This window comes from Condylura cristata, unplaced genomic scaffold (assembly GCF_000260355.1).
Source record: "Condylura cristata isolate star-nosed mole 26May11 unplaced genomic scaffold, ConCri1.0 scaffold00015, whole genome shotgun sequence".
NCBI lineage: Eukaryota > Metazoa > Chordata > Mammalia > Eulipotyphla > Talpidae > Condylura > Condylura cristata.
In genome coordinates this window covers 33377188-33449276 of record NW_004567116.1, presented here as the reverse complement: position 1 = coordinate 33449276, position 72089 = coordinate 33377188, and the positions used below count along the sequence as shown (strand labels likewise).

Sequence of the window (72089 nt, the reverse complement as noted above, 5' to 3'; positions counted from 1 at the left end):
CCGCGCCTGCGCAGGCGCCGTCGGGGAGGGGGCTGGAGCCTCGCGGAAAAGGATGACGTGATGCTCTTCGGGCCCCGCGGGCAGCAGATTCCCAGGAGGTCTCCGCTGTAAGGCCGCCTACGGTCTAGTCGCCCGCAACTGCCATCCCCAGAGCTGCTACTCTGGGGAGGGGGGTGCTGGGGGAAAGAGGAAAGGGGGGGCAGAGGGGAGACAAGGGGACGAAGGAGGTGCGCGATTAGTTGGCGCACCCTGCAAAACCGCGACCCGAGCCAATGCTTCGCCCCCGCCGCCGCCTCTCACAGGAGGTCAGATTTCTTCCTTAGCCCGGCCCTGTCACAGGGATAGATAGGGGCGCAGGACTAAACTCAGATACTGACAAACCCCGATCAAATCTGCAGGAATTCAACCTAGATTCTAGAGAGCGCCCTCTAGGATCTGCCTTGGTGCTGATGCCCAACACGTCCCCTGATAAAGCTGAGGGTCCCTGCAGCTCTCTGGTGGAAGTAGATACGCAGGTCCTATATTTACAAATGGTGAAACTAAGGCTTAGAACGCAAGGGTTTTCCCCAACATTGAGTCTTAGAGAGAAAAAACCTAGACTAAAATCGTGATCGGCTCCCTGACCCAAACCAACGAAGCCTTTTCCCACGCACCAAATTGTCCCCTTTTCTTTCCTGGATCCTCCAGAATTCCCTGCCACTTGGAAGCTCCCCTTCTATTTATGAAATTCTCAGATCCATCCCTGGGCCCATCCTCCTGAAAGAAGTGGAGGGTGAATTTTTCTCCTGGGCCTTGTCTTGATCTGCCCATTTGGTTTCCCACAGAGATTGGGTTGAAAAATGGAGACACGAAGGCAATCTGTATAGTGGCTACTAGCACAGATTCTACAAACAGAATACTTAGACTTGAATCTCCACTTTGTCATTTACTCTATGTGACTTTGGACAATCTTTAGGTGCCGGCAATCAAGATTTTTTTTGTGAAGAATACATAATACAAATGCATCAGGTAAAGTGGTCAGAATAGTGCCTGGAACATAAAAAGTATTAGAGGTTGTTATTATTCTTCCAGCAGAGGTGTACTCAAAATTTGTTCTGGCAGTCTGCTGCAAAGGGCCCTAAAAGGTAGATCACCTCCCCAAGGACTAACTATGGGTTCTCTCCTGAGTTTTCTCCTGTGTACTTCTCTCAAGTACTGGCTCCCTTGGGGAGGGTGGCCTGGAAGTCACAACCAAGGACGTCACTTGGAACCATAACACCTGCTCCTCCCTATATCTAACCTGCCTGAATTGGTGGAAAAAACGTAGAGAGGAGAAAGTAGCTTCACAAAGAAATGTACCCACTCTATCTTGTATGCTGGGAACACAGTGACAGTATGAGATTCAGAGAACTAAATAGTTACTATTTACAAAGAGCAGAAGGGGTTCGGTTCCAGATGGAGGTGTGGGGGAGGGGGAGTGGGTGGAAGATGCTGGTCAAGGAACATTTTGAGAAGAAGGTATAATCTGACAAAAAATCCAAAGGATTAAAAGGAATTCTCAGATTAAAAAGACATTTTTTTAAAGATTTATTTATTTATGCACACAGGACTAGAGTACAGGCCAGAGATGCAGGGGTGGTGAGAGGATTCACCAGAGACAGAGTGGGGAGCAGAACAAGCAGATGGATGAAATACACTGCTGAGGGGAGCAGCAGGCGGGTCAGGAGAAGCCTGCTGTGCCATGTGGGTCACCTCTGGGGCAGGCGGGGATGGAACTCATGAGGAAGTGGCTTTAGCTTCTCAGTGCTGTGCTTTAACCCGCTGCACCACCAGTGAGGACCCTAAAAAGATGTTTTAAGTATCATGTGCAACAGAGAGTGATGGATAAGTTGGTACAATCTAGCAACAAGTAATTTACTTTAATGAAAGAGGGAGTATTAAAAGGGTCTAAACCCAAGGAAAGAGGGACAGAACAGGAAAGGTTTTAAATGCCAGGCTAAAGAATTTACCCTATAAAGAGAGAGTGTGTGTATGTGCACGTGTGTTGGTGTGTAGTAAATTAAAGGAATTTAAGCTAAGGAGTATATGATTTGACTCAAACCTTAGAATGATCACTCTGGGGATGATGTGGAAGAAGGGACATGAATAAGGCTTAAATATCCTCATTGTGAAAATCTAAAAACTTATGTTCAACATGTTCAGGGTGATCAGGTGCTGAGAGACCTCTCATACTAACTCACCTCACAAAATAAAACATAAAAATCAAAGCATAAGTATTAATTTTCCCTAAGAGATGTAATTACTCAGAGGCCCAGAATACACAACTGTGAAGTGATCTCCTTCCCAGTAGGAAATATGTTTAGTAGAGTGCTTTTTCAAGAGTCAGAGGAAAAACAGGTGGGTTTTCTTAAGATTTGATGTTTAAATCCCCAGTCCCACTCAATAGTTGTGTGAGTTGAGGTACATCAGTTAACCCCTCCAGAATGAGAATAATCATGTTTTTACTTTTCACAAGATTGCTTCAAAGAATCACAAATTAATCCTTATATCAAAGAATACAAAGAAACTTTAAATAACTGGGACATAACTTTTAAGAGAAATATACCTCTTTCAGCATGAAGGAAATGAGAGGGAGCAGTAAGCATCTGAGGAAAGCTAATTCCAGGAAAGGGTATATACCAGGAGTTTGCCTATAGTGGTCATGGGGAAATGAGAAGACCAGGGTTCTCATTTAGGAGAGTAGTAATAACTGCACCACAATGTAAACAGGACTAATGCCACTAAATGGGACACTCAAAAATGGCTAAAATGGTAAGTTAAGACCCAAAACCATAAAATATCTAGAAGAAAAGGTAGGCAAAACACTGCATGACATATCCCTCAATAACACCATTTAAAAAAAAAAAAAGACTAGGGTAGCTGTAGGGTACTGTGGTTGGGGAGAGAGAAGAGAAGGCGGTAGAAGATGTGGTGGAGTTGACTTGCAGGTCGCAAAAAAAAGTCTTGTTTCCCATTCCACAGTATAAAAGTTGTCCCTAGGTCACAACTCTCTAGTTAGGGGTATTTCCCAACCCCATTTGCAAGAATATGACCTAGTGACTAGTTCTCACTAATGTATGTGTAAGAGGATAATTAAGTCACCCATATATCATGGCATTTAAGAAGCAAATAAGGATTTTCCCCCTCTCTTTTTTGCCTTTCACTATCTAGAAGTAGAGGATTCTGAAGTTGTAAGGAATGACAAAAGAGGAGACAGAAGGAGCCTGAATCACTGAATAAAGCACATGAAACAAAGACTCCACTTGACTAAGAATACCTACACTGGTCTGCTTTGTGAACAAGAAATAGATTTCAATTGTTAAGCCACTGGTGCTGTAGCGTTTATTTGTTACAGCAGCTACCATTACTATTACCAAAGTAGAAAGAATTGAGGGTGAGTGGAGGTGGATCATGGATAACTTTATAGTCACAGTGTAAAGACTTTCCCCCTGTCTCTTAATAAAGTGAAAATAGGCCCTCCCTGGTGGCACAGCGGGTTAAAACACAACACTGAGGAGCTAAAGCCACTTCCGCCTGAGTTCGATTCCCGCCTGCCCTGGAGGAGACCACATGGCATGGCAGACCTCTCCTGACTCGCCGCTGCTCCCCTCAGCAGTGTACTTGGTCGATCTGCCTGTTCTGCTCCCCACTCTGTCTCTGGTGAAGTCTCTTGCCGCCCCTGCACCTTTGGCCTGTACCCCAGTCTGTATGCATAAATAAATAAATCTTAAAAAAAATAATGAAGTCACTGCAGATTTTTGAAGAAAATTAAAAAAGAAAAAGTGGATTAAAGAACTAGACATAAGACCCATAACCATAAAATATCTAGAAGAAAAGGTAAGAGAAACACTGCATGACATACCCCTCAATAACATCTTTAAAGATACTACACCCAAAGCAAGGATAGTGAAGGAAAGGATAAACAGCTGGGCCTCATCAGTTAAAGAGCTTCTGTACAGCAAAAAGATACTACACAAAGAGACACCCCACTGATTAGGAGAAAATATTTGCACACAATACTAATGACAAAGGACTGATCACAAAGATACACAAAGAGCTGATGAAGCTCAGTACAAACAAAATGAACAACCTCATCAAAAAAAAGGCAGAAGTGGCCCTCCCTGGTGGCGCAGCGGGTTAAAGCACAGCACTGAGAAGCTAAAGCCACTTCCGCATGAGTTCGATTCCCGCCTGCCCCAGAGGTGACCACATGGCGCGGCAGACCTCTCCTGACCCGCCCGCTGCTCCCCTCAGCAGTGTACTTCATCGATCTGCCTGTTCTGCTCCCCACTCTGTCTCTGGTGAAGCTTTTCACCGCCCCAAAGCCTCTGGCCTGTACCCCAGTTCTGCATGTACAAATAAAAAAAATAAAAATAAATAAAATAATAAAAAAAATAGGCAGAAGAACTAAAAATGACACTTCTCCAAAGAAGATATGCAGACGGCCAACAGGCATATGAAAAAAATGTTCAACATCACTTGTAATAAGGGGAACACAAATTAAAACCACAATGAGATACCATCTCACAACAGTGAGAATGACACATCTTAAAACAACTAGCAAGGATATGTATGGCAAGAATATGTAGAGAAAGGAACTCTCCTAGCAGGGAATGCAACCTGGTATAACCACTATGGAAAACTGTTCGAAGGTTTCTCAAATTGCTAAAAATAGAGCTTCCATATGACCCAGCAATCCCACTCCTACGTATCTACCCAAAGAACACAAAAACATAGATTCAAAAGGACATATGCATTCCCATGTTTATTATTGCTTTATTTACAATAGGGAAGACATGAAATCAACCCAAATGCCCAAAAACAGATGACAGGATTAAAAAGAGGTGGTACAAATACACAATGGAATATTACTCAACAATCAAAAAGATAAACCTCATGCCTTTTGCAGCAACATGGATGGAGTTAGAAAATATCATGCTTAATAAAATAAGCCAGAAAGAAAGAGAAAAATACCCGATGGTTTCACTCACAGCAGGAGCATTATGGTATCAAGGGGGTGGGGAGGAGAGAGAAGCAAATGTAATAAAGTAAAAACGAAAACAACATACAACTATAAACAAAGACATGTTATGGGGTGGAAAGGGGAATGAGATAAAAACTGGGGTGGGAAGAGGGCATGGGACTATGGTGATGGCACACAGGTGAATTGGTGGTGGAAAGCCCATGGGGACTACAACCAACCGAGATGGGAAAATGCACACAATGAAGGATGGAAAAAGTAAATTTAAAAACATTGGCAAAAGAACTAGAAGGAAAAGTGCTGTAATCTCATGCTCAAACTTGGTAAGAAATTGGTTCTTAAAGAAAGTGGAATCTACTCTTGAAATGAAACCTACTCCTATTAAAGATGTGAATATTGTTGAAATGACAAAGCATTAAGAATATGATATGAACTAGTGATAAAGTAGAGGCAGGTTTTGAGAGAATCTAATTGAATATTTTTAAAGATTTATTTATGCACACAGAACTGGGGTACAGGCCAGAGGTGTGGGGACAGTGAGAAGATTCACCAGAGACAGAGTGGGGGAGCAGAACAGGTAGATAGACAAAGTACACTGCTGAGCGGAGCAGTGGGAGAGATAGGAGGGGTCTGCTGTGCCATGTGTTTCATGTGTTTCACCTCCAGGTCCAGGGAATCAACTCACACTGAAGCAGCTGTGGCCATCTTGCAGTGATAAGCTTTGACCCACTGTGCCACTAAGGAAGGCCCTCATTGTTACCTTATTTTTTTTTTAAAGATTTATTTATTTATTCATATAGAACTGGGGTACAGGCCAGAAATGCGGAGGGTGAGAGGATTCACCAGAGACAGAGTGGGGAGCAGAACAGGCAGATCGACGAAGTACACTGCTGAGGGGAGCAGCGAAGTACACTGCTGAGGGGAGCAGCGGGCGGGTCAGGAGAGGTCTGCCGCGCCATGTGGACTCCTCCGGGGCAGGCGGGAATCGAACTCATGCGGAAGTGGCTTAAGCTTCTCAGTGCAGTGCTTTAACCCGCTGCGCCACCAGGGAGGGCCATTGTTACCTTATTTTAAGAAATTTCCCAGCCATGAAACAACCACCCTGATCAGTCAGCAGCCATCAACATCAAGAGAAGATGCTCCACCAGCTGATCATGACTCACTGAAGGCTCAGGTAATAGTCAATAATTTTATGTACTTTAGTTTAATTTAGTTATGTACTTTTTTTTACATAATGCTATTGAACATTTAACAGACTATAGTGTAAATGTAATTTTTATATGCGGTGTAAAATTTTTAAAACTTGTGTGGCCCACTTTATTGAAGTTTTATTTGGTAGTCTGGGATCAAGTTCACAATACCTCTGAGGTATGCCTGTGCCTGACTCCATCCAGGGAGAACCTGCCCTTCCCCAGTTCATAGTCCAGCATTCAAAAAATATCAGCTGATGAAACTAGGGGTCCTCAAACCCTTCCTCTTCAACACTCAATGAAAAACTCACCATATGCTGTTGTGGCAGGAACTTTGTTGCTGCTTTGCACCAGGAATTCCATGAAGGACACAGCAGTCATGGGACAGGTTTGCAAGGCAAGACTCTGCTATGTGAGCAGAAGTTCTTGTGTCATTTATTGAAATCATACAGGCTAGTAAAGGCTGACCAGGGGGCTCTCCCTGGTGTCTCAACGGGTTAAAGAACCACATTATGAAGCTCTCCAAAGCCACTGAAGCATGAGTTTGATCCCGAGCCAGGAAGCTGACCCCCATGGCACAGCATACCTCTCCTGACCCACCCGCAGTGTACTTTGTCAACCTGCCTGTTCTGCCCCCAACTCTGTCTCTGGTGAATCCTCTCACCCACCACACTGCTGGTCTGTACCCCACTTCTGTAAGCATAAATAAATAAATCTTTAAAAAAAAAAAAGTTGACCAGGAGACTTTGGTATGAGGAACAGAGTCTGGAAGGCGGGAAAGGAATGGAGGACAAAGTTTTACAAGGGACAGGGGAGAGGACATCATGATCTACGTCAAAAGACATTTGCGTCAGCAAGTAAGATGTTATCACAGGCAGAGTTATCCCCAGGCCTCTGTGGAGATAATCACAAAATTAGGTCAACGGCAGCCTATGTGTCCCCAGGCCTGCCTCATCCTACCAGCTATACCCCATAGACAGTCAAGGAATTCTCTGCTGTGACTTGCATAGCAAATAGGTCACAGTTGCCCGTGAGTGGCCAGATAGTAGCCAGCTCATAGGAACCAACAAATGAATCCACTGATCCATGCAACCTAAAATGAATCCACTGATCACACAAAAGGATGTAAGCCTCACAATGCAGGATTCCTTAAGACTAAAAACGTAAATACAACCAGGAATGGAGTGATATAACCGCTTCCAGCTCTGAACACCAGTTTACTCTGCACAATGACCCATCTCTGTAAAAGACATCACCCTTCTGTCACCAAAACTCGTAACAACAAAGAAGCACCAATTAAGCAACAGTTGATGTTTCATGACATGGGGAAGTGTGAAACTGAGCAACAGGAGTTGCAAATTGCCAATATACCACAAGTGATGCAACTTTCCCAAAAGTAGTGCATTAGCATTTGTATTGGGGTGATCTTTATAAGTATACACTTGAATATGCATTATACGCCTATCTATACCCTTTCATATTTAAGTAATAGTATGTGTGTATTTTGTGAAAGGATTGTGTGCAACTAAAGGGATTGAGTATATACACCAGATAATGAGGGTAGCTATGACATGTGGTAAAGCCAGGAGTGGAACACTGGTAATCTCTATCCCCATAAATTTAGAGCTTTATGAGGGTACGAGTGAATGATCTGACATGTGCTATAAACTTGCCATCTCCCTTAGACTATGAACACAGTGTCCCTGCTATTCCCATCATCTCAGGGGCAGAGTTTTTCTTGGGAAAGTCCGTGTTGTCTAGTGAAGGGAAATGAAAGGCCCTTGGATCAGCTCCCAATGAAAGTTATATTTAACTGTGGCTGAAGTCCCAAAGGTTTGGGGGGAGGAAATTACAGAATTTTTATGTATTTTTAAAAAAGTTTTATTTATTTTTGCATATAGGATCTGGGGTTCAGGTCAGAGATGTAGGGGCAGTGGGAGGATTTACCAGAGACAGAGTGGGGAATAGAATAGGCAAATTGACTGAAATACATTTGAGGGGAGCAGCAGGTGAGACAGAAGAGGTCTGCTGGGCCATGTGAGTCACCTTTCTGTCCAGGGATGGAACTCATGCTGGACTAGCTGTGGAAAGCAGCTCATCAGTTCTTGTATGCATAAATGAATAAATCTTTGAGGAAAAACAGAGCAAGAGATCTCTGAAACAAACTGCTTTTATACTCAGTTTTCTCATTTTTTTCTCTTAATAAAGGATGCATTCCTTTGATATTTGGACTTTTAGTTAGCACAAGCTACGTGAACCACAAAGAGTTAATATCATTCCAACTTATATTTGTTGTTGACTTATATGGACTTCTCCTATATAAAAATATTATTCCATCTACTAGACTTTGAAATGTTGAAACTAGCGAAAAAAATCCTCACCTCAACAATCTCTAGGGGCTTCACAAGGCAAGGCAATGTAAAGGAACTGGCATTGGTTTACATCTCATCTGATGGCCTCTAATACTAGAATTCAGGGGTGTGACTGAGCTGCCCCTTTGCCCACCACTTTAACTCCTGCTGTCTGCCCCCCACATTTCCTCATGTTAAAGTAGTAAGATAACATTTGTCCCTTCCCCCTGGAACCTTGGGGGTGAAAGGCACAGCTGCCATTCACATTTGTACCAAATGAGCATTGCCCAAGATGTATATATCTTCCATTGTAGTCACTATTAATTAATATAGTTAATATGAGAGTTTTTCCAACAGATGGCACCAAAGTATCTTAAGAAAGGGGTAAATTTTTCTGGTCACCAAAAAGCACAATATGAGCTAACAAAGGAGCTGCATTTTCTTCACATTGCACAATGTAGTGCTGGTAAATAGAGGGACACAGGAAGTTCAAGTGGGTCTTGAAGAACTAGGAAGTCAACATCAATTGTCGTTGACAATTGTGGTTTCTGTTTCATTGCTTCATTCCATCCTAAGGCATCTGTTTACAAGTGTCCTATATTGAGTATGGCAGTTGACATTCAATACTCAATTATCTATTTGTTATATCCAGGGCCACCTTCACAGGTGTTCTATCCAGACACAGGGCTCTGTGCTCAGAAGGGTCATACACTTGTTTTAATGCTCTACTGCTGCATATTAAAGTTCTTAATCTTCGAACTTGTGTCTTGGTAAGTCTGATGGGAAAAGGAATATGCATATGGGCAGATATTGTATGTGCAATATACATGACAACCATTCCTTGCTGCCTCAATCCCCTTCAAAGTAATATCCATGAGCAACAATTGTAATATTGCATGAGCAACAATTCTGGTAGACCTGTATTGCTTGGGAGTTCAGCAAGACTCAAAATTAAACACGTTATGAATACAAAAGCATATGCTGGCATGCTGAAAGTCCTGAAAAACAATCCTTTCCAGTCAAACCAGAATATGATTTTAATGAAGAAATGAGGTAATGGTAAGAAAATATTATTCTTAAATATTTATTTATGCATACAAGAACTGGGGTACAGGCCAGAAGTGTGGGGAGAGGATTGACCAGAGACAGAGTGGGTAGCAGAACAGGCAAACTGACACAGTACACTGCTGAGGGGAGCAGCGGGTGAGACAGGAGAAGTCTGCCATGCCACATGGGTAACTCCCTGGCAAGGGGCCAAACTCAAGCTAAAGTAGCTGATGCTAGCTTCCTAGTGCTGCACTTTAACACACTGCGCCACCAGGGAGGGCTCTGCAATGGTGTTCTAAGAAACACAAATGGCTAAGGAACCCTATCACGTTCTTATTTAGGTTAGTTCCCTGTAGTAACAAATCACTTGCTAAAAAATGTCATAAAAGGAAGGGGAATAATAGGGCAATCCATACTTCCTTTCCTTTCAATTCTTCCTGACTAATCAGTAAGCATAAGATAAAGAATGCTGATAGAATGTGTGCACATCAAGAAGTGAAATCAGGGAGGCCTCCTGATTTTAAAGATGCAGCACTATCAAGCTATTGTTTGCCTGCCACTGCGGCATGGGTCCCATCCCCTACCAGGGAGCTGAACCAACATGGCACAACAAACCTCTCCCGCCTCACCTGCCACTCTCCTCTGCAGTGTATTTCAGTAGATCCACCTCTTCTGTTTCTACTCTGTCTCTGATGAATCTTCTCACCCTCTGCACCCCTGGCCTGCACCCCAGTTCTTTTTCTTAATATTATAATAGTTTGTTTTTATATCATTTTGTACTTTTTTCCATCTTAGTTGTAATCCCCATGGGCTTCCATCACTAGAACACCCGTGCGCCATCACTATAGTCCCGTGCACTTCCCCGCTCCATTACCCACTGCACTCCCATAAAATATCTGATATATAGTTATTCATTATTATTTCCCCGCCCCAATCCTTTATGCTCCTGCTATGACGGAAACCATCTAGTATTTTTCTTTTTCTTTCTGGCTTATTTCACTAAGCATGATCCCTTCCAGCTCTATCCATGTTGCTGCAAAAAGCATGTGTTTATTATTTTTTTGGTTGCTGAGTAATATTCCATTGTGTATATGTACCACATCTTTTTAATCCAGTCATCCACTTTTGGGCATTAGGGTTGTTTCCATGTCTTTCCAATTGTAAATGAAGCAGCAATAAACATGGAGGTGCAAGTATCTTTTTGAATCAGTGTTTTTGTATTCTTTGGGTAGATACCTAGGAGTGGGATTGCTGGATCATAGCCTTTTAAGAAACCTCCAAACAGTTCTCCATAGTGGTTGTACTCATTTGCATTCCCACCAACAGTGCAGGAGAGTTCCTTTTTCTCCACATCCTTGCCAACATTTGTTGTTACTAGTTAAGATGTGCCATTCTCACTGGTGTGAGGTGATATCTCATTGTGGCTTTAATTTGCATCTCTCTTATTACAAATAATGCTGAACATTTTTTCATATGCTTGTTGGCCATCTGTATTTCCTCTTTGGACAAGTGTCTTTTTAGCTCTTTTGCCCATTTTTTGATGGGAGTTTAAGTTTTGTGAGTTTCATCAGTTCTTTGTATATCTTTGTGATCAGTCCTTTATCGTCAGAAAATTTTTTCCCAATCAGTGGGAGATGTGTTTGTTTTTTGTAATGTCTCTTTTGCTGTACAGAAGCTTTTTAACTTGATGTATTCCCATCTATCCTTTCCTTCACTATCATTGCATTGGCTGCTGTATCTTCAAAGATGTTACTGAAGTGTATGCTGTGTAGTGTTTTGCCCATCTTTGCTTCCAGGTATTTTATGATTTCCATTCTTATATCCAGGTCTTTAATCCACTTCGAGTTGATTTTTGTGTATGGTTCTAGGTAGTGATCTAGTTAGATTTTTTTTTGCATGTAGCTTCCCAGTTTTCCCAGCACCATTTGCTGATCAAACTTTGTCCCATTGTATCTTCTTTGCTCCTTTGTCAAAGATTAGCTTCCCATAAATCTGTGGGTTCTATATCTGGGTTTTCTATTCAAATCCACTGGTCAGTGTGTCTGTTCTTGTTCCAGTACCATGCAATTTTGATTATTATGGCTTTGTAGTATAATTGAAGTTTGGGAATGTGATGCCTCCTTCTCCATTCTTTTTAGTCATGAAAGTTATAGCTTTTGTGGTTCCATATTAATCTCATCAATATTTGTTCTATTTCTTCGAAGAATGTCAGAGACTTTTATTGGGATAGCGTTAAATCTGTATATTGTTTTTGGTAGGATGGCCATTATGATTTTGTTAATTCTCCCAATCCATAAGCAGGGTATGTCTTTCCATTTCATGGTGTCTTGTATTTCTTTTAACAGTGTTTTGTAATTTTCTTTGTATAGGTCTTTTAGGAGGCACAAGTTTTAATGAATTCTTGTCTATATCTCCAAAATATTTTCCTGGGTTATTGATGGAAATTACTCTATATCTATGATCAATCTGGGGAGAACTGACATGTTTAACAATGGTGAGTCATCCAATCCTTCTGGATAGTATTATTCCTTCTTTATTTTACATGAGTATTGAGTATTTTTCGGCATACAGGCCCAGTATGTTTGATTTGTTCATTTTATTTTCCACGACTATGAGTGGAATTAAAGTCTTAAATTTTTATTTCATTTGTTCAATACTAGTATACAGAAATGTAACCTTGCTGAAATCAGTTATTAGTTTTAAAAGTTATTGTATTGGCCCTCCCTGACAATTATCCATATTACCAAAATATTGTATTGGCCCTCCCTTGTGGCGCAACAGATTAGGATGCAGCACTGCAAGCTGGCCACAGGAACTTCAGTCATAGTTCAATCCATAGCCCCAGAGCTGACCCACATGGCGTGGCAGACCTCTCCTGACCTGCCCTCTGCTCCTTTCAGCAGTGCAATCATTGATCTGCCTGTTCTGCTCCCCGCTCTGTCTTTGGTGAAGCCTCTTGCCACCCTTGCACCTCAGTTCCATATAAATAAATATATATTTTTAAAAAGTTACTGTATTGTTGATTTCCTTGATTCTCTGACTGCAACTTTATTGGGTCATTCCTTGGTTCAGGAATTTATGCATAAACACTTAGAAAGGAATCCTAATATAGGAGGTAGTACTGTAAGTTTATGAGACCCCAGTCTTGATAGAAGGGGGCAGAGAGGGAGAAAATACTTTTGAGGGTTTTTGGCAACCATATTCATCATCTTCATCCCAATAAGGCTTTCTCACTATCTTGTTGTTAGCCAATCAATGCAGGGAGACTGGGCTATTATTAATACAGAAAGAGAAAAAATAGATCTTCAAAACTTTCAACGTACTTTCTCATTGTCCTCTAGTCGTACACATGACTATAGCTACCAGTAACAGAAAGCAAGCAAGCAGGCACTCACACATACATAGTTAACTAAATGTTTTCATTCTCCCCAGGGGTTCTTACGGTATGTTATTAGTTTCTTAGATCCGTTTCTCTCTTGCTTCCACTGTGTCTCCTCTATTGATTTTGAAAAGGCAGCAGGCCAACAGAGTTTATAATCTTACTAGGGAACTTAAACTTTGACGGTTGCAATCAGTAAACCCTGGCTAACAATAACCACATAATATGGAGGACCAGGTCACAGTGCAGTCTGTCCCAAATGCCCAGGTTCACAACAACAAACAGTGTTTCTGCCCCACTTATGCATCCCATTCCAACAATCCATCTGCTCAAGCAGCCCTTTTCTTCTGAATCTTCCTTATATACTCTAAAGGCTGAAAGTATTCTATTTTATTTGTGACCAAGTCTTCCCCCATATTCCCAGCTGATGCTCAGCGCTTGCAGTAGGCAGAATTTGACCAAAAACATTTCCGTCACCTAGAACCCTACTCATTGTGCCTCTAAACTCAATTCTAGTTCCTCAAAGTCATAACTGATGCCTCCCTTCCCAGACTGGTTAAAACTGTTATCTTGAGGTAACCAGTGTCTCATGTTGCTTCTTTCCTACCCAAGTTAGATACCTAAAAAAGGTTACTTAAGAGCCTCTCAGGACTTTGGTTAAGTCAGTTTCTAGTTAAACTTCACTGAAAATTGTTCCTGTAGTGCTTGAATCCAATTTGGTCTGATGTTACAAAATGCCTCCCAGAGCACCTTATCACATGACTTGCTGCAATGCAAATTTCCCTAAACCTTACATACATGTAGATTGTTTTTCCTTCCTTTGTCTAGCTAGAAGCTGTACATATAAAATCTGACAATTATCCATATTACCAAATACCTTTAATGGTATGTACGTGTGTGTGGAGAAGTCCCATATTCTGCTGTCTGCTGTAGTATATAGTTCAGGTCTGAGAGACAATGGTATAAATTCCAATCCAGATCTGAAGGCCTGAGAACCAGGAGTGCCAAGATAAATATCTTAAAGGCGCAACATTAAGGCAGAGTGAATCAATCTTCTTTTATGTTTGTTCTATGCAGTCCCTTAGCATCTTGAATGATTCCCACTCACACTGGGAAAGACCATCTGTTTTACTCAGATTTATCAATTCAAATGTTAAAGCTCTCTCTCTGATATATCCAGAAATAAATGCGTGACAGGTATCCAGAGCACTCAATGGTTTAGTTAGGATGACACAAATCTTGAATACCAGTTAAAGAACCAAGTCTGGGCCTCCCTGCTGATGTAGGGGTTAAGATCTCAGCACTATCAAGCTCTGCCAGCTACTGCATGAGTTTGATCCCTAGCCAGGGAGGTGACCAACCTGGCATGGCAGCCCTCTCCTGTCTCACCCATTGCTTCCCTCAGCAGTGTATTTCTGTCTATCTGCCTGTCTGCTCCCCACTGTCTCTGGTGGATCCTTTCACCCTCCCCACCCCTGCACCTCTGTCCTACACACCAGTGCTTATATGCATAAATATAATTAAATCTTAAAAAAAAAAAAAAACACTAAAAACCAAGTCTCAGGCAGCGGCTTTCCTGCCCACCTGTGACTACGCAGGTGTTTTCCTTTACTAACCTTCTCTTTGCAAAGCAGCAGAAGCATGTCTCCTCCCAAGGCTGCCCACCTGGAACTATACAGGCTTCTCTTTTAACAAAGTTGACCTTTTTAGGGGCAGCTCTTTCTGCTTGCTTGTGTCTGTGCAAGCATCCTTAACTTCCTGTCCCTTTTTTTAATAAACCTGCCCTTTTGAATATAAATGTATATGTATATGTATATATTTAGCCCAAAAAGCCAAGTTCCAGAGTGCTGGTTTACTCACCAGGAAATCGTATTCCGAAGGTAAAATTATGATAGAAGTCTTGAATGCATACATTCATGTCAGTTTTGGGCAGTGTTAGCTTTCCAAGAAAGAATCCATTTCCTTAAGGAAATGTTGATGTGTAATCTTATGATGAAGATTCTTATAGACTTAGTCTAAAAGGTTGAGACTGCTAAAATGACGTTTCCTATCTAAAATACACAGACTTGAACAGCATATCCCCACCCACCCTAGTTTCTGTGATGTTGTTTATCTCAGAGTAGTTTTCAAAATTCCCCACAGTCCATGAAGTAGTACTCCAGAACTATTGTGGCTAACACTGAATCATTATCTACTCTCCAACACTCCAGTAGCTATGATGCCAAGAGTGCCCACTTGGCATCTTGGATGTAGAATAATACTGAACTTTAAGATCCCCCTCAAAAAAAAAATTTAGTTCAATAAAGTTTCCCAACTCCTACTCTCATTGTGCAGTCTTTGGTAATACATGATGGTCATCAGAAGACTTGAATTATAGTTTCAGTTTTCATAAGAAATATGTCAAATCCCCTATACAATTCCTATTTTATCCTATTCTGCATTACTAGCAAAATAAGCAAATAGAAATAAGTCTTTATTTCCTCAAGTATTACATATATTATATTTATACGATATCAATAACCCAACTCTAGCAAATTTTCCCAGGTTAGAGAAAAATATTAATAATCAGAATATTGAATGTGCCTTCCAAATGTATAAATTAGAATCACTGAATCTTCATTTACATATGAGGAAAGCATCAGTTCTATAAACTTACTCATTTTCAAAAAGCCAATGAGAATTTTAAAAGAATTCCTTTATAGAAAAATCACTGTGAATATTAGAAACTTAGATGTTTACCTATCTGTAGAATTTCTAAAGTTGCTTTAGGAGTCTTTTAAAAGCCAACTATAAAAATTAAAGCCTTTTAAAGGTGTCTTTATATTAGAGGTGAAAATGTGCATCTGAATTTCAAGAGAATATATTCTTATTCAATAAAAGATTTTTTAAATACTAATGCATCCATGAAATAAATCTTAAGCAGTACATTTGCTTCTTCAATACAATTTATTCTCATTATAATTTAAAGTGCATTTACTAAGTGCCTCAGAAATATCACACTGAAAGTAATAGAGCACCCATAAACTTAAGAAGAGAATAATCTTACCTAGTTATAGTGAGTCTGCTTTTCTTCCCATTACACATACTTGTTTTCCTGTGGTTCTTATTGCCAAACTATCTTCAAGATGTGGCTAAAACTTGAGTCTACATTTGGCATCAGGCTAAGTCTGTGAATCTGTAAACATAGGAAACTAACTGCAATTTAGTGTAGTCTGTTGAAGGGTCCTTTCTGGACGGTCAATGATGAATCTGAAAACACTGGGCTATATTCATGGGTAAAGAAACTATTATCCCACCTAAGTGGCAGCTACAGTTTTCTAACAGAGAAAAAGAAAAATCAACCAAGAGAAAGAATCAACAGCAAGAATAGGACAAGGAATACATACACACTGGAGTGAACAGTAAGGCTCCTCCTGAGTCCAAGCTCTTATTTTTTATTTTTAAAAGTCTGATAAAAATGTACTCAATTACATTTTAAACAGCAATATTTAATGAACATTGTCCATAAGGCTGTATTTTAAGTTCATGTGTAAAAGTAACAAAAGCTTCATCACTCAGTCTCTCGTCAATGAGAAAGGAAGAAAACCTTACTAGAAATAACAATAAATAATTTCACACAAAAGGCCAGATGACATAAGAATAGTATATTAATCAATATATTTCTTTTGTATTTACAATAAATCCATTTGTTAATACTGTGATAGAAAAAATAATGAATCAGTCCACAATATGTAGTAGAAACAGGCATTGAGGATGATCATACCTCCACAATAAAAACATACAAGGATTTTTTTCCCACAGCTTAAGTACTTTTCAACATGACAGTCTTGGGTGAAGGCAAAACTGACAAGAGTATTTTACTTTAGATCAGCTATGTCCTAAAATCAAGGAATCAAGAGTACCATTAAGCAAGTAGCTGTCTAGTTTCTCCAGGACTATTTAAATATAGTAGTTACCATGTCAAAAGTTAATTTAACTTTAAGTTACAGAAAGTAGAAATACTAAATCAGGAAGCTGCGTTAATCAAAAGCAGCCTGAAACAAAAAGCCATCAACAGAAATGAAACAAGGCATTCTTATAAGAGTATCATGCATAAAAAGGATAATTATGTAGTACATACTTTAATGACCAAACAAATAATGAGGTAAATTTTAAAGTCACTGAAACAAATAAACTATGACCACCTGAAGTGTAATGGTGCCATTGCTTCTGTTTCAAAATATAAAGTAATATAATCTACCATCTAATAACATCTAATGTTTACTTCCTTGACCCTCTTTTGAGATTGTAAAGGGAAAATGTGTAACAAAATATTAACTGAATATAACTTATCAACACCAACTATCTTGCAATTGTCATTTTGTATATGCACAGGGAATATTGTAAAATATTGTAAAAAATATTGTAAAAACTAGAAAAATGATTAGACTGGTCAGAACTTTAAATTTCAGACTAATCCATGATAATTCAGAACAGAAAAAAGCAAAATAAAATTCACAAAATAAATATAACTTGATATCCTTTCCAAATTCAAAACCAACTAAGATGTAACTTTTAAACAAATCCACTACCTCCAGGCTAAAAAGGTGTAAATCTCTTTTGAGCTTGTTTTTAAGTTTATGCTATGAAAAAAAGTTTATGCCAGAATTGCAATGCACTTTTTAAAAAAAATCCAGAACCTTTTATTTTTATATATCTACGTTAGTTATTAGTAAGGGGTAAAAATAGATATATATATTAAATTTACAAGTCCAGGCTAAGTAAGTATAGCCAGTTCAAGAAATATATTGAATCTGCTTAGGTCAAGAATTTCTTGCTACTTTGCTACTAGTTATATATAGCTACCTTTGGAATAGTATTTAAAAGATACTTTTCATAACTACTGACAGCATTTTCCATAGTATACCAATTTCCACTTTTACTTTCTTCTCTCTTTTGTCAATTAAATGCATTATTTTAACTGTCTGGTAGGTAATTTTGTTTTACAAATTCCTTGTTTCAATTACTGAACAGGGGACTTTAACACATAAACCTGCCAATCCTGAGATGATAATGGTGATGTTATTTAGAGGAAAACTAAAACCCAGATGATTTTTCATTCAAATTTCTGCTTTAGCTTTTTCTGGAAGATAGCTGGCAGAATAGAAAGAAGAGCCAAAATCATTAGGACAAATACTGAGTTCCAGGAAACAGCTTCCCCTGCTGTTGTAAGCTGGTAGAGTGTTGTTCCTGCCTTTATTGCTACAAATGAAGGAGGTGCAACACCTAAAATAAAAATAAAACAACATTCAGCAAAAGTTCATTGGTTGTTTTTTTAAAACATAAAAATGGGGCCCTCCCTGGTGGCGCAGTGGGTTAAACCACAGCACTAAGAAGCTTAAGCCACTTCCGCATGAATTAGATTCCCGCCTGCCCCGGAGGTGATCCACATGGTGTGGCAGACCTCTCCTGACCCGCCCACTGCTCCCCTCAGCAGTGTACTTTGTTAATCTGCCTGTTCTGCTCCCCACTCTGTCTCTGGTGAATCCTCTCACCCTCCGCATCTCTGGCCTGTATCCCAGTACTGTATGAATGAATAAATAAATCTTTAAAAAAAAATAAAACAAAACATAAAAATGTTCTGTGCTTATAAAGTATCTTATAAGAAAAAGCAATTCCATTTGGGAACATTTTAGTATAATTTAAAACCCCTCAAATTTAACATATAAAAAATTCAAGTTTTACAATCACTTCTTAAGGAAAATACATGAGAAAAACCAAGAAAAGTTTCCAGAAAATAATTTTATAATATTTACCATCAGTCTTAAAAAAAAAAAATGCTCTAATCCAGCAACTTCAATCTTAGGAAATACTGTATATGAGCATTTAATTGCAAGGGTGTTCAAAGCAATAATAAAAACTTGGAGATAACCTACACATTCAAAAGTAAGAGTGAATTAATTATCATTTATCCTTGATATAATAAACTGAAAATATATTCAGAAGTAGATATAAGTAAATAAAATATAAGTTAAAAAGAACAATTTATATAAGAGTATACATGGGTTAGTCAAATTTCACAAAAATCCAGAACAATCTGAAAAAATTATGTTAGCCAAAGCTGAAGTTAATAAGATCTCTAGGCATTTTACCTACATGTAAAAATGATAATTAAAATACTGTTGAGTCCGGGCCCTCCCTGGTGGCGCAGCGGGTTAAAGCACTGCACTGAGAAGCTAAAGCCACTTCCACATGAGTTCGATTCCCACCTGCCCGGGAGGTGACCACATGGCGTGGCAGACCTCTCCTGACCTGCCCGCTGCTCCCCTCAGCAGTGTACTTCGTTGATCTGACTGTTCTGTTCCCCACTCTGTCTCTGGTGAAGCCTCTCACCGCCCCTGAGCCTCTGGCCTGTACCCCAGTTCTGTATGTACAAATAAATAAATCTTGCATCTTTACCCATACTAAGGAACCATTAGAGGTCACAAAATATATATATCATCTTTATGTCAGTGACTGATTTCAAAAGTAGGTGTCAGCCCCTTGTGGGCAAGAACTTTTTCTTCATCTTTGCTTTCTTATGCTTTTTGGCAATGCCTATAATTAAATGTTGATTTCAACAAAATGAAAAATAGAATATTGAAGTTCAATATTCACCACTTGATTAAAAGGCAAAGAGAAAATTATTTAAAAGATACACTGATATTTTTTTCTCTCCACTGTGAGAATGGAGCTAAAAAGCACTACTTAATCCTGTATGATTTAAACAATCTAGGCAGTTTTTGTTCTTTTAGACTGCCTGCCTATGTCTATGTAGACATCTCTCTCTCCCTTTTTTCCCCTTTCCTCATAAACTAGCCATGTGCTGATGAAAGGGGATAAAATATATCCAGATAACTTTCTAAAAGAATTAACACAAAAATATTTCTATCAACACAATCCATCAAACATTTCAGAGCATCTATTTATATAGGCCAGGCTTCCTGCCCATAAGTTCTATATGGTGCTGGCAGGCCTGCATAAAGCATGAAATCTAGCCCAACTACATATTAAGTATGTACACAATGAGTCCAAGCTTGAACCAGAAGCCTTACCTAGAAAAGTGCCAATGAAAAAAACTTTCAGTGGCACATTTATAACAGGAGATGTAATATTAATAAACCAATTAGGCAGAAATGGTGTTATCCTCAAAAATATAATGTAGTTAATGAGATGTTCTCTATGACGTTCAACCTGTGATTTGGGGGGGAAAAAAAAGGCTCAAGATAAGGCCAATCTTGATAAGTTATTTCACATAAAATACCTTATTTCAAATCCTCACCCTTAATAATTCAGTTTGATCCAACAAAATGACCAAAAATGTAACTTGAAACAATGATCCACTTATCAGTTGCTCATTAAAGAATTAAATGAAATGGGCTTTTAAAAATTGTGCTTATATTACACTAAACATGGTTTTATATCAATCTAGATAATAGTAATCTCAGCAATAATATTTTAACAGCAAAATTAAACTTATGACTAGAAATAAGATACACAGCAAATAACCACTTTTAAAGACTTGAACTTCCTATAATTTAAAGGACTAGTATAGCACATCAGTAAAACCAGTCTTCAATCAAAGAAAATTTCAGATAATGATTATTTCCTTTAAATAAGCCCAATTATGAATAGCAAAACAATTGTTTCAAAGAAAAATTCACATGTAAAACAATTTTAATACTCAGTACACATGTGATCAAGTGACAAGAACACTAAACTAGAGGTCTAGAGATCTAAGATTCTAGATCTTGATCTACAAGTAAATGACAGTGATTTGGGGCCAAGTGCTTAATTCCTTATTAATTTCCTAATCTGTAAAACAAATGGGTAACACAGGATGATTTCTAAAATTTCTATGAGATTTCAAGTTGTTTATTCTGAGTCTTTTATAAAAATAGGCTTTCCTTAGGAATAGGATGTTAAAAGAGTTTTCAGTGTGGTGGTGCTTAGATTTATCACTGCTACTCTGTGCAAAGATCCTAACTAAAGGTAAGAGTTTTTCCGACTTATGAATATGTACTGAAGGAATTAGCTGATAAAAGTTTTCCAGTGACCCACACACAGCAGCATGTATTTAGGTGTCTAAGTACGTCAGTGTCTTTATAGCGATATATTAACTTCTCTGTTGATTGAACTAAGAATGGAGAACTAAAATTACTGGTACAGGCACAAAAGATTTTTATCTGAAACTACTAACATTCATTTTTTTGCCTACCATTTGATTTTATTTGGTCAAAAAAACATTTTCTTTCAAGTCTTGAGTCAGTTAATTCATAAAAGGGACTATATACAATGACATCCCAATTAGTCAAATAGTTACATTAAATAATTTAAAAAATAAGTGTTTACCTGTTGTGACCATTTTACTGCTTTCTCTGTTAAGTATTTGTATACAACTGGCCTCCCAACTAAATAGGAGAGCATGTAGCAGAATGAGGCACCAAGTCCCGAACACTAGAAAAGAAAAAGAACCCATTAGCATTTTGTACCTTTCCATCTTATTTACATGTACATATTCACCTAAGAAAAGCTCAACTCCTTTACTTCTTTTAGAGAGTGGGGAGGACACTCTGCATGACACCTCTAACAAGAACACATTTGTTCTAGTCCTTTTTCAAACCAAACCATAACTATGAAGAGACCAGCTTAAAAAAAGACTTGTGATAATGGCCCTCTCTGGTGGAACAATAGTTAGGACACAGCACTGCAAGCTAGCTGCAGCCACTTTACTACTAGTTCAATCCCTGCCCCAGAGTGATCCAGTGCAGCAGACCTCTCCTGTTTCACCCACTGCTCCTTTTAGCAGTGTACTCCTTTGATGTGCCTGTTCTGCTCCCCACTCTGTCTCTGCTCCTCTCACCACCTTGCACTTCTGGCCTATACACCAGTTCTGTAAGCATAAATAAATAAATCTTTAAAAAAAAAGAGACTTGTGATAAAAGTTAATGACTATCTAAATAGTTAATATTAATCTTCAGCCTAAGGACATTTATTTTTTTCAATTGCTATGCTTGAAAACACTGGGACTTAACTCATTATGTTCACAATAAGAAGGAAAGGCTAAAATAGAGCCAGTAAATACAGTGAAGTTTGAGTCCCATTAGAGAGAAAACACTAAACTATATAACACCTCTTATTGAGGAACCTAACATACTATTTTAACATTAAAAGCCTTTTAAATCTAATTAGTTTATGCATACAAAGACCAATGGGACTAGGGTAGCATCATAAGCTTCATCACTCTATTTAAACTTTTTTTCTAGTTTTCCAGTTACATTTTATATACTTACCAAACAGACAAGAAATAAGGCTAGTGGAAAGGGATAAAGAAACCCTGAGAGTATGCTGAGAAATATGGAGCCCGGAATAGCAAATGTCTGCAAGCTGTTAACTTCTAAGTTAAGGATTAAAACAACAAAATGGAATTTTTAAAAGGCAAATTCAACATTTCAAAGAAAAAGTTTAATAAATACAGATGTTATGATTATGTCCATAGATCAGTATTTAAAAATAAATTATACCCGGGCCCTCCCTGGTGGCGCAGCGGGTTAAAGCACAGCACTGAGAAACTAAAGCCACTTCCGCATGAGTTCGATTCCCGCCTGCCCCGGAGGCGACCACATGGCGTGGCAGACCTCTCCTGACCCGCCCGCTGCTCCCCTCAGCAGTGTACTTCGTCGATCTGCCTGTTCTGCTCCCCGCTCTGTCTCTGGTGAACCCTCTCACCCTCTGCATCTCTGGCCTGTACCCCAGTTCTGTACGAATAAATAAATAAAAAAAAAATCTTAAAAAAAAAAAAATAAAATAAATTATACCCAAGGTATAATTTTGCTATCTCAAAACATTCAGTTCTCCCTCTCCTTTTAGCCTTTAATTGCTGCTTCCCTTATTTTAATTTCAACCTCTTCCTTCTTCCTCTTTGGTCTGCCTCTGTCAACTTGCTCTCTCAAAGGTTCTTCCTCCACAAAAATAACTCAGATGCCTATAAACTAAAAAACATCTAGGCTGTTCCTTGACCAAAGTTTCTACCCAGCTGCTGCTTGCTTGGATAACACTTGTTATTTTCTGTTTGTTTTACAGCAGTCTTCTGAATGAGTAAGTGTTGCTTTAGATTTGTAAGATTCCCTTTTTTTAAAATTTTGATTTATTGGATTTTGTAATAATGTAAAATATTTACTTGCTTCTACTTCCAATCTACACAACAGAGTGTATTTAGAAACATTTCTCTTTCACAACTATTTCATTTCTCTTCCCACAGGCAAACATTTTTACTGACTTTTTAAAGATTTCCATTGTTTTTTGTTTAAAAAAATAACAAGATATGAGTATGTGCATGAGTGTACTCATAGCCTATCCTTCTCAGACAAAACACAGCAACTTATTTGTACTATTCTATGTCTTGATCTTTTCACCTACTATATTATGAAGGTAATGCCTTAAAGCTAAAAATACCAAGCCAAAGATACCCTCCAAGAACAAGACTGGCATAATATTGACAATTGCTTATGCTGGGTAATAACTACATAGGAATTCATTTTATGACTCCATTACTGAGGATGTAAATGTAGCAACAAATGCTGTTCTACATTTGTTCCCTCTAGAGTGCCTATGTTTTCAATTTTCTATATTAAAAGATATCTTCAAAAGTCACTGCAACATTTTAGGCATAGAAAAACAAAGAGATGACACTGATACTTTTACTTTTAATGACTTCACAGCTCATAGTCCTCAATGACTAACCAATACTAAATAAACACTGAATTCCTTAGCTTGGTCTACTATCTGGCCAGCCTATTTTCTTCAACTTATTTCTCAGCCTTCCTTTCTCACACCCTAACCTCCAATTCAACTAACTACTGATCACTGTTGAAACCTGCCCTGTGTTTGTGAATGCTGTTCTACATTTGTTCTCTCTAGAATGATTGTATCATATCTCTATCCAAAATTCTCCATTATTGAGGATGTAAGTAGGTATTTAGTTGTTCTGTGTTGAATAGTGAAATATACTTTTTTTACTAAGTATCTAACATACAATTAGTACTTCTTTAAAAAAGAAACAAAAGAGAATAAAGAGACAATATTAAGATCTAGTTAAATGAATGAATGCTCAGTTTAAAATAAGTAATGTTTAAAGTAATTTTTATACATGAGTTTGAATTTAGGTACTACCGATGAATGTGTAAGTACTGCACTGTTGAGCACACTGACCACTAGTCACATACGTCTATGGAGACAATGAAACATATCTCAACAGTGCAGTACTTACACATTCATCGGTAGTACCTAAATTACAAATTGAGATGTGCTGAAAGTATAAAATAAACCCAAATACAAAAACTGAGCATGAAAAAAATAATGTAACATACCTCAATCATTTTATATTGGTTACATATTAAAAGAAATATTTTCATATACTTATGCAAATAAAATCCATTATTAAAATTAACTTCAGGTGTCTTTATATATTCTCATGTGCCTGCTAAAATTTTTTAAATTACACATGACTCATTATATTTCTTTTGAGAATATTTAATTGGGGAAATTATTTTAATTGATGGATAAAATACAGAAATGCAAAAATAACCCACTAGCCTAACACTCAGGTTTTTATGTAAAAGTGACAAAATGGAATAGGAAAAGGCAGGCTTTAAGAAACTTGCCTTTTCTTAAAACCTGCCTTAAAAATGTAAATATGGGCCCTGCCTGGTGGTGCAGAGGGTTAAAGCACAGCACAAAGAAGCTTAAACCACTTTCACATGAGTTTGATTAGACTCTGCCTGCCCCGAGGTGATCCACATGGCGTGGCAGACCTCTCCTGGCCCACCCACTGCTCCCCTCAGCAGTGCACTTCGTCGATCTGCCTGTTCTGTACCCCACTCGGTCTCTAGTCAATCCTCTCACCCTCCGCATCTCTGGCCTGTACCCCAGTTCTGTACAAATAAATAAATAAATCTTTAAAAAAAAATAAATATAATTAAATTGCTTTACTAACAATTGCCCCCAAATGACTTGTTAAAAAAGGTAGATTCATAAAGACTAAGTATCTACGCAGAGCAATTACTTATAAAAATCGGGGTGCACACACACATGCACACACACCAGAAATAAAATATAACATTTCTATAATGCAAAGAAAACCATACTAAGAATTATTTTAAAAATTCCATATTGGCAGCTGACCCCTCCTGTCTCACCCACTGCTCCTCTAAGCAGTATATTTCAATAAATCCACCTCTTCTACTCTCAAAAAAAAAAAAAAAATTCCTACATCTGAATCAACTTAGGGTTTTTACAAAGAAAATCAGTAAATGGAAGAAAAACGATGAATAAAGATTTAAAATATATTAACACCTAGAACAAATACTAAAACATGTTTAGTATTTTATTAGTATTACATAGCAGAACTTTCAAAACCTTTTTCTTAAAGCTAGAAAACATTTTTTCAGGTAAAGGATACAAAATATATGTAGCAAAATAAGCTAAAAGTACTTGTACATAAAAGGTGTCCTTATATTTGGATAAAACTTTTCCTAGAGCCTTGGCATCATCCATATCTCTTGGGACCTTCATATTCACTCTTTCTTCTCTAAAGAAACATAATTAAAGTGAAAAATTTTAAAGCAGAAATTTGCCAATATAATTATCATAGTCAAGTTCAAAACAAAGTTTTACCCAAAATGATTAGACTGCCTGGTCTGTAACAGTTTCAAATTACATAAACATACAAATATCAAGTTCAAAAGTACACAATTATTTATTTTTTAATGCTTTAATATAATTTCATGAAAACTGTAATCTATATGAAATATCAGGATGACTCCAACTAAAGGTTAAAAGCATTTGCTCCAACTTTAGTTTAAATTTTTAATTAAGAAATGAAACAATGATGTCAGCATATTTAAAATATACTTAATGTCATTTTGGTTATCCTCACAACAAGCTAAAATTCTTTATTAACTACAACTAAAATTAAGTAAAAATTACAATGACTTTTCAGTTTATACCATTTCTGGAATAGCCCAGCTCAAACTTTAGATAAAAACCTGAACATCACTTTTACTTTACATTTAGTACTTTATTTAGAACGAATTGAGTTCTTTCCAAAAACCTCAAATAGGGCTCTCCCTGGTGGTGCAATGGGTTAAAGCACTGCATTATGAAACTGTCCAAAGCCATTGCAGCACAAGTTCGATCCCCAATCAGGGAGATGAACCACATGGCGTGGCATAGATCTCTCCTGACCTGACCACTGTGACCCTCAGCAGTGTATTTCAGCAAATCTGCCTGTTCTGCTCCCCACTCTGTCTCTGGTGAATTTTCTCACCCACATCTCCGGCCTGTACCCCAGTTCTGAAAGCATAAATAAATCAATCTTTTAAAAAAAACCTCAAATAATCATCTTTGTGTTTATGTGCATTGTGCCTATTTGTTTACTTGATAAGTTACTGACCTTGCAAACAATAATGAAATGCTAATCAATTCTTATATTCTATAAAAATAGCTGGTAGAGACATTCTGTGGGGGCGGAGTGGGGAATGGGATCAAAAACGGGGGGAAGGGAGGGAAATGCACGGGACTATGGTGGTGGCACAGGGGTGATTTGGTGATGGGAAACCCGCGGGGATTACAATCGAGATGGAAAAAAAAAATGTGCAAAATGATGTAAAAATAAACTTTGTAATAAAAAAAATAAAATAAAATAAAAATAGCTGGTAAAATAAAATGGACTTTCTCATTTATAAACTTAAGGACAAAAACATTCTGTATAGGGTGCGAATACATGACACACAGAGAAAGAAAAAGAATACAAGAAGATTATAATAGCACATTATTTTATACAAGTGATATTATAATGCTTAAGAGCATATTGGGGACAAAGATAATCTTAACCTGCAGGCTATATTCTTTCTCTTAAACAAAACATGAAGTGATCAAAAATTCAAGCACACTAATATTAACATAACAATATAACATACTATATTCTCAAGGGCATTACACTGGTATAAGATATCAAAAACTTAAATAGAAATTTACCCATAAATTTTCAAGCATAAGGAACTGTTGAATGAAAGCATAATGAAAGGAGATTGGAGGAAACAAGAGGAACTCCCTGAAATCATATTTCAATTATGCATCATCATACCAGGTTGGGTCCTGGTTGAAAGTCTAATTACATTTTAGTAGGACTTAATGTAATCTATGATTATATAGGGTTGGTATCCATTGATCGTCTGCCCTCTTAAAATATGTTTTAGATTTACAAGCTCCTCTCTAAAATTAAAAAAAAAAATCTGAAAACCAAAAATCCTTTATAATTTGTTAGCAAAAGCTGATCCACACTTTATATAACATTTTATGATACCAGGTTTCTTTGCAAAATGTTAACATATTTGAGTATGGGAGGCTGCCCCAGACCCTGTGAAGATACCACAGTATTTATTCCATGTTACCATTCCATGGAATTTTCCATGGAAAAATTTTAAATTCCAAAATATATGTCACTCTTAAGGTTTGGCTAGGAAATTGTGGACTTGTACTAGACAAAAAAAAACTTCTAGGGGGCCTCCCTGGTGGCGCAGCGGGTTAAAGCACAGCACTGAGAATCTAAAGCCGCTTCTGCATGAGTTCGAGTCCTGCTTCCCCCGGAGGTGACCACATGGCGTGGCAGACCTCTCCTGACCCGCCCGCTGCTCCCCTCAGCAGTGTACTTCGTCGATCTGACTGTTCTGCTCCCCACTCTGTCTCTGGTGAAGCCTCTCACCGCCCCTGAGCCTCTGGCCTGTACCCCAGTTCTGTATGCAAAAATAAATAAATCTTTAAAAAAAAAACTTCTATCAGTGAAGTCTACTTTACAGTGAAAAGAACCATTCAGATGATATAATTTTCACTGAAAAAGTAATAGGGAAAGGCCCTCTCTGGTGGCACAACATGTTACAGAGCAGCACTATGAAGCTCCCCACAGCCACTTCAGCTCAAGTTCAAACCAAGATCCCAGGCCGAGGAGGTGATCCACGTAGCACAGCAGACCTTTCCTGTCCCACCCATTGTTCCCCTCAGCAGTGTCTTTCAGTAGAACTGCCTGTTCTGCTCCCCACTCTGTCTCTGGTGAATCATCTCACCCGCTACACCTCTGGCCTGTACCCCAGTTCTGTATGCATAAATAAAAAACTCTTAAAAAGAAAAGAGGGAAAAAGCCAGGAGATAAGTAATATAGTACAGGAGGAAATGGATGAGTAAGATGCAAATAAAAATTGTCAAGGAAAAGCAGTAGGGAAAAAAATGGGATGGAAAAGAGGGGAAGTGGCAGAGAGCCTCAGCTTTTTCAAACTACAGGTCAACATATATCATGGACTATAAAATAAATTTACTCGGTCACTCCTAGCATTAAAAAGTAAAAAAATAAGGGCCCTCCCTGGTGACACAACAAGCTAAATAAAGCTCAGCATTATGAAGCTAGCCACAGCTACTCCAGTGGGAGTTCCATCCCCGGCCAGGGAGATGACCCACACCCACATGGCGTGGCAGACCTCTCCTGACCTGCCCACCGCTCCCCTCAGCAGTTTATTTCAGTCCATCTGCCTGTTCTGCTCCCTACTCTTGTCTCTGGTGTATCTTTTCTCACCCTGCACCTCTGGCCTGTACCCCAGTTCTTGTATGAATAAATAAAAAATAATCCTTTAAAAAAATAATAAACAAAAATTTAGAAAACATCAGCAACCACCACCCATTCCATGAATCTGTTTTAATATACATATGCAAGTGAAGGAGTAGAGGGGGAGGGGTGGCACATACATGCAAGATCATGATGTCAAAATTATCTCTTAATGTAATTGTGTTTTGTTTTTTAATTTTGAAAGTCATTAGAAACAAGAGGCATTAATTAGGAGCATGCTAGAAAAGCCTATATAAAAAAATCATATATGGAAAGAAATATTCAAATAACAATGCCAACAGACTTGTTTATAAAGCCATGAGAGTCCATATACAATTACTAAGACAGTTCTGTTGTTCAATATAGTTTAAAGTTTAATTCACTTTGTCTCAATAAACTTCTAAGCGTTTTCAGTTTCTTTCAATATACTTACTCACTAAGCTGAGGAAAATTCTTATATACCAAAAACATAACAAAAGCTGCAGATAAGAAAATGGACACCAATATAAGAAGTGACGTTCTTGCTGACCCAGCTTCAGCACAGGCTTTTTCTGAAAGACAAAGAAAAGCTGTAATTAAAATTAAGATAGTATTCCAAACCACAAAATAATTTCCTTAAAGATTTACCTCCTCGAAATACTGTTCACATCTTTTCTCAAGACACTATATTTATTTGTGCATACAGAACTGGGGTACAGGCCAGAGGTTCAGGGGCGGTGAGAGGCTTCACCAGAGACAGAGTGGGGAACAGAACAGGCAGATCGACAAAGTACACTGCTGAGGGGAGCAGCGGGCGGGTCAGGAGAGGTCTGCCACGCCATGTGGTCACCTCCGGGGCAGGCGGGAATCAAACTCATGCGGAAGCGGCTTTAGATTCTCAGTGCTGGGCTTTAACCCGCTGCGCCACCAGGGAGGGCCTATTTGATGTTTATTAACTGGGCATATTACTTTTGGACAATATATCCATTTTAGAAGAATGAAGAAACGGAACACCAGGATCTGTAGCACTGATTTGTTGATAAGCCAAAGCCGGGGGGGGGGGGGGGAGAGGAGGGAGCGGGGCATTTCTCAAATACAATCACAGACTTCAATTTTACAAATCTGTATTGGGAGCTGACAGCATAGACAGAATGGTCTCTTAAGGAAAATGAGGTAATTTGCCAATTACTTAAACTGTGGTAAGAACCAAGAGATTCACTAATGTAACTTAGTGATACTATACTTTATCTTTACAACAAGGGCTTCAGAATATAGGTGAATGGTGGCCCTCCCTGGTGGCGCAGCGGGTTAAAGCGCAGCACAGAATATAGGTGAATGAAAAATATCTTGGGTAACTCTATCTGTGATCCAAGTATGGGAGAATTTGTTTGCACTCCTGGCAAGGTAAACTTGCTGTTATCTTAAAAGGTATATGCAAGACAAAGATAAAGAATGAGATCCAAGAAACAGATGCAGAAGAATTAACTAGGGTCATTTTACCAGGAAGCAGGGTATAATGAAGAGGCCAAAATTACTTAATAGTATTCACTGGGAAATAGGTAAGTATGGGGGGCTAAACTTTTGTTGCCTACATTTACCATTATCACATGTATGTACTGACATCATTGAAGAGACTAAAAAGTTAGATGTGTACTATAGTTACAATTTATTACTTTTAGTTCTCTGAGAATGGATTTCCCACTACGCCCCTTCCCTAATTACTATCTATGTAGCTTTCAAAAAGTATCCTAAACAAAAGTATAGAACTGCCTGCTGTTTATTTTATAAATTTGTCAAATCCTCCTTTATGAATGTAAATATTCATATCAGACAAATGGCACTGTGTGCTCTACTAACTCTCCCCTTCTCTGGGAAAAAGCACTTTTCCTAAGCTTCCCACTCCCATTCCCCTTCACCAAGGATCTTACCACATGCACCATATTCTTAGGGTGTGATTCTAACACTCTATCCCCCAAACATAGAAGCTGTTGACTTGCCCAAGGTTGGATACCTGATCTAGGCAGAAACTGGTTTTGCCCAAGTTTTTGAAAATTTTAATGAAAAGAGAGGGGAGAGGAAGGCAAGAAAGGAGGAAAGTAAGGAGGGAGAGAGGAAAAAGATAAAAAAGAGAGACATGGTTGTCAGAGGTCGTGGATATTCAGACTGAAAAAACAGTGAAGACCAATCGATAACATGACAAGATGAAAACACTGTAAGAGGGGAAGATAGAATAGAAATCCAAAGAGCAGAAATGGAGATATATTTGTTGATTTCTAGCTTTCCACTTGCTCTGAAGCTTGGTTATATTTCATTTTTTTGCTCATGGATGTCAATCAGATTATCTCTTATAACAACCTCCTTTCATTTGTGCATGTTTAAACTGATTTTTATTCCTTTTTACCAAAAAGTCTTAACTAAATACTAAATAAAGTCATTTTATTCATACCTTGTCTCATTACAGCAGGGACAAATAACTAAGACTTCACTAAATTCTACGATGAACATTGAACAAACTGAAGCCATCTAAGTTCCTTATTACTCAGTGTGTTCTGTAACTACATAAAACAGCATCACCAGGAGTTTGTTAGAAAAACTTATCAGGTCACACCTCAAGACTACTAAATTGGATCTGCATTTTAAGATACCCAGGTGATGTGCACATACATTAGGCTTATGAGGCAACAACATGGCCCATTTTGTTTCGTAGGAAATCAAATAGGCCAAAGAAGGAGCTTGTACCATCTATTTTAAAAAACACTAAACTAGGTTCTCCCCAGTAGCACAAGGGTAACGTTAAAAGCTTAGCACTATGAAGCTATCTGCAACCAATGTGGAATGAGTTCCAGTTCAAGCCCCAGCCTAGGAGCTGACCCACCTGGCACAGCAGACCTCTCCTATTCTTGCTGGCTGCTCCCTTCAGCAGTGTATTTCAGTAGATCTCCAGTTCTGTACCCTACTCTGTCTCTGGTGAATCCTCTCACCCACATCCCACACACCTCTGGCCTGTACCCCTGTTCTTGTATGCATAAATAAATAAACCTTTATAAAAATCCTAAACTACTAAAAATCCAAAGCCCTTTTTAACACAATCAAAACTCATCATATCTGTGGAAACACAGATTGTTTAATGTTCTGATATATTAAATATAAATTATTCTAACCTGTTCATTATAATAGGCTTTCAAACAGACAATATCAGATCTATCAACTTCGATAATGTGAACACTAAAGTTAATTTTTTTTCTAATTTTCTTTTTTTTTTAAAGATTAATTTTATTCATGCATACAACAGCTGGGGAATAGGCAAGAGGTACAGGGTTGAAGAGGATTTACCAGCGATAGAGTGGGAGTGATAGAGTGGGGACAGAATAAGCAGGTCTACTGAAATATACTGCTGAGGGGAGCAGAGGTAAGATAGGAGAGGTCTGCTGGGCCATGTCAGTTAGCAACCTGGCTTGGGATCAAACTCATGCCACAGAGGCTGATGATAGCTTGATAACACTGAGACTTAACCCCTTACGCCACATGGAGGCCCAAAATTTTTTTCTAATTTTTTGTATCTAAACAAGTCACTCACTAATCAGCCTAATCTTCCAATTACTTAGTCCCTATCATTTTTACTGTATTTCTTTTTAATCTCAAAAAGGATTTTACTTAAAAATAAAGTTACAACTACAAACTTAATGGCTAACTTTTCTTGCAGGAAGGAATGGAATCTTAAAATGATACAAAACCAATTCAACCAAAAATGTAGTTACAAGGCGAAAATTTTTCAGACTTTACTAACTAAATACTCTACTGAGAAGGAAATATTGGTAATATATAAAGTGAATTTCTTAAGTTAGTTTTCTATGAAATCACATCAAAGACATATTTTTTTTCAAAGCAAATACCTATTAACATGTCAGTAGTCTATGTAATTTTTCCAGAAATTTACTATGTCATAAAGGTATGCTATTAGGTCTACCTGGAATTAACTTGCCCAACATTCATTTTTCACTTCCCTGCTAGTGTCAAGTCCAGAGAACAAAAGGCTAATACAAATAATTTAATATTGGGGACCTCCCTGGTGGCACAAGTTAAAGCACAGCACCTCAAATGATGGCTGCCGCTTAAGTGCGAGTTCGACCCCTGATCCCAGAGGTAACCCACATGGCTCAGCAGACCACTCCTGACCCACCCACTGCTCCTCTCAGCAGTGTTCTTCGTCAATCTGCCTTTTCCGCTCTCCACTCTGCCTCTGGTGAATCCTCTCACCACCCTTGTACCTCAGCTCTGTATGCATAAATAAATAAATCTTTAAAAAATAATAATAGTAATTTAAATATGAGCATCTTTCAAATCCTTCACATTCATAAATAATTTTGTTCTTTCATGTCTTGTTTTCCTATAGTTGTGTGTGTAAATAAAAGGATAAATAACTGACTTTCACTCTTCCTTGGAACTTCTTTTTAGGACTTCTCTGCTCCTAAGAAGCTATTACCATTAACTAGACTCCCAAGGAACCATACAAAGAAGCTTTGATTGATATAAGGGAAGTAAGATTACTGGGCTGGAGTGATGAAAGCAAGAGCCACAGAACAGGTAGAAATTTACTGAAGATTAATAGAGCTTAGCCTTTTAAAAAAAAAATTTATTTATTTATTTATGCATACAGATCTGGGGTATAGGCCAGAGGTGCAGAGGTGGTGAGAGGATTCATCAGAGACAGAGTGGGGAGCAGAGCAGGCAGACTCATGAAGTACACTGCTAAAGGGAACAGCGGGCAGGTCAGGAGAGATCTGCCACGCCACGTGGGTCACTTCCTTGGCTGGGGATCAAACTCGTGTTGAAGCAGCTATATCTAGCTTCATAGTGCTGCACTTTAACCCAATGAGCCACCAGGGAGGGGCAAGAGTTTAATCTGCATGCACTGTGGCTAAAGATTTCAACTGGTATTACAGTTCTCTTAAATTAAAAATTAAAGACATTAGGCATGCTAGCTCTAAAATTAAACTATAATGATTTTCTTCCCACCATGGGAAGAAAATTATCAAAGATTATCAAACAACATAGCAACTACAAAATAACAACTATCCTGAGTATTCCTTGAGTATACCTCTCTCTGATTGCTATTTGTTGTCTTACTGTTAGATGATGAAATATATAGACACTTGAACAAAATTAACCTCCAGGTATGAATAGATACCTATTTTCTTCACTTTCTAAAATTAGGCAAACTTTTGCAAGTACTGTTTCCAACAGTAAAAGAAGACTACAACTGGTAAGAAATATAACAAGTGACATTTAATTTTGAAGTTCTTCCTCCCTTCATGCAAAAGAGTATATGACACTTATAGTTCAACAATTCTTCTTGAGTAGTTTTAACAAACCCAGAGATTAGTATGTAATTCATCTAGAGTTCTAAACAGAGGTAAAAGGTAAAACTTTGTTTTAATGATTCTACATCTAAATGTTTAGCATATATAATATGCATTCACAATATGCTTTCTGCTGGGTTGCATTACACACAAGTGTAATTTAGAATTCAGAGCTACCTACATTAGTCCTTTATACATTCATTAACATCTAAATCTTCCATCACACTCACTCCCAGTCCAAATTATCCCATTATCTGCTTTTCCAATCTCCTCCCTGGCTAAAGGTACTGTTAAGAGAAAATCAGCTCATCATGTGCCTTTGGCCTATAAACTGATTTGCTTTTCTAGCTTTGATTAAGATTATCACTGGCAAACAATACCTTTACAGCATACTCCAAAAGGACTATTTCAAGTCTCTTTCAGCATTTAAATTTATCTTCCCCTACTTTTTGTGAGCTCCCCATTCTCTACCTCAAGATTATAATCCCAGGCCCTCCCTGGTGGAACAATGGGTAAGGAATAAGGACGCAGCACTGCAAGGTAGCTGCAGCCACTTCAGTACAAGCTCAAGATCCCTCAACCCGGAGGTGATCCACATGGTGTGGCAGACCTCTCCTGAGCTGCCCACTGCTCCCCTCCGCAGTGTACTTTGTCCATCTGCCTGTTCTGCTCCCCACTCTGTTTCTAGTGAATCCTCTCATCACTCCTGCATCTCTAGCTTGTACCCCATTTCTGTGTGTATAAATAAATAGATCTTAAACAACAACAAAAAAGATTATGATCCTGGGCCCTCCCTGGTGGTACTACAGGCTGAAGCGCAGCGCTCTGAAGCTATGCTATCCTATCCTATCCTAACTGCAGGTGCTGCAACCCGTTCCATCCCCAGCCAGGGAGGTAACTCACGTGGTACAAGACCTTTCCTGTCCTGCCAGCCAGCTGCTCCCCATAGCACTGTATTTCAGTAGATCTGCCTGTTCTGTTCCTCACTCTGTTTCTGGTGAATGCTCTCCCCCAGCCCCCACCCTATGGCCTGTATCCCAGTTCTTGCATGAAATACCAGAAACAATATTACCAGAAACAGAGTAGGGAGCAGAGTAGGCAGATCTATTCTGAGATACACTGCTGAGGGGAGCAGCAGGCAGGACAGGAGAGGTCTGGCACCATGTGATTCACCTCCCTGGCCAGGGATGGAACCTGCTGCAGCAGCTATGGGTAATTTAGCTTCAAAGCATTGCGCTTCAACCTGTTGTACCACCAGAGAGCACCAAGTACAAATTTAAAATAAAATACAAAGGATTAACTATTAAAAACTCACACACACACAAAGCATGTTTGTAGAAAGCAGGAGAAACAGCACTAGCACTTTTGCTAAAAAGCTCAATTTTCTGAGGTTACAGCTATAACACTGCTATCATTAAATGCACACACCCTAAATCACTACCACCTAAACATTTCAGGCTCTTACCTATTCAAAAGACTGAGACCAAGTTTATGGCAAATATTGTCATAGTTCTAAAAGAGGCAGCACTTTTGCTAAAAAGCTCAATTTTCTGAGGTTACAGCTATAACACTGCTATCATTAAATGCACACACCCTAAATCACTACCACCTAAACATTTCAGGCTCTTACCTATTCAAAAGACTGAGACCAAGTTTATGGCAAATATTGTCATAGTTCTAAAAGAGGCATCATCCACTTAGATGCTCCCTAAGGGATAAGCATTTGATTTTAGATAGTCTTATTCTTATCACAGTAAATATCTAGAGTTTTATTGGTAATACTAAGGAAAGAGTCTTGAAATTAACAAGGAAGGGCTTGGCTTACCTGGACCCTAAGAGAATTCAATCTCAGTAAGGTTGACATAAAGTAAATAAACCATGATAAAAAAGAAATCCAATCATTAAGCTACTGATTCCAGTAAATCTCACTTATTTCTCAGGGTTTATATATATATATATATATATATATATATATATATAGGAACCAATATAATTCCTTTCAGCAAAGTGTCTCAATTGTGTGTTCTACTGCTGAAAAGCAAAACACATATTTGTGTTGCAGCTGGCATTAACATATTTCCCTAATAACATTACTTTATGTCCAGCTGCCTATGTGTTAGTTTCCAGTTATCAGTAATCACACTCCCTTCTTCTCAGACAATACTTTGCTTATAGTAGATGCTCAAAGAGTATCTGCTAAATGAGATTAGCAAGGCAAGATGTAGAATAAATATCTAAGAGGGACTTACTGTCCAAGTTTGACCAATGAAATAAAGTAAAAGCAATAAAACCAACTTCATGACAATGTCAAACATGTGGGCTGCATTCCATAGTAAGCATAATTAGCAATATTATGACCTGATACACAAAAAAATCTATACACCTGAAAAAATTTTCAAAGAATGCTTAGCCCCTACAACCGTCAAAACGTTGGGGGCCGGGGGGGTGGGGGGGGGGGAGAAGGAAGCCCTGAACTAACTCCATAAACACAGGTTTTATGGATCCTACTCCCACTTTAGACCAAAGAGATCCAGGACACCAAGAACTACATATCCCATAATGGCAGGATTTATCACAGACATGTGGATCTGGGGTGTCTCAGCTTTTTGCCGATTTTCACATGCTATTACAGTTTCAGCTCAGCAAAACTGGTAGGACACACTGACCAATTTATCTTCCTCACTTTCCCCCTGAGTTATTCATTTCCTCATTTCCTCTTCTTTGTAAATAAAGCCTTTATTAACCTTTTTGTGTTGGCCTGCAGTTAAGTCTTATTATAAGTACCTCTTAAGCACATGGATGAGGGTTGCCAAATCAGGTAACTCATATCACATCAGGGTTGCCCTGTAACAAAAACACTCCTCTATTTGTTACTCTTTAAAAAATGGTTCATCATTACCCATTCATACCACTCATAAGGGTAATGAACTATATATACATGGTAAAAAAAAATAAAGTCCTACCAATTCTTTTTAACCAAAATGTGGCATTTCTATGTTTACCCTGAAGCTTTTTTCAAGGTAAACAACACAAATGAAAATAAAATACCCTGGTCAAAGCACTCTTGTACACACATTAGGTGAAGTGCATGATGGTTTCATCTCTTGACTTGTCTCTCATCCTTCCTCATCAAACAAAAATAAAAATCCCAGCATTTTACTATTGCTAAGTAATTACTAATGAAATCACATAACCAGCTGATTACCACCAATCAGTAAAACAAACCCTACCATCTGAACCTACAAAATCTTTTGCCAAATGAGATAACTATTAACACTAATAAAAGAGTGAGACAGAGAAAAAGAGGGAAAGGAAAATCCTCAGAACTATTAATAAGTAGGACTGATAAAAACTTCCTTTGCATTGCAGTTTAAAAAGCTTTCTACATACTGTGATACCATATTGACCTCCACCAGCCTTATCTCTTTCTAAGGCCTAACGGAAATCATCCACTCCTGACTGACACACACAAAAGGCTTACACTAATCAGGCCTACTGTTTCCCCTGCCAGGAATCCTCTTCCCTTCCCTCCACTTACCAAAATCTTTCACATCCCTTCCCCGGATCTTCCCATAAATTATAGTCCATAAAGGACACTTGACAACATCCAAAAAACTGTGTTGAAAATGCTGTTCTAATGATAAGTAATTTTTCTAAAAGTACTTTGGAAGTTTCAAGGTTTTATTTTCTGAAGAAATTTAGGCTTAAAAAAAAATGACAGTAATAAAATTACTGCTATCCAAACCAAGTGACAATCTTTAGCAATGCCCTACCTGGAAAACACATTTTTATAAAGCCTTTGGACTTCCTGTGACTTTCAGGAGCACCATCTTCAAAGCACTGTTCCTTAAATTTAGGGTGGATTTGTAGTTTGATCATTCATTTTTAGCTTTTTGAAAAATTATTTACCTCTACTGTTAATAGAACTATAATTTACACCAAATTAGATAGGAGACATTTCAAATTACTCAAAATAAATACTATTTTGCTATATGTTAAGTTTTTTAATGTACTTTAAATTTGATTAAAAGCGTTTCACCTGAATGTTAAGCATACTATCACCATATATACATATACAAAAAAAGTAAATGTATATGTTAAAGTTTAGAATGCATTATTGTTGACTGGTTACAACATTGCCAGACATTCTTAAATGAGGCTCCCTCCTCAATGGTGGTGAAACACATCAGTGCCAATAAACTACAAATAATTTAATGGGATTTGTTAAAAGCTCTTCACGTTTACAGCATGAGCTTAATAATTCAAAGAGCTTAATAATTCCAACTGCTGAAAAGCAATAAAAACCTCTGAATATGAAATAAAAATATTAGTTTCTAACTGTGCTTCCCCCCACCCTCCTTAATATTTAAAACCCTGGGAAATATCAGGGTAGAGTAATGGAGAAAAAGCTGTATAACTATATACGATCTTAGAATAGTAATAGCTTCACATGAATTATTTCATTTAACTCATGCACTCATCTGCGTAGATTTTATTATTACTACTATTATCATCGCTCCATGGTACAGTTTGCCACTGCGCTTTTGAAAGATAACAAGTCCAAAGTCATAAGTAATAGAGCAGGGACTTTAAGTTTCCTTACTGTAAAAAGTAAACCAACAAGTGCAAAAGCTCCTTCCAGCTTTGTCTAGCTTCAATATTATCAACCTTATAATTTCCTCCGGTGTCAACAAGCTAATGTCATTCTTCTTTTAATTGAATCAACTAGAAAAATATTTACGACGCACCTACTCGGTGTCCGACCTTGCGTGAGCAGCAGCCCAAACACAGGTCTCCCAATCTCAGTTCTGGCCTCTGGGTGCCAGCATCTCTCTTCTCCCCGCCCCCACCCCGTAAGTCTCCAGGATGGGCTGGGGTCCTTCACCCTTTCAAGCCCTTCCCGGAACACTCTCGCCACTGGGCCAGTTCCAGCTCTGGTTCCTGGGCCCACTCACCCTTTAAGTGGTCTCCGCTGTCTGGTACCGTAGGACCCGATGCCCTGTCCCCCGGTGGGGTCGTATGGAGTGCCCCCGTTTGCGAGCGCTCGGTGACTCTGCCTTTCGCCATGGCTGCTGCAGAAAAAAATGAGAGATCAGGTGACGCTGCGCCCCCTTAACTCTGCCGCAGGCCTCTTACAACACCGGGGGCCAAAGCCTCAGACACTTCCGGAGCGACCACCTCACCTGAGACGACCTCAGCCGCGCGAGCTCAGCGACGCTCGACTGAAACCTACAGCTCCCACTGGAACTATGCTCCGCCCCGTACCGCCCCCGAGCCTCGCGCGCTCCCGCGGGCCCAGTAACCGCGAGACAAGTTAGGGCCCCGACCCGCCCCATTCAGCTGACTGCCCCGCCTCGCGCCAGCAATGAGCATGCGCAGTCGCGGCGCTGGCGTCACAAGGTTTCTCTCACCGGCGCAAACCTCTAATGCGCAGCTTTAACTCGCCGGAAGTGCCGTTCTAGGGAGTTAAAGCCCTTTGTCCTGGCTGCCGGAAGGGTCCAGAGTGATTAGTTGGCGTTATTCCGCGAGCACAGAGTGGAGCCTTCTCCCCTTTCTAGTTCCACACGCTGCTGTCGTCAGTTTGGAGGAGCTAGCAAAATGCTTATTCTGAAGAGAGTGGAAAACGTAAAGCTTGAACCTAGTCTAACGAATGCAAGAAACTAAAGCTCAGGCAAAAGCTATATCCTATGAAGGTCACAGGGTGGCAGACATAGATTTAGAATCCGGAACTTCTTGTTCCAAGCAATTGCAGTCCCCTGTCATCATCCATTCGCCCCAAACAAGTAAAATCTAGGTCAGCGCATTACGTTTAACTTTTTCTTTGCTGAGCGCAAACGTCGTCTTGTTCAGTTGCTTTCCATTCCTACATCTCAGTCGTATTCAGCTTATTCATTGGTGAGTGTATTGGAATTTCTTATTTGAAAGCAACTTGGCAAGGTGCTTAATTAGGTTTCTGGGAAACTCTACCATGGAGGTAAACATACAGAAAGAATTGGCCCTAATAGCATTTGTTGTATAGTGGCAAATGCAGAAACAATTTTAAAAAATCCAAACTTAAAAGTAGTTAAAATTATGGGCCATCCATTCTGTGCGCACTTGGCTTTCAGTGACCACTGTAAGACCATTTTTATTTCCTTAATAGTACTTATTGAAAACAGTAATTATTTGGGTTATTTGTTTATGCCATATCTCTTTTTCTTTTTTAATACCTATTTTTGCATACAGAACTGGGGCACAGGCCAGAGGTGGGGGGGGGGTGAGAAGGTTCACCAGAGACAGATTGGGGAGCAAAGAGGGCAGATTAAGGAAGTACACTGCTGAGGGGAGCAGTGGGCGGGACAGGAGAGGTTTTCTAGACATGTGGGTCTCCTCCATGGGTGGGGATATCGTACTGAAGTGGCTGCTGGCTAGCTTCCTAGTTCTGTGCTTCATCCATTGAGCCACCAAGGAGGGCCTTGCTACATCTCTGGAATGTAAGCAATAGTAAGGTAAATGCTTTTACATTTTTGTTCATTGTACTGAGCAGAAGATGACAAAGTCCTAATTTTTAAGAACACATTCAGTGAATATGTTGAATAAACTTTCAAGCATAGAAAATTAAGAGACTAATAATGTGGGCAATGTCTATTAAAAAATAATTTCTAAGAGAGCTATTAAAAACATTAGACGAAATACATAATCAGGGCCATCCCTGGTTGCACAAGAAGTTAAACACAGCACTATGAAACTCTCCCTACTTCAACATCTGTTGGAGCTGGGGCCTGGGAGGTGACCCACCCACATAGCTCCGCAGACCTCTCCTGTCTCACCTGCTGCTCCCCGCAGCAGTGCATTTCAGAACATCTGCCGGTTTTTCCCCACTGTCTCTGGTGAATCCTTTCTCACACAATCTCCCTCCTCTACCTCTGGCCTGTATTCCAGTTTTTATATGCATAAATAAATCTTATAAATAAATAAATACCTTTATAAATAATATTTATAAATATCTTTATAAATAAATAAATCTTATTCATTTATTTATTTTTTCATGTATGCATACAGAGCCAGGTACAGACAGAGGTGCAGGGACAGTAAGAGGATTCACCAGAGAAAGAGTGGGGAGCAGAACAGGCCTACTGATGAAGTACACTGCTGAGGGGAGCAATGGGTGGGTCATGAGAGGTCTGCCATGCCATGTGGATCACCTCCAGGGCTCAGGATCCAACTAGCACTGAGGCAGCTGCGGCTGGGTTGCAGTGCTGCGTCCTTACCCATTGTGCCACCAGGGAGGGCCCAAATAAATACATCTTTAAAAAAATACATAATCAACTGAATTTATATTTTAGTGTATAGAAAATATACTTGAGCAAGACATAAAACTATTTTTAAAACATTTGGTCTGTTTTACAACATGAAAAATAAAAAGTACAACAAAATCACCAAAAAAATAGACTAAAAATTGGTAGCAGAAAAAAGTAGTCATCACATAAATAAGAATTACTGCAAGTTAATAAGAAAAACCGATTCAACAGAAAAAAATGGACAAAAGGATATGTATATAACCAATCACAGAAGAATAAATAGCCAACAATTTAGGGGAAGATGAACAGCCTCTTTAACGTGGTAATAGTGATTGAGAGGTACACAAATTGCAGGAGCAAATGAGAGGGGTTCCTAAATTAGAGTGGGATTTCAGAGAAAACCTAATAGGAAGAATAATTCTGATTTAAAAGATGAGTTGAGGCCCTCCCTGGTGGCGCAGCGGGTTAAAGCACAGAACTGAGAAGCTAAAGCCACTTCCTCATGAGTTTGATTCCCACCTGCCCTGGAGGTGACCACATGGCACCGCAGACCTCTCCTGACCCGACCGCTGCTCCCCTCAGCAGTGTACTTTGTCCATCTTGCAGTTCTGCTCCCCACTTTGTCTCTGGTGAAGTCTCTCGCCGTCCCTGAACCTCTGGCCTGTCTGTACCCCAGTTCTATATGCACAAATAAATGAATCTTTAAAAAAAAAAAAAAAGAGTTGAAATTAAGCTGGGTGAAAAAACAACTTATTTGAAGGCTAAAAGCTACTGCTTATCTTTTAAAAAGAACTGCAAACAAAAAGTTGGAGAATAGGGGACTTCCTGGTGGTGTAAGGGGCTAAGTTTCGACATTGTTAAGCTATCCTCAGCCACTGCAGCAGGAGTTCCATCCTGGCCCAGAAGCTAACCCACAGGGAAATCTCGCCCTCTGCTCCCCTCAGCAGTATATTTTAGTAGAACTGCCTGTTCTGTTCCCCACTCTATTTCTGGTGAATCTTCACAACCCCTCCCCCCCTCCCCAGCACCTCTGGCTTGTATGGTAAATAAATAATACATAAATAAATCTTTAAAAAGAAAAAGGTTGCAGAATGGAAAAATAAGAGAAATAGGAAAAGAGCCTCATCATAAAGTGCTAGAAGTTTAAATGTAATCATCAAAGATATTTGAAATTATTAAAGAACATTTAACTAAAGAGGGACATACTAAATTTATATTTGTAGATCTGGTTTTAACTGCCCAGTGACAGAATTGAAGGCATGTCACACTAACAATAGAAAAAGTTAAGAGGTTATTGTAGTAAATCTGACTGGGCCCAGGTAGTGGACTGAAAACTAAGAGATGACATCAGATATGAGGTGATGTGTGAGAAAAACTATTTTTAGACTTCTATTACATGTGTAAATACAATTACTCTGCTACTGATTCAGAAGGGTCTCTGGCTTCCACCAATTACTCTCACATAAGGTTTGAGGAGCCAATAACTGGTCTCAAGCAAGCAATGCTTATTGTAGATCACACAATTGGAGAGGGGCAACAACTGCCTTGAGCCACACTCTCTGCTTGAGAGCAAACAGGTATCCTGATTTTATGGGGTTTGATCTTCAGGGCTAGGCAGTGGGGAAGCAGTGTTGGTATTTTGATTTTCAATAACAGAAAGTTACAAACAAGGATCAGGTTAACCTAATGACACAAAGACCATGTGCCAAGGGCCCCCAAACAATTTCTGAAAAGCCAGTCAGTCTGATCACATAATCTTGGTATTTGGGGATTTAGCCTCCTTGGATTTAGAAATGTTAAGAAAGTAAAATCTAGAGAATTGAATGGACTAGTAGACAAGGATATTAGTGAGAGTTAAGAGATTATGTATTTAGAGACTTTCTGATTTAGGATGCTAAAGGGTATACCTGAGCGATTAAAGGAAGAATTGAAGGAGAGAATAAAGCTGAATTTTGTTTTTGTTTCCATTTACCCAGATTCCTCAGTTCTTCATTTATTTGTATACCTTTCCTCAGCTGAAACTTCTTTCAGTCACCAGTAGCTGTTTATCCTTTTATTCAACATTCACTCTTTAATCATTTGCTACCTCTGCATGGTTCCTACCTTCATTATTTCCATGACAATTCTCTGACCACTTTGTTGACTCTATTGAAGGAAACTTTTATCTGCCCTACCCCTTAAGTGATGCTATTTCTCAGGCTACAAACTTTTCCCTAACAATCTTAGCCATATCTTCAATAACACCTATACATGTACAGATAACAAATGTTTGTCTCAAGCACTAAATAAACATTTATACTATAAGCTCCTCAAACTCAGAACATCCAAATCTTACCTTTCACAATCTTGGAAATGGTACCACCAGGTCCCTTTTTTCTCAAACCAGAAATTTAAGAATTCTCATTTAACATTCATGAAATTCAATCTATTAAATGAATACATCAATTCCTTTATGTCCTTTACACCTACATCCAGTCAAACACTGAGTCTAGTCAGACACCCATCTCCTTACCCTCCTCATCTAGATTTCATGATCTCTTCTCACTCACCTCTCAGCAATTTTCCATATTACCGCTAGAATGGTTAGTAAGAGATAATATTGAAATCCTTCATAATCTGACACAAGCTCAAGTGATCCAGCTGACTCTGAATCCAACATGAATAATAAATGAACAACGTAAACCACTCTGAACCATATGCAGTAAGTGCCCTTACTGACCATACTCTGTGCTTTTGGGCCCTTGTAACAATTATCCCTTTGCCTTCAGTGTCTTCTCCTAGTGTTTCTCTATGATCAGTTAGCACTTATATTTGAAGATTATCTAAGGGTAAGAGTCCACATAGTACTTTTTCCCTTGTGTTGCCTGTAGTTTAGTGATTATATTTTAATTTTTCACTTATTGTCTGTCACTAGACTTTGATCACCCTGCTTCAATCCAGCACAGTGCCTTTCTCAATATATTTTTGTACAATGAATTCTTTGATATGCATTACAGCTCTCTGACCACTGGCTAGTTAATTACAAGTCTGTTACATACTAGAGACTGAAACGAAGTCTTAGGTTGAAAAATACTGGTTTTTTTGAAAAGAGAAGACAGAGTAGTAGACCTGCACCAGGAGACATAAAAAGAAATTATATTACAATAATTAAAACGGGTGTACTAGAACAGAAAAAAGATAAGACATGAGAGCAAATGGACCTATATAATTAAAGGAATTGGTATATGATAAAGGACACAATCTAACAAAAAAATGGATTATTCAATAATGGTACTGAAAATTGTGTTAACCAAGTCTTTAAAAGTCAGATACTTATATACTGTATACAAATTTATGATCAGATGATATTAAATCTTCATATTTAGCAAGTATTATTAAAGTATTAGAAGATAAGCTAGAAAAAAATATCTTTACTATCTTGACTGGTTACTTTCTTCCTGTAACCTATCAGTAACCATCTGACTTTATTCTTGTACAGCCTTAAAACAGAATTTGAATTTAGCACCTTGTTAAGCACACAAAAGAAAATGTTTACTTAATTGTTTGAAAAGGAACAAAAACACAGCTAATAAATTCCTCTATTCTTTCCTTTTGTTGTCGATTCCTCCTCCTATCCCCTCTCTCCTAATCTGTAGAGCAAACATAGTGCTTTCCTACTTTTGATCTTAACTCTGAAGGTTTAGGCTTTGGGTAAACATAGCAAAATATTTTTCTAATAAAACTTGAAAAATATTTTTTGAAAATCTAAAATTGATATTGGGATAGGTAAAAGTTATTAAAGTATATGAGGAAAAAAAATGACATAACTTTGAATTTACAACAATGTGAGAATCCCCAAATCAAAAACAGACTAACCATTACCCAGAAAACATCATACTTCCTTCCAAGTCACTATTCATCCTCCCTGCTAAAAACCACTGGGAAAACCTCTTTATATATAATACAAACCCAATTTGAGATTTCTATGACTCAGCAAAACAAAGTAACTAGTACTCTCCCACTGCAAAAAAAAATAGAAAATTGGACAAAATATCTTGAAACAACTACTTTTAGATAATGAACAAATAAATCAAGGACTGGAGTCCTTGGAGAAAAGAAATAAGATCAGTTTTATGATCATCATAGCTTACTGCCTATAAAACCTTTCTAAAGGAGGGTAGCCCAGAAAGAGCACAGTAGTGTTACTGAGCCACGGAAAAATGATTGACGTTTGGGCCCCACCCCCGCCCCACTGTCATGTACCCTAGTTCTGTATTCATAAATAAATAAATCTTTAAAAAAAAAAAAGGATAGAAGCTTAAGGCTATCAATGTGGCTGGAAATTGTAGATCATCATACCAGAGAAATACAAAGATGCAGTTCTAGAGAGCTACATAGGTATCTCCTTGTGTCTTTGATTGAAAATCTGCATAAACCAGGTTAAAACCACAAAACATAGAACAAAGAACAATTGTTGGAGAAATTATTAGAAAGATGTAAACTGACTAGAGATTCTAGAATTTGCATGGGACTGGAAGGCAAGTTTCCATCAACCCATATGTGGAAAACTTGTTGATTATTTGCTGGCCACTCAGAAAAGGACCCAGAAAGACAAAACCTCAGATTTTAATCTACCCTACAGAAAAGGCTGCATTAAACACACTAAAGATTTTTAAAAGGATTCAAAGATTAATTTGACACATAAGTATATTAATCACTTGCCAGGGCAAAGTTTTATGCTGGAAAAGCTCAACTTTTAAAAAAGTAAGCTAGATGCCCTCCCTGGTGGCGCAGTGGGTTAAAGCACAGCACTGAGAATCTAAAGCTGCTTCCGCATGAGTTCCATTCCCGCCTGCCCCGGAGTTGACCACATGGTGTGGCAGACCTCTCCTGACCCGCCCACTGCTCCCCCCCAGCAGAGTACTTTGTCAGTCGGCCTGTTCTGTTCCCCACTCTGTCTCTGGTGAAGCCTCTCACTGCCCCTGAGCCTCTGGCCTGTACCCCAGTTCTGTATGCACAAATAAATAAATCTTTAAAAAAAAAAAGTAAGCTAGAATCAAGATATTCTATAATATGGAATCCACAATGTACAGCACACAAGCTAAAGTTTTAAAAATCCAAAGAAGCAGAAAAATGTCATCAGTAATAATAAGAAAAATTAATCAATACAGAAAGAAGCAGAAATAATAAAAAAAACTACTATGAATCTGTTCAAGAACTTAAACATATTATTAAATGTGAACATAATAAGGGAACAATGAAGAACATTTCATTAACAAATGTGATCAAAATAGAAGTTCTGGAGCTGAAAATGCTATGTGTGAAAAAATATTCAATGGACTATCTTAACAGCACATTAGACACTACAGAAGAAAAGACTAGCAAGCTTGAAGATAAAGCAAGAGTCTCCTCAAACTGTAGTAAACAGAAAAAAAAGAGTCTAACATGTCTAATTAGAATTTCAAGAAGAAAAAAGAAAAATTGGATATTTCATGTACTTGAAGAAAGAACCACCAATTTTTTCAATAAATCTGTGTAAAGAACACAAGCCCAAAGATCAAAAGGAGATCAATGAATACCAAGTATGATAAATACAAAGGAAAATACACTGACGCATAGCACAATGAAACCAATAACCAAAGAAAATATCTGTGATAGCCAAAGGGGAGTGTTCAGAGGAACAACAATAAAGACAAATGCTGGCCTCTCATTAAATAATGCAAACAAGAAGAAAATAGAACAACTTTTTTTTTTTTTTAATGAATACAGACAGAACTGCGGTACAGGCCAGAGTTGCAGGGGCAGTGAGAGGATTCCCCAGAGTCAGAGCAGGGTACAGTACAGGCAGATTGACATACACTGCTGAGGGAACAGCGGGTGAGACAGGAGAAGTTGCTGCACCATGTGGGTCACCTCCCTGGCCAGGGATCAACTGGTGTTGAGGTGGCAGCTTCCCAGTGCTGTACTTTACCCCATTGCACCATCAGGGAGGGCCCAGGACAAATTTTTAAAGTGCTTAAGAAAATAGAAATGAGAAATTTTAATCCAGCAAAAATTTCTTCAATAAAGGTCATATAAGGACATTTTAGATAAACAAAACCTGAATGAGTTGTCATCATTTGGTATATAAGAAATGTTGAAGAAAAATGATAGCAGAAGGAAATGCAGATCTACACTGGAATGAAGAGTGTCAAAAATGGTAAGTAAAAATAAATAAAAAATATTTATTCCCTCTTTACATTTCAGAGGATATAGTAGTCCTCCCTTTTCCTCAGTGGTTGCCTGAAACTGGATGGTGTCATAGTACTGAACCCAAATGCACTGTTTTACTCTTATGCCTATATACCTGTGACAAAGTTTCATTTCTAAGTTAGACACTGTAAGAGACTAACAGTAATAAATTAACAAAATAGAATAATTACAACAATGTGCTGTAATAAAAATTAGGTGAATACAGTCTCTCTTACACAAAATATCATACATATTTTTGGACCGCAGTTGACTGCAGGTAACTGAAGCCATGGAAGTGAAATTGTTAATAAAAGCAGGAAAGAAATAATACAAAAAGACCTAGAAGTAATTTTTTAAAAACTACGATGAATCTGTTCAAGAACACATTCATTTAAATGTGAACATAAGGGGAGGGACAATGAAGAATATTTCATTTACAAATTGATCAAAATAGAAATTCTGAAGCTGAAAATGTTATATCTGAAAAAGATATTTAATGGACTCTCTTAGCAATACATTAGCCAATACTGAAGAAAAAACTAGCAGGCTTAAGATAGAGCAAAAGAGTCTCTTCAGGGCCCTCCCTGGTGGCGCAGCGGGTTAAAGCACTGCACTGAGAAGCTAAAGCCACTTCTGCATGAGTTCGATTCCCGCCTGCCCCGGAGGTGACCACATGGCGTGGCAGACCTCTCCTGGCCCGCCCGCTGCTCCCTTCAGCAGTGTACTTCGTAGATCTGCCTGTTCTGCTCCCCGCTCTGTCTCTGGTGAAGCCTCTCGCCGCCCCTAAGCCTCTGGCCTGTACCCCAGTTCTATATGTACAAATAAATAAATCTTTTAAAAAAAAAAAAAAAAAAAAAAGAGTCTCTTCAAACTACAGTACACAGAGAAAAGAGTCTAATATGTCTAGTTAGAATTTCAAGAAAAAACAAACAGAAAAATCGGGGTATTTTCAAGGACAGCGTCCCTGAAATGGTGTGACCTGATACAGGATGTCAAGGCCCTAACAGAATGAGGAGACTAGCTCAGCAGAGTGGTTTGAAATCCAAACAGAGTTAAGAGAGTGTCCTTCGAGAGCCATGGCTCAGAGCAGGGGCTTCAGAGCTCAAGGAGTGTCAGGAGTCACCAAGATCCCCCAAGTTCAATGCTTCACTTCCAGGACTTAACACAGAGTCATGCTCATGGCTGTGATTTATTACAGCAAAATAATGCAAACCAAAATCAGCAAAGGGAAAGACAACTTGGGGCAAAGTCTAACGAAAATCAGGCAAAAGTTTCTAAGAGTTCCCTCCCTATAGAGTCACACAAAGCATGCTTAGTTCCTCCAGCGACAAATTCCAGTTGCTGGAATTTTTCTTACAAATGTGTAAAATGCCGTCTACTTATTAGTAGAGACCATGGCCTGAAGATTGCATTGGAAGCTGGGTACACAGTCTCTGCCTAGTTTGTAACGAAACTCAAGTTAAACCATATTATACAAGTCTGGGTATCATAAGCCATTCTCATTATTATGGGAATGGTGGGGTTCTCTTGAAGCCTAGGTTTCCAGATGCCAACCAAGGTCCTATCAAGAAGGCCCTCCTAAGGAGAGTAGACTTGGAGAGGTCTGCAATATTAATGCTTTCTGCACGCCAAGTGACAAGGGTATCCCTGAAGAGGAGTACCTCAAAGCAGGTTTTCAACTAAAGAAAGGTGAGGAGACTGTCCCCCACAGAAACAGCAATGGCATTAGTTTGGTACTGGGAAGCAAAGTCAAAACTGGTTGAAAAGTGCATCATGTAGGACAACCAAATGCAAGGTGTTGGAGTTCAGGTAAGAAAAGCTGGACATGTGTGTAGAGAGAGAAGGGTACAGCTATAAAGGGTCATTTATAAACTGATAAATTTATTAAAAGAATAAATGACAACATTAGAGATAATGGGAACACAGGGTTTTCTTATCATCATGATTAGAGTTAGAAATATGGGAAAAGAGAAAGAATGAAACCTAATGATATCGACTGAAATGGGAGTTAATGGTGTGGAGTAATGATTTTCAATAGACAGCTTAGATAGATAGATGGGTTGGTAGGATATAAAATAAAAGAATGTGTCCATTAGGACAGTGACACTTCAAATACTATGAATAAACTTACTGTGAAGTCTTGGTTCTAAATATTTTCCACGGAAAGGAAAGAAGGCCTCTTGGAGAAATAACTGACTAGAGGGGTTGAGATGTGGAAAAATACAAGATGTGCCTGTGGCATTTTGTATGAGAAAACAAGGGCGTGCTTAAAGAATGACAAGGACATATAAAAAGGACTTGAACCAACTTGAAGAGGTCAAGTTGGATAACATTTGAGCTGCAAAGGAAAGAATACTATTAACACTGGATAAAATATAAAATCCTGAATTCATTATTTTATAAATAAGTTTATTAATGAACTGTTTGATGAAAATAGAATAGTCACATAATTTTAAATATTTACATTAATAAAAAAATAAATAACTTTATATTACTATCAGAGACTCACAAGTTCAAGAAAAAAATTCTTTGTATTGCTTGTAGCAATTCTGAAAGGAATAAATAATCCTCAAATCACAATTATAGTTGAAGACTTCACCATTTTTTCTCAGTGATTAACAAAGAAAATAGTAGTCCTGTGTCATTATTGTAATATTGGTGATGTGACTGTATATTTGCTAAAATTTTATAGAACATTACCACAAAATCTAAATTACGCTATATGATAACTTTTAAATACAATTTAAAAAATAATACCCTATGACCCAGAAGTTTGACTCTGGAATAAAATGAAAACTATTTCCATGCAAAAACGCCCATAGTCATAACTAATATTATTCATAAAAGTAAAAAAATATAAATAACTAATGAATCAATAAATTAAATATAATGTTTATACAATGGAATATTATTGAGGCATAAAAATGAATGAATATTGATACATGCTACAATATAAATAAACCCTCCAGTAGTATGTTAAGTAAAAAGAGTCAGAATCAAAAGATGACAAATTTTATGATTCCATCATTATGAATTGTCCTGAATAGGCAGACCTAAAGAAACAGAAATCTGATTACTTGTGACCAGAAATTTGGTGGTGCAGAAGAAAATTACTGTACAGGAAAATGATCAGTGCAGGATTTGTGTTTGTGGAGGGCAATTAAAATAATGTGGAATTAGGTAGTTATGATGGTTATACAATTTTGTAAGTATACTGAAAAGTACTGAATTTTACTCTTTTAAGTTGTTGATATTGAACGGGTAATTGAGATGGAGTCAATTGAATAGTGGTGGATGTTAACTAAATCTTTTGTGGTAGGCATGGTATGATATACAGCTGTTGAGATGAGAAATTATATACCTAAAATGTATATGGTGTTGTAAACCAATGTTACCTCAATAAAAAATAAAAATAATTTTGATGTTACATGGATTAAATCACAATAAAAACATAAGGTGCTTTCCAAAAAAGATAGAAAATTAAAGATTCTGAGTATGTTTATACTCATGTTTAGTATGTCCCCATACTAAAGAAATTAGTAACTATTTAAAAAACCTTTCCCACACAAAAACTCCACACCTGGATGGCTTCACTGATGAATTCTCAAAAAAAAATTTTTTTCCCCCTACTGTGTCTGGTGAATATTCTCACCAGAGGATTCTCATCCCCCACACCTTTGCTTATACCCCAGTTCTTATATGCACAAATAAATAAATGTTTAAAAAAAAAAGATAGAGGAGTCAGTCAGAGGAGTCCTGAAGAAAGCAAAGGTAATTCAAGATTGGAAGATAGGAATTTAGGATTAAACATGAGATAAACAGATGGGAAATTAAAATTTGCAGCAATTTCAGGTTGAACTGAACTTTAGCAAATAAGATATCAGGTAGATTAGAGATGATGAGGAAACAAGAAATGTAAAGCAGGTGTTGGAAACCACAGCTTTGCCCATATAACATAACTTTACCAGTTCCAGAATTTGATAAAGAATATATTCATCACATATACAAATACATTAATAAAAAATTATATTAAAAACATGACTCTTTTTCCTGAAATTATCTAATCTTTTGGAATCATTTTTGTCTTTACTCCTCTATAATTTTTTTATCTGACAAAGGATTTTTTTTAAATAATGTAATACTTCATTTTTACATCATTTTGTGCCTTTTTCCTTTTTCATCTCATTTGTAATCCCCGTGGGCTTCCCATCACCAAATCACTCATGTGCTATAACCATAGTCTAGTGCACTTCCCTCCCTCCACTGTTTTTGATCCCATTTCCCATTTCACCCCCATAACATGTCTCTGGTATATAGTTGTTCATTATTATTATTATTTTCTCCCCGGTCCTATAAACTCCTGCTATGAGTGAAACCATCCGGTATTTTTCCTTTTCTTTCTGGCTTATTTCACTAAGAATGATCTTTTCCAGCTCCATCCATGTTGCTGCAAAAGGCATGTGTTTATTTATTTTTTTGGTTGCTGAGTAATATTCCATTGTGTATATAATATGTACCACATCTTTTTAATCCAGTCATCCACTTTTGGGCATTTGGGTTATTTCCATGTCTTTCCAACTGTAAATAAAGCAGCAATAAACATGGGGGTGCAACTGTCTTTTTGAATCAGTGTTTTTGTGTTTTTTGGGTAGACACCTAAGAGGGGGATTGCTGGGTCATATGAAAGCTCCATTTTTAGCAGTTTGAGAAACCTCCAAATAGTTTTCCATAGTGGTTGTACTAGTGCAGGAGGGAACTCTCAAATTTTTAAGTAAAAAAGTAATAACAATATTAAACAGTCTCTCAAGGTAAAAGAGGAGGGACCACTCCCCATCTCTATTTTATATTCTAGCATTATGTTGACAACAAACCTAGATAAAGATATTACAAGGCCAAATCCTTCATGAACACAGATGCACAACTGCTTAAATTTTTAACATCAAATCAAACACAATACATAATACATCATGACCTGATAGTGTCTATCTCAGGAATGGTAATTTAATATTTGAAGAAAAAAAATCACTGTAACCACATTAGCAGAATAAAGAATATGTATATATGATCATCTTTCAATAGATGTAGCTAAAGCAATTAACAAAATTCAACATACACTCATATTCAAAAAGAAACTTTTAAAAAATTAAGGTTAAAAAGAACCTATTTCAACCTAATAAAAATATCTCTGCTGATAACCTCTAGTCAACATTTTTCTTACCAGACTAAACACCTCATTCCTAACATAAGAATAAAGGTGAAGTTGTTATAGGGCACCTCAATTCAGAGAGAGGCACCCCTGAAGTCCTCAAAACCTGCCTGCTCTAAGTGGGTTCTGCCATCCGCCGCAACAAGACAAAACATATAAAGCTTTAATGAAAAGTGACTTTAATAGAGTGTATATACAATATGGAATACAAAGAATGTAACTTCTAAATCAAACACCTGAAGTTACCCATCCCCTCGTGGGCAAAAGTCAACCCAAAAGGGATTGGCCCAAAGCAAGGCCTGAAAGCCTGCCACAAGACTAAAGCACCTTCTGGCCGGGACCCATGGAAAAGGGTCAGAAATGGCCAGACAAATCTGAGAGGAAAAGAGCAAAATCAAAATCAATATAAACACTGCCATAGTCACCTCCCTACAGGTATCTCACCCACATCTGCCTTAACCAGTCCAGGGTCAGGAAACAAGCCCGGTTTCTTCATCACATGTTTGCTGCTCCATGTGGCTTCCTTAGGTCTCCTTCTCCATCTATCTTCCTTCTCTCTTCTTCTCTCTCCTTTTTCTCTGCTCAGTTCCACCCTCCTTCTGGGTGGGGCAGGGAACCTGGAACTTCCCTTCTCCTAGGGACCACCCAGTTACAAAGTTACTCAGTCACACTGGCCTCTACTTTGCACATGTTATTATTAAATTTCTTTTTGGATTTTATCAGCCTATTTAATGCATATTTGATTATTTGGCAGCTTAGAAGAATTTCAAGAGTATACTGAATAACGTTTCCTTTGTGCTCTGAAATTTTGGTTAGCTAACCAGACCCCTAACAAATCACTGGAAGCTGCTTGTTTCCCAGAGTGACTGCAAATGATGAGATCTAGGACTTCTCAACATGCGAGCATATGAACTGACAACAATGGTAATGCATCTTTCTATGAGTAAAACTTTGTCCTTGACACCCTCGACATGCAAAAACTTTTTAAATGCCCTGTTTGAGTATCAGCTTAACTTTTGAGACCCACCTACTGGACTGCCTCCAGAAATCAGACAGAATGTGATTTGGGTTGATGTATTCTCAGGAATAAGAGACTGGTTCTATGAAATAGTTGGACAGCTCAACCTCTGAATACAGGCAGGGCTGTAGGGGCGCAAAGATCTGCCACTGCAATAATTGCCTTTTTGGCAAAAGCTTTTATTTTATGGGAAGGTATCTGAAGACTGGATAGAGGTTGATTTAAAAAAAAAAGATTTTTACATAGATACCTCTGTAAGGGTGTACACCAGAAGACTTTATCTCTTTTCAGGAGCAGGCAGAACTTAAAAACATTTATCTTTGTCCGTTGTGCCTGCCTGATAACCTTCTTTACTGACCTGCCCTTTCTCTCCTAGCCCCAGTCCTTCTGACATAGTTAAGATGCCATTTAAGGTGGCATCTGAAGCCACTTAGAGAGTGATGCTTGGTCTCTTCTTTTTATGCAGGAGGTATAGATGTTCTTGCTATGCTTTTTTTTCCTTATCTCTTAAATTTCACAAAGGAAGATATACAAATAGCCAAAGAGCACAGGGCACTATTAGCCATCAAGGAAATGCAAACTAAGTAATACAAAAAGTGCTATTACATAACTATTAGAATAACTAAATTCCAAAAATCTGGCATCAGCTGTCAGTGATAACAGCTGTCAGAATTCTTTTTTTTTAAATATTATGATAGTTTATTGACATAGGTCACACAGCCAATGCTGTCTAATGACATGGTCTGGACATTGGGGAGAATTCCAAGAATGGACTCCGACAGTTTATTTTTACATCATTTTGTGCCTTTTCAGAATTTTTTTTAACTGTCACAGTTATATATTGTAGAATGATATAAGCACTTTGAAAAATTATGTAACCTTTTAAATGGGTACACCTTCACTTTATGGATTATTAATGCCATTTCTAAATATTCATTAAGGAGAAATGAAAACATACATCCACAAAGTATATTATATAAGCATATCAGTAATGGCTTTATTTTTAAAAGCCGAAATCTGTACATATTCAAAGATCATCAAAAAGAGAATTAATAAACAAATTGAAATACTACTTCACAATTAGAAGGACCAGACTTCTGACATATACAATAAAATGGATAAACCTGAAAACACGCTGAGTGAAAGAAGCTTTACCAAAAAGAGTACACATTGTGTGATTCTGTTAGGGTTTGGTGAATGGGGCTCTTGGGCCCCTCTGAAAATGAATTCATCAGAATTTCCCATTCAGAAATGCATGGCAAGCTCTGGTTCGTTAGTCTTCTTAAAACTGATATACTGGGCCCTCCCTGTTGGCACAGCAGGTTAAAGCACAGCACAAAGAAGCTTAAGCAACTTCCCAAGGAGTTGGATCCCCGCATACCCTGAAGGTGATCCACATGGCGAGGCAGACCTCTCCTGACCCGCCCGCTGCTCCCCTCAGCCGTGTACTTCATTGATCTGCCTGTTCTGTACCCCACTGTCTCTGGTGAATCCTCTCACCCTCCACATCTCTGGCCTGTACCCTAGTTCTGTACGAATAAGTAAATAAATCTTAAAAAAAAAAAAAAAACTGATATACTCTTGGCCTCACTTTGAATTCCTGGAACCTTCCATAGCCTGTTTAAGACACATCAATCATCCCTACACCCCCCTCTTGTGAAAACTTACATTAGTTCCCATTTATGTCAAGTTCTAGTATAAGAGTTCCAAGAAATACTATTAACACAGAAAATAAAGTGTCGAAACTATCATGGGGAAGAATCTGGTGTGAGCTGGAGGTACAGAGATAAAAGAATTCACCAGAGACAGAATGGAGAACAGAAGAGGTGGATGTATTGAAATACACTGCTAAGAGTAGGCGAAACAGGAGGGGCCTGTTGCATAGAGAGCCCCAAGGCTCTACTTATACTCCAAGCATTATTGACTGGTTAGGTTGACTAGTCTCAGTTGTCTTGACTGATGATCTGAATTAATGTAATGTATCATCAGGTTCCCATGGTAGTCCCATCCACACCCAGGCCTCCCAAATTTGTCTGCTGGGCCAAGAGTGAGGGCTTAGTTTTAAATTTAGTAATGATACCACGACAAAAACCATTGAACATAATAGGCTGAAATCATGTTTTAAAAACATGAACTGCACAGTTGAGCTTCTATATGCCTGGAATATCACAACAAAAGAATATAAAGAATCTGCTAACAGTGGATACATTCAAAGAGAGGAGCTGGATGCAGAGGAACAATAAGATTTTTTTCTTTTTTTAGAGATTTATTTGTTTATGCATACAGAACTGAGGTACAGGACAGATGTATGGGGAGCTGAGAGGATTCACCAAAGACAGAGAGGGGAGCAGAACAGGTGATTTATTGAAATACACTGCTGAGGGGAGCAGTCAGTAGGTCAGGAGAAGTCTGCTGTGCCATCTGGGTCACCCCCCTGACCAGGGATCGAACTCATGCTGCCGTGGCTTCAATAGCTTCATAGTGCTGTGCTTTAACCTGTTACACCAGCAAGGCGGGCCCAGATTTTACTTTTTAAATTGTTTACTATCCCATGAGCAATATATGTTCTCAACAACAAACTTGTGAGCCTTGGAACAAAGCCAAATGAAAATAAATAGTATATATGCAGATAAATTACTTGTACTACAATATATTTCTTAAAATTTCTGCAATAAGCTTATGTTACCTTCATGATTAGAAAACCAAAAAAAAAAGTTAGTTAGTGTGCATACAATTTTTGTCATGTTTCTTTAATTTGACATTATATCAAGTCTTACCTCCTCATTGGCAAGAGGAACTTAGTGAAAACAGCGTTTTTTCCTTGGCTATGAGTAAGAGCTGAAACCTTTAAGCTTTGCAGGTGAAGTGACATCAATCTTACTGGGTTGGAAACAGTTTAGAAATGGGAGGGGAAAAGAGCAGTTTCTGAGGGAGCCAAAGAAGGAGACTGTTGTGCTAAAAATAATTTGGAATGTGGTGGCTGGACTCAGACATTCAGAACTAATTTCTAAGTTCCAGTGTGCAGGCAGCTGTCAGACAAGGCAGGCCAAAAGTCAATGGGATTAGGTCTCTGGAAACCAGCTGGCTAAATTTGGAAGGAAAGCAAGCAAACAGAGGCAGGAATAGAGAGGGTTGGCACCTCCAAATGTTAACAGAGCATTGAGTTCTATACCAAACTGGGCGGGGGAAACTTTGGACTCCAGGCTACATCTACCAATTAGGTCAAACTCTCTGGACTGATCTCACTCTTATGCCAACAGAACACAGGTGGCTCAGATTGCCTTTTCAGTTATGGTGGGTGGAGAGTGTCCAAGTGGTTCCAGTCTTTGGGCCTTGGCCCTCTGGTCCACTTCTCTCAGTGCTACCATTTGCCTGAGTCAGTAAAGAATTTTGACCTCTAAAGAGTCAAGATTATCTGGATAAATCAGGATATAATAAAGATTTTCAAGAACATTTTTAAAAAGATTTATTTATTGATGCATACAGAACTGGGTACAGGCCAAAGGTGCAGGGGCGGTGGGAGAATTCACCAGAGACAGTACTGGAAGCAGAGCAGGCCGACAGACAAACTATACTGCTGAGGGGAACAGCAGGCTGGTCAGGAGATGTCTGCCGCATGGAGATTATGTGGATAACCTCTGGGGTGGGGATTGAACTCATGCTGAAGTGGCTTTAGCTACTTAGTACTGTGCTTTAACCCGCTGCACCACCATGGAGGGAGAGCTCTCAAGAACATTTTTATTAAAAAAAAAACCAAAAAACTTTTTTCTATAGAGCTTCTCTCAAGCATTTTCACATTATATGACATACTTGCATTGATATATTTTTCATTTTTTATTACCTCCCCAACTGAAATGGAATTTCCATGAGGATAAGGGACTTTTCTTATTTCACTGTTGTCTTCTCAAAATTTAGAAGCAATTGCTCAACAGATTTTTGTTACAAAATTATATTATTACAGAATAATATTGTCAAAATATCATTATAAAAAGTTCAATAATTAGATTCAAAATTAAGAGTTTTTATCCATATCTCTATCCAATTCTACTCACCCAGAATAATCATTATCCTTGGTGTATATAATGTTAGTCTTATAATATATGTATTGTTTGCTTCTGTATATCTTCAGAAGTACTTTATAAAAACTAATTGAAATGTTACTGAATTAGTGGTAAACAGTCTTGGAATTGGGGTCTTGTAGTGTGAGGTGGCTAAAAAAGGGTTGGCAACTGTGGGCTATTTTCATGAACAAGTGAGGGTGAGTTCCTCGAATGAGGCATTCACCTGTACTGTATATCACAAGTATCAAGGAGAGGGTCTGCATACTCTCTACTAATTATTTACTAAGCACTTATTCATTCAAGGACCCAACCATTTACTATGGAGAGCAATGTGATTCCCCCATGTTTTGCTCTTCTGACTTCCTTGAATAAAACTCCTTGTCCTTTTAGAGCATGCTGTCTTCAGGGCAGAGCTACTCACCCTCCGGCCTCTGTACGTATCTGGCTGCTGGTAAGACAAACCCTCCCCCAGGCAGCAGACTCAGACACCCATGTGTGTAGCCAGGTCTGGATGGAACGTTGCCCAGTCAGAACGTCTGAGAGATAGAGATCTGTCAACACGTCTTTGTTGGGGTGACTAGGGAATTTGTACAAGTGCCAGCTTCTCTGTGGAAAAGCCAGAAGAAGGCAGGAACTCAGCTGCACTGAAAATACAATATTGAAGCATTAAGCTGGAATGTGGCATTTTACAGCTGTCACATCACACTAAGTGGAATCACATTTTGTGCCATACTTCCAAAGGCATAATCACTTGAAAACTATTTCTATTGCTTTATGCATAGTTAAAAGTAGTTTCCCAAAAATCTAAAAAAATCTACTATAAGATCTTTACTGAGTGGTATAAACATAGACTAAAGTGGCTGTTGTCTACTTTACTTAAGGGAACATTTAGTTATAAATAAAGCAGTACACTAAACATAGAAAAGTGACTTAAGGTGGATTCCTTGCTAGTTAACTTTATTGAGTCAACAAAACTAAATCAAATTTCCTAGAAATCTTCTGAATGACAGAAAATTTCAGTAAGCCTGCTACACTTTTAGGCTCCAAATCACCTTTGTTTTCTCCTTGACTTATTCCCATACCATGTCTTTCATCTTCCAGAAGTTAAGCAAAACCTCCCAATCTTGCAATATACTTAGAGGTGAACTCTTACTAGTGAGAATGGGGGAATGGCGAGAGAGCCTGCGTTCTCAGTACCCAAAACATTTAAAGTTGCCAAGTAATTCCTAGAGCCCTTGGATCTACTAGCCCCTGGGTTTAAGAGACTTTTCCCCTCCCCCCAGTCAAATGTTAGCTTTTTCCAACTATCCTATAATCCTGCCTTCCTCCCATCACTCTATATCATGAAACTTAGGCTTATTTTCCTCATACCACACACTAATTTGATTGTTTGTCTCCCTAAATAAGCACATAAAAACAAATGCCTTGTCTGCCTTGATTACCATAGTATTCCAGAACCTTGTCAGTATCTGGCCCATAGAACGTTTTTTATGCACACTTATTTATAATTTAATAGGTGGTAGCTGGTAGATGACAACCAACTGATTACGTGAAGTTTGGAGGATTCTTGTTTATGGATTTCTAAAAAGAATTTTTTAAAAATTCAGTGAAATATTACTAGCCAAAAAGAAGAAAAGTGACTTGAGATTATCATACCAACTTCCAGTTATGCTCATGTCTTCAGGGCTCAATACCTGCTGGGATTATACCACAAACCCAAAGCTGGATTTTAACCACTGGGATCTAAGATCAAAGAAAATAAAAAATTAGAGTAACTATCATATGTTTTTCCTCCATAACTCTTGGAAGATTCACCCTAAAATACATTGTTGTTCAATGAAATATGCAAATGAATAATGAAAACACTCACTCAGTTAAGGGAAAGAGAGGCAGCCTGTGTATAGAGAAGACACCTTTTATTTATTTGTTTTATTCATTTATTCATTGTCTTTATTAATGTGTCAGTCATTACATATTCATATAAACTTTGGGGTACATTTTCACACCTCCATATGTGCACATGCTTCACTCACCCAGCTCTAGCACTCCTGTGTCAATGACCTATCCCCTTCTCCCTACTGTACCCTCCTCTTTGCCCCCTTTCTCTCTGGTAACCAGTATATTTTTCACAGAGATTAGAATTATTTTTGCTGTGCTTTGTCAGTATGTGTTTGGTAATTTATATTCTGAAGATAAGTAAACCCATCTGGCAAATGATTTAATTCCACTTGCTTTTACTTTCCTCACCTATAAAATGGAACTAATGATCCTTATCACATAGAATGGATAATGTACACTAAATGCCTATCTCCACTAGATATTCAGTGAGTGGTATCTGGATTGTTATTCTCTTTAAAGTACTAATGATTCAGAAGCCCTATGAATGGCATCATACCCTCTGGTCTCTGATCTGCTTCAGCCACACTAAACTCTGTTCCATATCCTCCCCTGGCAGTTATTCAGCAGGCACTGTAGGAAACAAAAATGTGCAGATTGTGAACTGTTCCTGCTTGTCAGAACAATAACAACAACAAAATCAAGCATGGTTTTCAGTCTTCTCTCCAGCATCAATTGTATTTCAGTAATCTAATTGATAAAGTGCCAAATAATTTGAAGTAAAACTGAATGTTGTACTCGAGGAGACAGTGTCCCTATCTAGGTGAAAACTACCACTTCATTCGAGGTGACAGCAATAGCTGAACAAAACTGAAGCAGGTAGTAAATATCAGGGATGGCTTCCCAGTAAGAGGCAACAAGCTGTATGAGAAATCTCTGACTGCCTGGTCCCAATCCCTTACCATTTCTTAAGGAATGACCTCTCTCGTTACCCTCCAGTGCACTAGAGTAGGAGGAGGATTGAAAAAGTGAACTAATCTCCTGCCTAAATCTACCTTATCCCCAAGGAATGGAGGACTGAAAATGCATGACTCTTCTTGGGCAACAGACAGGTGGAAAGGAGGAGGGTGAATTTTGAAATATTTACAAGAAAGCAAGCTATTTACAGTATTTACAAAGAAATTTTGCAGTATTTACAAAGAAAGCGAGAATGAGACCTAGGCTGAAGTGAAAAGAAGGAGGTACAAGAAAGGGAGCCTAAGGAAGAGGGAAAATGGCGCTGGGAAAGGAAAGTTGGGCTGACAAAAGAGAGGGTAGCCTTGCTAGAATTGGTCATTGTGGCAGGTTCTTGTGTTTAAAACTAGAAAAGTAACTTGAGATTAGATTAAGGAAAGGAGAAATTTGGTTGGTACATTGTTTACAGTGTTTGCAGATCATCTAGGTGAATGGGGGGCATACCCTCTTCACTTCTCAAAACCTCCATCTCCGAATACCATCATCACACTGGGGACTAGACCTCCCAATCCAAAATTCTTAAGGATTTTGAAGGAACACAAATATACAACCCATAGTAGTAATGATTCTTCAAAAGAAATTCACTTCAAGTTAATGCAAAGGAGGATACAAAGAGCAAGAAAATAGAATCTGGAAAAGTACTAGAGACTATGATCCCAATAGCCCTCTCTTACCATCTTTTATCTCTTTCTAGCACTTTGTATTGATTGACTGATTATTTTTAAGATTTTTTTAAGATTTATTTATTTATTTATTCATACAGAACTGGGGTACAGGCCAGAGGGTCAGGGGCGGTGAGAGGCTTCACCAGAGACAGAGTGGGGAACAGAACAGGCAGATGGATGAAGTACACTGTTGAGGGGAGCAGTGGGTGGGTCAGGAGAGATCTGCCATGCCCTCCGGGGCAGGCGGGAATCGAACTCATGCAGAAGTGGCTTTAGCTTCTCAGTGCTGTTCTTTAACCCGCTGCGCCACCAGGGCGGGCCTTAAGATTTATTTTTACTTATTTATATATGTAAGAACTGAGGTATAGACCAAAGGTGTGGGGAGTGAGAGGATTCACCAGAGACAGGGTAGGGAACAGAACAGGCAGATCTATTGAAATACGCTGCTGAAGGGAGCAGGGACCAGAGAGGAGAAGTCTACTGTGTCATGTGGACACATCCCTGGCCAGGGATCAGACTCATGCTACAGTGGCTGACATAGCTTGATAGTGCTGAGACTTAATCCCCCACACAATAGGGAGGCCCTGTATAGTGCTTTTGAAAACTGTTTTTGAAGACTAGCTGTCAAGGTTTTGACACATATATGACCAATGATAGCTATTCCACAAATACCAAAAATATATCTTTCACTCAAGCAGCTTTCAGGTACTGAAGTAGAATTTCTCAAAGCCAACTACAGATCATGATAGAGAGAATGCGATAGAGAGAACGCATTTACATCAAGTGTCCTATCTTGCCATTTAAATGTTACCTAAGCAATGACTGCTGGGGGGAGCTACTCCTACAGGAAGAAGAAGTGGTTCTCAACAAAACTAGGTTACCATAGTCTGGGTAGGAACATCCTAGTTTTGCTCTCGTATGTTAATATTCAACCTAATAAATGCAGAAGAATGATAGAATTAGAAAATCACTGTTCTGCAACACCTGATAAACTACTAAATGAAAGGTTAATATGGGGGGATTAGGCTGATAGTCCCTGAACCCACTGTTACTGATCAGTTTTAGCATCACTAAAAGATATTAGGAACCTTCCAATGAACTGAACTAATAAGTACCCAGCATCACTTATTAAATATTTCATATATATAGGTATGTATATACATACATACCTGTAGATATACAGATATACATATACATACATATATGTAGATATACATAGCCTGAGTCTAATCAAGCCTCTAGACTTACAAAAAAAGTGACTTTACAGGAAAAATGAAAAAGAAGGGAACAATTTAAATGTCACCAGACAAAGGATGATTGCGAATTTGATAGTGGACACAGCGGGATAACATACCCTCACACCATAGTTTAGACCTGTAACCCCTAAAATAAATACAGTGAGGGAATATCAACTTTACCTCAAACATAATTGGATAAAATAAATAATGTCATCAAGCATAAACAGGTCAGTCAGACCTAGTAAGCATAAAACTAGTGATATAATTTCCCCCCCACCCTCCCCAAAAAAGAAAATTGAAAGCATAGGGGAAATATGCAAGGAAGATTTAAAGACTAGAAAATCCAGCCCCCATCCCAATCCAGGCTGGGCAGTGGCTAATGCGCCTTTCTGGGTTTGAACGCGTGGGAGAGACTTGGGGGCGCTGTGCAGTGTTCTTTTGATCCAGATTACTTGTGCGCTCCCTGCACTGGGACATTGGTCGCTTGCCATCTGAGTACTCCCATGCGCCTCAACCCCCTAATTTCTGAGATGCCCTGACTGGCTGCCTAAAAGGACACTGTATGGAGTGCGACCCTACCGAACAGCCTTCTGTAGTAAAGGTGCCATTTAGGATGACTGTAACTTGGAGAAATTCTGCTTCCTGTCTAAGGATGATAAAGGTGCCCACAGATACCAAAGTGGGTATTATCCAGTGATACCTCCGGGATCAAGAATTGTTACTGACCCAGCCAAAGTTTTTAAACATAACATATGGGATCACATGCAGTGGTCAAAAGAAGATGAAGTGGTCAGAAAAAACGTAGTGGAAAATTTGACTGTATGAGTCCTTTTGGGTAAGGTACTATGGTCGCTCTCGGAGTCCAACTTTTGTCTTACCATCTACTGATTTCAGTTCAAACCTCATTCTTTTTTTCTCCTAATAATTTCATTATTTAGGGGGAGATTTAGTTTCTTTTTTTTTTAAATATTTATTTATTTATATATATAGAACTGGGTTACAGGCTAGAGGTGCGGGATGGGGAAGAGAAGATTCACCAGAGACTGAGTAGGGAGCAGAGCAGGCAGATTGACTGGAATACACTGCTTGAGGGAAGCAGCGGGAGAGTCAGGAGAGGTCTTTCAGGCCATGTGGGTCACCCCCCCTGCCTGGGGATCAAACGTGTATTGCAGAGGCTGTGGATAGCTTCATAGTGCTGTGCTTTAACCCGTTGCACCACCAGGGAGGACCTGGGGAGTTTTAGTTTCTACCTATATCAATATATATGTTCCATTTGGAAAAATTCCCAGTTATTCCAGGGTAGTGAGATCAAAATTAATGAAATAAACTACATATTAACTCTAAAAAATATAAAGACTAGAAAAGCCATGAATAATGTTTGGAATTTTTTGTACTCTTATTTGAATAAAACTAATAAAGTAGGTATCTTCAAAATCAAGGAAATATGAATATAACCTAAGTTTTAGATAGTATTTCTATTTGTTTTTTTCGATTAGTTATGATAATGGGTAGGTGGTGGTTGTTTTTATGTTAATACCTGTATCAGTTTAAAAAAAAAAAGTGACGGAGGGAAATTGGAAGGATAAGAAAATAAATATTGGGGCATACAAAGATTAAATTCTGAAAATTAAATAATTTTCTCAGGGAAGAAAATGGCCGTGATGTTGAATTTTAGAACCTGTCTTTGCCCATTAAAAGAGAATGTGTTAGGTCCTCCCTGGTGGCACAACAGGTAAGGATGCAACACAGCAAGGTAGCCGTAGTTTGATCCCCTGCCCGGGAAGTGAAAGTGATCCACATGGCGCGGCTGACCTCTCCTGACCCACCGGCTGCTTCCCTCAGCAGTGTACTTTGTCTGCTCCCCACTCTATCTCTGGTGAATCCTCTCACTGCCCCTGCACCTCTGGCTTGTACCCCATTTCTGTATGCATAAATAAAAAATAAAAATAAATAAATCTTAAAAAAAAAAGAGAATGTGTTAAAATTTTTAGCTTCATACATGCTCTATTTAATCAGACCTAGTAATTTAGGATTTTAACCCAAGATGAAATGTCTTTGTCTTCCAAACGCATCCTTTTTTTTTTTTTTAAAGATATTTATTTATCCATACAGAACTGGGGTACAGGCCAGAGGCTCAGGGGCGGCGAAAGGCTTCACCAGAGACAGAGTGGAGAGCAGAACAGGCAGATCTATGAAGTACTCTGCTGAGGGGAGCAGCGGGCGGGAGAGAGGTCTGCCACGCCATGTAGTCACCTCCGGGGCAGGCGAGGGCCTAAACACATCCTTTATTTCAGGCCACAGACCCTCAGACCACAGGCCAATCTCTACTACCTCAGCTTCTGACCCAGTGATAGGAAGAAAAGAGGCAGATGACCCAAACTTGATACATTGAGTCTTCTGAGAACATTTTCTAATTGGAACAAGTAGAAGGACCTATTCACTGTATGATTTGAGAGCTGTTTTTACAGATATCAAAACAACTACCTTGTTGGTCTAGTACATTCTGACTTACAAGAAAATAAAAGGAAGCTGCCATGCAAAGAAAACACGTAACAGAAGAAATGGGGAAGGCAAGTTGTGGCAACTTTCTGTCTTTGGAGCTCACATCCTTGAAGCCAAGTTCACCTTTGTCACCTTTAGAGGAGTGAAGCAGTAGCTTCCTCTTTCCACCTATAGTTGTTTGAGTTATTATTTTATTACACGTATTTGCTATAAGCAGTTGAAATCGTTTAGAATCTCTGGTGGTAAAAGCTGTTAAATCCCAGAATGGGTTCTAAGAAAGACATTCTTTCTAAAGAAAGTCTCCAAGAATTGTCTAGAAAGGATATTTCTTACCTTATTTTTCCCCCTAGCAATAAAGCAAGAAGAAATCACTCCATTTTGTCATTTCTCTAGGTAGGCAAATATCATTATCAGAAGCTCATACATACAGAAGAAAACAAAAACCAGTTATTTTAGTTGTTAATCCACCACCATTCCTAGTCTCAAGACAATATCTTTTTCTTCTCAAAAGAAAACTAACATATGAACAGTAAACCAAGAATGATGACATTATTGTAGCTCATTTATTCCACTGAAGTAAACATTAGTCATCCACTTAATGAATCATCCTAGATAACTTTAAGTAAATGAACCCTTGAACATAGAACGATTGAGAATTACTCAGCTCCTTTAGCATTTAATCTTTTTCACTCAATTATTTCTGATATCTTTCTTCTTCTAAATAATCCTTCTCCATGTGCTCTTTAGGGAATCTACATCACATGGCCTTTTGAGATCTAGGCATTTCAAGTCCTTTATTAGGCATTTCAAGTCCTTTGTTTAGTAAGAGCAAACTCCCACTGCGAGGAAGTTATTTTTCTAGTTTAACAGGTATTACCTCTAGAGGCTAAGGGTGGGACATTTACTTTCAAAATTAAATATTTGGGGGTCTCCCTGTTGGCACAGGGGTTAAAGTCTCAGCACTATCAAGCTATTGCTAGCCATTGTTGTATGAGTTCCATGCCTGACCAAGGAGCTGACCTACAGGGCACAGCAGACCAATACTGTCTGGCCCAAGGCTCCCTTCAACAGTGTATTTCAGTATATTCTGCTCCCCACTCTGTCTCTGGTGAGTCCTCTCACCCCCGACCATCACAACTCTGGCCTACGCCCCAGTTCTTATATGCATAAATAAATAAATAAAATTAAGTATTTAAAAAATTAAATATTTGGGAATTGTTGAAATTTTTTCCAGTGAATATGGTTTCCTTTTGTAGTCAGAAAAAATAAACAAAATTCATGTTTCAATCAAATGTTATTGATTTACCATTTGTTTACAAAGATATATGTTGGCATGTAAGCTTTATATCTCAACATGTGCACATACTTCCCTCAGCCTCCACCTAAGCTCCAGTGCCACTACACTGTCATATTATCCTCTTTCTACTCTCCTCTCTTCACCTCCCCCCTCTAGTAACTACCATATTTTTCACAGAATCTAATAAGAGCTACTTTAGTGTGTTTGGCCAATTTATTTTCCTTGGTTATTTATATTCCACAAATGAGTGGAACATATAAGATGGCTAGTAATTGTCTTATACTTTCTGACTATTTCACTTAGCATAATCACTTCAAATTATATTTATATGGTTACAAAAATATTTCAGCTTTTTAATAAGTGTTTTCTCCACATGAGGAGCAGCTTGCCTGCTACATCCTCTCTTCTGCCAAAAATTTATGCCTAAGCCAAATTCTTCTTCATCCCCATCTTGGTCAGGAGCACCTTTCAGCTGCTGAGAAGATCATGGTCTACTGTGGTATTGAAACATAGACACTGACAGATGAGAGTCTCAGCCCTGTGTCTGATATTTCTGGAGTTTATGGGTTTGGATTGCAGGGTCCTTTGGTTCACTCTAGGAAAGGTTTCACGAGAGCTCCCCTTTCAGCTGCATGTGGCGAGTTTTCCAGGTACATGTCTCCATGACACAGATATGTTAGTTAGAAAGAGCAGGTTTATTAGGGGGTGGGGAAAAAAGAATAAAGGACACTTGTATAGACACAAGTGGGCAGAAAGAGCTGCCCCAAAAGGGGCAGGTTTGCTGACAGAAGCCTGCATAGATACGGCAGCAGACTTGAGGAGATCTGCCTCTGCTGAGGGAGTCAGTGAGGAGAAGCCCCAGCATGGTAGAGATCATGGGCAGGCAGGAGGCTGCTGCCCTGCAGAGGGAGAGAGTTGGTGGAAAGAAGCACCTACATAGGCACCAGTGGGCAGAAGGACTGTTGACCCAGGCCAGTGCAGAGACTGCCCTCATACAGTTTTCCTTTCTTTGGGAGGAACTCACAGAGAAGCCTATTTGCTGCTGATTTTGGATGTAGAATAGGAAAGAAACCTGACATTCCACAATGGTCCCAATCTCTCTATCTTTACCCTCAGGTCTGTACTCTTACATACTCCCTATAGCAGTCTGATATCTACTTGGGCCCATGCCTTGTGACAAGGTACTAGAGCCTAAGACCTTGATTTCTATATGGCTGGGTTAATGGTCATGTTAATGCCCTCTACCCCCTCCTCTTGTGTGAATCAGATTTTAATCTTGTGATGCCTCCTTTAGGTTTTCAATTCTTTCTTCCATCACATCCATGGAAGTCTCTCTTCCTAGCTGCAGCTTCCAAACCAGTGCCATTTCAAGGGACAGCTACACAGCAGCCAAGTTCACAGGGGCTGGGGGTGCCACAGTAGGAATGTCTGGCTCTGGAGCTACAATTGGGGCTGTGTTCGGGAGCCTCATCATTGGTCATGCCAGGGCCCCTTCTCTCAAGCAGCAGCTCTTCTCATGTACCATTCTGGGCTTTTCCCTCTCAAGGGCCCTGGGGCTCTTTTGCCTTTGTCATCCTCTTCACCATGTTAGGAAGCCCTCTCCATCCTGCAAAATTCTTTCTTCCATATCTTACATATCCTGTACATTTTCCTGTACCTCCCCAGACAGCCTGAGGAAAGTGTTTGGCTCAGGGTTTGACAGGAAGACAAACATGTATTAGTAAGAAAAATTAATTAATTAATTAAAATAAAATAAAACCTAGATCTGAGCATGTCTTACATTCCTGCTGCAATTTGCCTGATGCTCCTCAGGCACTCCGTGAACTAATTCTTATCTGCTAATATACCTCTGACCCCACTGTGGTTTGCCTTTCACCTTGCTCTTTAAACTTCCACAAGACCAGACTTGGCGAGAGCCACGCTACCCACGTTGAATGAAAAGGTCCTGATGTGGGGAGAAAAATCCTGAAAAGTCAGGATATTCCACAGCTGGTTCCTGCTGGAATCTTTTCATTTGTTTATGACCATTTCCAAGAAGCATGGTTTGTTTGGGCTGTTCCCAAGAAGCATAGCAATTGTCCAAATATACATTCAATATAAAATCAGTAATTACTTGATTGAATTGATTGGTTCAATAACAATAATACTGTACACAGAATGGCACATTATGTTATAAAATAATTAATATTCCCCTGCTTGAGAGGGCTGGCACAAATCTAGGTCCCACAATAATGAGAGACATGTCATGGTCCAAGAATTCTGGGAACCAAAGGCTGCAATAATTTACTGGCTAGTCCCCAATAAAAGATCTATAGTTTTAAGTAACATAGTTTTGTTTTAAGTAATAGTATTATAAATAATAAGTTATCCTACTTTTTTCTCTAACTTTTACCCCAACCTTTTTTCATATATAAAGGTTTTTTAGATAAGATTAATAGGATAATAATTAGTGACCATAAAGAAATAAATTTCCCCCTAATTCTTATGTTATAGAGACTAAATTGACAGAACAATTGCAGAAATAGTGATTAATAGAAGCTCCTTATATAAACCAAAAAAGGGAATTTTCTTTAGGGGCAGAGAAATGTCAGTGCACTCAGTGTTGGAGTTTTTCTGACTCCTAGTTCCTTAATATTAGATACTGCACCTTTAAGATGTATGTTCACTGAGATATTAACAGAATGATTGCTTAAGTTGTAATAGCTAACTGATCACTATAGAAACATTTTGTATATTGTTAAGTGATCACCATAGGAATATTTTGTTTGATAACTGAACACTATAGGTATATTTTGTTTAATGACTGATCACCATAAGAATATTTTGCTAATGACTGGTCACTGTAGGAGCATCTTGTGTATCAATTGTACTTTTAACTAATGAATGATGAATATTACAGTCTCAATAAGAAATCAAAAAGCCCCAAGCTGTCTTTAAGAAAAATATGATGACTGTTAATCTTTCTGCTTGATGGACAAGCTGATGTAATCTCACCACTTACTTGTAATGTATAAAGACCTACTGGGTCAATCGGCAGAAGATGCTTTCACCTTAAACAGGTGTCTGTGTCTCCTCATTTATCTATCTTATCTTTTCTCTCTCCTTTTTCTACACTGACACCATCCTTTTCTGCAGGAGACCCTCACTACCTCAGCTGAAGCTGGTCTTCAGCACAGACTAAGGTTTTTGGTTTTTTTAAAATAATATAAAAGTTTATTTTTACATCATTTTGTGCCTTTTTCCATCTCAGTTGTAATACCTGCGGGCTTCCCATCACCAAATCACCCATGTGCCATTACTGTAGTCCAGTGTACTTTCCCAGCCCACCCCCTATTTTTGATCCCATTACCTACTCCACCCCTATAAAATGTCTCTGGTATATAGTTGTTCATTATTATTATTTTTCTCCCTAAACCAGACTAAGTTTTAAGGAGCAATAACTGAAGGCCCAGTCTCAATTGTCTCCATTTCTGCCAATGATGAAAAAAGACCTTTAAAAAGAGCAACTGAGGCCTTCCCTGGTAACATAACAGGATGAAACACAGCACTAGGAAGCTATCCACAGCCACTGTAGCACAAGCTCGATTTCCCACCAGGGAGATGGCCCACATGGTGCAGTAGACCTCTCTTGATCTGCCTGCTGCTACCCTCAGCAGTGTGTTTCAGTTGATCTGCCTGTTCTGCTCCCCACTCTGTCTCTTGTGAGTCCTCTTAACCACCATTGCACCTCTGGCCTATACCCCAGTTCTTATATGCATAAATAAATAAATCTTACAAAAAAAATTAAAAAATGCTTTCCTGGCAAAATTAAATAAATACAAAAGAGGGACTGACCTTGCTGTGACTGGACTCAAGTGTTTCTTTCAATGGGGATCAAGACACAAGAGGTGGCCCTAAGGTCATCACCTTGCCAGTCCTCTGTAAACATCTCATTCCTGTCCTGAGGAGAGCAAAGTGACCAGTATATTTCCACCTCCTTTTGACATTGGTTTTCTCTGTGATTTTATAGGCTTGACAGAACTCTCTGGTGGTTGCTGTGATGTCTGCTAAATGAATCATCTGGTATTTCTGATCCAGAAGCAGACTCAAATTTAATGTCCGGGAGATCAGAGACTGCTGTGGCTTAGTTTTTACTGAGCCTGCTAAGGAAGTGAGGGTGTGGATGAGGAGGAGACTTCAGGAGGAAGAGAGGCCACTCCACAATAGTTCTATGCCCAAAAAAACTGTTTTATCAAAGGCCAGCTTGTTCCTTGCCTGCTTTTGTTGTGCAATAATTGGAAGCACACCAAGCTTCTACTCTTGTTGGCCATGCACAGTTTACTGAACTAGTATGCTGATGTTAGAATACAAACTGTGTGTGCTAGTGATAGGCGCTAGCATGTCTGTAGTGGTGGTCAAGGTCTAGAAAAATAGACAGGAAAATATATCTCGTAATGTGTCACATAGTGGTATTATAGGTGACTTTTTAATTTATCTTTTAAGTACTTGTTAAAAGAAGAGGGAGTAGCAGAAGAGGAAAGTCCAGCACCTTTGAGAACTGAATTCTAGGGCTTGATATAAGGGGATGTATATTTACCATAACACTTTGAATCATCATACAGTTTAGCAGAATATACCCCAAGAGTAGAAAGTCAGATGAGATCCTGTAAAGGTATCTTCAAGACAGTCTAATTCAATTTTTCCTTTTAAGCAAGAGTAAACTGAGACCCAGAGAGATATATAGTTTTCCACACTAGCACAGCTGATTTAGGGCAGGGTTAAAGGAGAACTCAGGCTTCTTATCTTTAATCCAAAGGAAGGGACAGTTATATTCTTTCTTACTATTATCTTCCAAATGCACTTTGTCAGATCTATCTCCTAGTCCCTTAACCCACTGTCCTTGTTTCTCTAACCAGTGTCTCACTAAGCTCTCTGGTGAGATAAGACTTAAGAATCTCCACCACATCTCTGGGAACTCAAGTCAGTTTGTCTCAAGAACTCTCACCCCATTCTCTGCTCTAGTTTCCAGCTGCCTCCAGGCTGTTTTTTTCATTGATCACATAATCTCATGAGGTGAGATGTTTTTCTCACCTCCTAGCAAGTCCCCACTTCCTGTGGGCAGAGTGAGGAAACCACAGAATTCTGATAGCTCTTTTCAAAGAGATCCTCACTTTTCAAACTCCCTTTTGATGTTCCCCCCCCCTCAGGCCAAAGTGAGTGATAGGCTACATGTTTGAGCATCATTGTGAGAACCACTCCCCCCAACAAGTCATCCATAAATAATCTGACACAGCTCCTTACTATATGAGGACACTTGCCACTTTTCTAAGTTCTGAAACTAATACAAGAAAATCTCATTTAACATCCTGTTAAAATTGCTTCTATTTCTTTCCCAGTTCTCTTTGTTTCTTAATACATTCCACTGAAATTTTTTTCAATGTAATCTTCTTTCTTAGGCTTTGCATTGCCTTCAGAGAACAAAGACCTCTTACCTTTCTTAGTTAGACACTATTGTGAGGCTGACCTCTGTCTCCTTCCTATCCTCAGCTGAGACCTTTCAATACCACCTGCAGTCCTTAGACATAATCCTGCCCAGAGGCAGAAGGAATTTATGGCAATTCTGTCCTTCACTCCAGGGTTTCCTATCAAGGCTGATGTTAATCTGAATTTATGTGCCAGTTCTAACAGATAACTGACCTTCAGGTTCATTCTTGAGATTCAGTCCTGCCTTAGGCTCCAAACCATGGGTTGCAGCCTCATGGCTTAGATCCAATCCTGACACCCTACCCAGTGTCCTGACTCCCC

At 38.6% G+C, this 72089-nt stretch overlaps 1 protein-coding gene across 2 annotated transcripts; it reads right to left on the bottom strand.

Moving 5' to 3' along the window:
- Positions 1-16379: 16379 nt before the first annotated feature.
- TMEM41B (transmembrane protein 41B) lies at positions 16380-39241 on the bottom strand. 2 transcript variants are annotated; one of them, XM_004683059.2, is made up of 8 exons: positions 39162-39241; positions 38934-39050; positions 29073-29190; positions 25445-25573; positions 22278-22371; positions 21337-21441; positions 20040-20178; positions 16380-18231 (listed from the first exon to the last, which is right to left on the bottom strand). In XM_004683059.2, exons 2-8 carry the CDS (start codon positions 39043-39045, stop codon positions 18062-18064), a joined length of 867 nt encoding a protein of 288 aa, XP_004683116.1. In that variant the 5' UTR covers positions 39046-39050; positions 39162-39241; the 3' UTR covers positions 16380-18061. The 2 variants fall into 2 exon arrangements, with proteins under 2 accessions (XP_004683116.1, XP_012580517.1); XM_012725063.1 differs by lacking the exons at positions 16380-18231; positions 20040-20178; positions 21337-21441 and having other exon boundaries at positions 22309-22378.
- Positions 39242-72089: the final 32848 nt, after the last annotated feature.

Bases quoted from the DNA above. Each gene is read 5' to 3' on its own strand.
- TMEM41B (XM_004683059.2), bottom strand. From the start codon at position 39,045: ATGGCGAAAGGCAGAGTCACCGAGCGCTCGCAAACGGGGGCACTCCAT. The intron at 29,191-38,933 runs GTGAGTGGGCCC...TTTGTCTTTCAG, and splicing joins CAGCGGAGACCACTTAAAGG to AAAAAGCCTGTGCTGAAGCT. The intron at 22,372-25,444 runs GTATCCTTTACC...AGAAGTTAACAG, and splicing joins TATTTTGCTACATATATTTT to CTTGCAGACATTTGCTATTC.